The 72,089-nt window shown below is 42.4% G+C and overlaps 1 protein-coding gene across 1 annotated transcript; it reads left to right on the forward strand.

Moving 5' to 3' along the window:
* The first annotated feature begins 5,221 nt into the window (after positions 1–5,221).
* LOC123749431 (glutamate receptor ionotropic, delta-1-like) lies at positions 5,222–43,211 on the forward strand. The gene is made up of 9 exons (XM_069335545.1): positions 5,222–5,295; positions 6,113–6,282; positions 14,205–14,373; positions 29,279–29,517; positions 31,134–31,318; positions 40,261–40,497; positions 40,713–40,888; positions 42,143–42,305; positions 42,410–43,211. Exons 1-9 carry the CDS (start codon positions 5,222–5,224, stop codon positions 42,542–42,544), a joined length of 1,548 nt encoding a protein of 515 aa, XP_069191646.1. The 3' UTR covers positions 42,545–43,211.
* The last annotated feature ends 28,878 nt before the right edge of the window (positions 43,212–72,089 follow it).

The raw sequence follows: 72,089 nt of genomic DNA on the forward strand, positions 1-72,089 counted from the left end.
GATGTGACTAGGAATGTGGGAGGCGGCCCAGTCGCGTCTGGTGCTCTGGCAGTGAGTGGATGTCGAGTGTGATTTGTGTACAGTAACGATGTGAAAACTATGGATTGAGTAATGGAATACTGTTTATGGGTAACTGGGACTCTTAAACTGCCAAGAACACCATGAGTGTCAAGGACGGTGTTCACCTCCCAGATGACGAGGTGACAGCAGCTTTGCTGAAACCCATCCTAAGACCAAGTCCATTCCATCCAGTGGTCGACCCAACAAATGCATGCAAATATTTTAACATGCTGTTTATTCAAAACAGGAATTTTCTCAAATATAAATTAAGATTATTTTATATTACCATACTGTACATATTTAGGCACTGGTTATGTTAGTTTAGGGTATATATTCTGTTAGCGATTATTTGTATGTGTAAGTAAAGCATTTACAGCTTTGTGGTTCAAATAAAATTCGACAGTGAACAACACGTCCTCGACTCAAGTCCATTGCATCCAGCGGTCGACCCCATAGACGCATTCATAAACATTTACATGCTGTTCAGTCAAAACGGGAATTTTCTCGAAAATAAAGTAATATTATAATATATTAGCATATTGTGCATATATAGGCATAGGTTAGATTAGGTGTTTAGGTTCTGTTGGCGATTATTTGTATTTGTAGTACGTGGGTGAAGCATTTACAGCGCAGTGGTTTGAACAAAATTTGTCAGTGAAACATTTGTTCTGGAAGTGTTCGAATGAAATCAGTTGTAAGTCGTTTGTAAACCTTTTTTATCATTCATAAACTGGGGGTTTGGCAAGTCAACCCGTCCTCGACTCAAGTCCATTACATCCAGCGGTCAACCCCACAGACGCATTCATAAATTTTAACTTGCTGTTCATTCAAAACGGGAATTTTCTCAAGTATAAATTAATATTATAATATATTAGCATATTGTGCATATATAGGCATAGGATAGGTTAGGTTAGGTGTTTAGGTTCTGTTGGCGATTAATTGCATTTGTAGTACGTGGGTGAAGCATTTATAGCGTTGTGATTCGAACAAAATTCGTCAGTGAAGTACTTGTTCCGGATATGTTCGAACGTCAGCAGTTGTGAGTCGTGTGTAAACCGCTTTTCATTCATAAACAGGGGGTTTGGCGGGTGCATGGAATCACTTTTGGATCTTTGTTTGGAGGACGGGCTGCAACCCATCCTCGACTCAAGTCCATTACATTCAGCGGTCAACCCCACAGACGCATTCATAAATTTTAACATGCTGTTCATTCAAAACGGGAATTTTCTCAAGTATAAATTAATATTATAATATATTAACATATTGTGCATATATAGGCATAGGATAGGTTAGGTTAGGTGTTTAGGTTCTGTTGGCGATTATTTGTATTTGTAGTACGTGGGTGAAGCATTTATAGCGTTGTGGTTCGAACAATATTCGTCAGTGAAGTACTTGTTCCAGATATGTTCGAACGTCAGCAGTTGTGAGTCGTGTGTAAACCGCTTTTCATTCATAAACAGGGGGTTTGGCGGGTGCATGGAATCACTTTTGGATCTTTGTTTGGAGGACGGGCTGAACACGCATAGGGTTTCGGGCAGGACAATATTAATTTATATTTGGAAAAACATTTATATTTTGAATGAACATCATGTTATGATTAATGAGTTTGGGGTGGACTGCTGGATGGAATGGACTTGTTCTGAGGACGGATTGCTACTCTACCCATGACAGCAAACAGCTCGTCCTCTAAAGAAAGACCCAAAGTCCATTCAATGGATCTGCCAAACCCCTGTTTATGAATGAAAAACGGTTTACACACGACTCACAACTGATGACGTTCGAACACTTCCAGAACACTTGATTCCATGAAGCCCGTTCTCCAAACAAAGACCCAAAAGTGATTTCCATGTACTTGCCCAGCCCGTCCTCCAAACAAAGATCCAAAAGTGATTCCATGCACCCGCCAAACCCCCTGTTTATGAATGAAAAGCGGTTTACACACGACTCACAACTGCTGACGTTCGAACATATCCGGAACAAGTACTTCACTGACGAATTTTGTTCGAATCACAACGCTATAAATGCTTCACCCACGTACTACAAATGCAATTAATCGCCAACAGAACCTAAACACCTAACCTAACCTATCCTATGCCTATATATGCACAATATGTTAATATATTATAATATTAATTTATACTTGAGAAAATTCCCGTTTTGAATGAACAACATGTTAAAATTTATGAATGCGTCTGTGGGGTTGACCGCTGAATGTAATGGACTTGAGTCGAGGATGGGTTGTGTGATTAGTGCATAAACTGTTTTCATTTATAAACATGAGGTTTTGGTGGTGCATGGATTGAACTTTGGTCTTTGTTTATGAGGGCAGGCTAGAAGCAGTTAAAGCTTTGTTGTTTGAACAGAAATCGTCAGAGAACAGCCCGTCCTCTTGAACAAAGACAAAGTTCATTCCATGCACTCGCCAAATTCACTGTTTATGAATGAAAAACGGTTTACACATGACCCACAACTGATGACGTTCAAACTCTTCCAGAATTAGTGCTTCACGGACGACTTTTGTCCGAACCACAACGTTGTAAATGCTTAACTCATGTACTACATAAACAAATAATCGCCAACAGAACCGGAACACCTAACATAATCAATGCCTAAATATACACATTATGCTAATATATACCAATATTAATTTATATATGAGAAAATACCTATTTTGAATGAACATCATGTACAAATTGTTGAATGCGTTTTTGGGGTCGACCGTTCGATGGAATGGTCTAAGGTTGAGTGGCCCTATTCCGGAAATGTTCGAGTGGCATCAGTTGCGAGATGCCACTCGCATTTTCGAGTGGCATCTAACATTTTTCTCGATGCGAGAAAAAACAAGCGTTTTTTATCTATAAACAGGATGTTTGGCGTCTGGATTAACAAGAATTACTAATTTGTTGATGAACGGGCTAATTATTGCAACCTGTCCTCAGGTGAGGCTCGTTAAAGCAGCAGCCATCCCCAAAGATGCATTCGTGGGATTTTAATTATTGTGAATTAAATTCTTGTCCTGAACTTGTTCAGATAGTGGTGTGAGGGTGTACAGGAAGTGTCTGTATATCAACAATGGGGCAGCTGACGTCCAACTCATCCACAACTTGAACATCAACTCACCCGACTTTCCCTGGGTCGACTTCTTGCAAGGTTAGTTCCCAATACCAGAAACTACATACAATTCTGAATTGGTATATACCTTTTTAATTTACCATAAACTAAATGTTGTAAACGCCGTAAATTGTATGAAAGGGGACACCGAGAGAGAGAGAGAGAGAGAGAGAGAGAGAGAGAGAGAGAGAGAGAGAGAGAGAGAGAGAGAGAGAGAGAGAGAGAGAGAGAGAGAGAGAGTTAATTTTTGGCAGCAATTGTGCAGTGTCGACCTGACTAGACCCCTTCTCCTTGTCTGGAGAATGAAAAGGTTGGGCTTAGAGTCTACTTGTGCTCATCTACTTGTGCCTTTTGGGTTGGTTGTGTTTGGTGGGCTTTGTGTAACTTGTTTATAACATGTTTGGGATGGTAAATATGTATTTCAACAGGTGAGTATATTGGATATGTGTTTAGGAGAATTCAATGAGCATATTTGAAGTAAAAATGCGATTGAAGTGTAGCGAGTCCTTACACTGTGCTTCATTTTCTGTAATGGTCTGTGTTACGAGCCCTACCGTAACTGGGTTCTTCTAAAACTTTACGATCCTACTCAAGTTCAGAGATCCCTAACCTTGGTGGAAATGTAGTGTAATGTTTAAGGTTAGAAATTAAATAGCCCCTAAAATAACCGTTCTTATTATCCATCATCACTATCTACAATTCACTATGAGAGATCATCCAGAGCATAACTAGCCCTCACGCTAGCTAGCTTCAAAGATGACATACAATACTTTCCCTAATCTGACGAGGTCTTCAACGCAATACTAGCCCTCAAGCTAGCTGCAGTTATGGTGACGTCTTCAAGCATACCCCCACCCTTCTTAGCATACTCGCTAGTATGCTCAACAAGTGAAGTCTTCAGCGCTCAACTAGCACTTTCCAATACTGAAGTCCACAGATCTCAGCAAGCCCACTGGCTAGCTCATCTCGAGGTCGACAAAAGTACTTCTTCACTCTCCCTGCTTCATTGATGTCTGTCGCCTGTCCCTGGTAGTTCGTCAACTCCCAGCACAGCAGACTAGAAGATGGGAACTAATATTAATGGGAGGGTTAACCGTTTTAGTTTGGAATTGGATCATAGTTGACGCCAAGGTCTGTCCCATCTCCCCCTCTAAGTAACTGATTATCAAAAGAAGGCACCAAACCAGGAACTCTATGTAGCACCATCAAAAGTGCTAAACAATCAGAGGGCGCTAAATATCAACAAGGAGGCCAATGCGAGAACAGAAACGCATAAGGCGAACGATATCAAAAGTATCCGATTCACCAAGAATTCTATCGAGGCACAAGAGACCACGGAGGACGGTCGGAAAACAAGACACACACTCGTCCCAGAAGTCAGGACATTCAACAAGGATATGTACGACCATAAGAGGGGCAATGCAATTTGGACAATAAGGAGCAGGGCGGTGCTCCATTAAGTGACCATGAGTTAAGTGAGTATGGCCAATATGCAACCTCACCAGAGCCGTTTCCCACCGCCGGTTACAGTGGTAGGAGGACGGCCATGAAGACACACAACTCTTAAGAGTATGCAGTTTGTTACCAGTAACAGAACACCAACAAGCCTGCCAACGGATAAGGATGGAGGAATGAATAACTGGGTAAAAGTCGGAATAAGGAATACTTTTACGAGAGATGGGACAAGAGCAGACAGCTTGCCTAGTGGCAGCATCCACACGCTCATTTAAGAGACACCAATATGATTAGAAACCCAGCAAAGCTCAACTGACTTAACTTTACTGTGCAAAAAGAAACAGCCAATGCTGTATCTCGACAACCACCGGATGATCTGGATTAAAATACCCAAGAGCCATGAGGGCACTACGAGAGTCAACGATCACAACAAAAGAAGATTGACAACGAGAAAGCAGAAGACGAAAAGCATAGAGAATAGCATAAAGTTCCGCTGTGAATATGCTAGTCTCCGGAGGTAAGCGACACATATAAGTGCTGCCAGGAAAAACAACAGTAGCCTACACCGTCCGCAGACTTAGTCCCATCGGTGAACATGGAAACGGAGCAGGAGTGTGAAGAAAAGTGCTCAAGGAAAAGGCATTTCAGAACCGAAGGAGGGGTAAAAGCGTTAGTGATGTGGGTTAAGGATGTACAAAACTGCAGAAGAGGGACTCTCCACGGGGGCAAAGAAGGAACAACACGAGGAGAAAAATTAGAAATACGAACCGAAAGAGAATCTTGTAAGCGAGATAACGGGACAGAAACTGGGAGGTGGTAAAGAGGAACAGGAACCACAGGAGGGGTAAAAGTTAAAGCACAACAGAGGCGAGAGGAAGAATGTTGCAAGGACCGCGCAAGATAGCTTAGACAGTAGCGATCACGGCGGTCCTGGAGAAATAGGAAGCCAGTGTCAACATAGAAGCTGAAGACGGGAGTCGAACGAAAGGCACCAGAACTGAGGTGCAACCCGGTATGGTGCAAAGCATCAAGACGGCGAAGAGTAGGAGGAGCAGACGAGTAAGCATGGCAACCATAATTGAGTTTAGACAGGACGAGAGAGGAATGTAAAGCGAAGAGAGTGTGCCTATCCGCTCCCTAGCAACTATGGGACAACACCTGAAGGAGGGTAAGGGCTTTAGAGCATTCAACTCGGAGGTAAGAGATATGGAGCGACCAAGACAAACGAGTGTCAAAAATCATCTCCAAAAAGCTTAGCAGAATCCTTGTACACAATGGGGTGACCATAAACCCTGGAAACACAAACCGTAACTGTCTATCTTCCGCTTGGTACAACTTGTAATAAGGTTGTAACGTGGCTTAACGTGTTTATGACGTATTAGAACGTTGTTACAACTTGCTATATGGGTTGTTATAACTGGTTAGGAGGTGTTAAAACTTGTTCGAACGTTGTACTAACGTTGTAGTTGCGGTTTGTGTTTGGCAGGAAGCTACAAAGAAGGAAGAAGAAAGACACACTTCCGAGTAAAAGTCATAGCACAAGTCTTAGACGTAGAGAACCTGAAGCCATAATCGGTGACCCAAGACAACACGACATTAATTGCAAGTTGAAGCCGGCGTTGAAGGAGAGGCGAATCATCACCCTGACAGCAAAGGGTAAGATCGTCGAAACAGAGGGCGGAGAAGATGCCAGAAGGAAAAGAGGAAAGAAGACCATTGTGGGCAACCAGAAAAAGAGTAGTGCTCAGAACACTACCCTGGGGCATATCTTCGTATTGCTGAAAAGATGTAGAGTGGTACCAAGCCTGACTCGAAATGAACGACGAGAGAGGAAGCTTTGGAGAAAGAGAGGGAGATTACCACGAAGGCCAAAAGAATGAAGTTGGGACAGAATATGATATCGCCAAGTGGTGTCGTAAGCCTTTTCTAGGTCTAAAAAGACGGCAACAACGGAGGTCTTCGCAACAAAAGCAGTACGATTATAGACCTCCAAGTTCACCAGGACATCCGTTGTGCTGCGGCACTTGCGGAAATCAAAATGAGAAGGGGGCAGTGGTGGTGATAGTGTTTTAAGAACCACATCACACGAACGTTAACCATACGGTCAAAGAGTTTGCAGACACAACTCGTGAGGGCAATAGAGCGAAAGTCCTTAGGGGAAGTCCCCAGAGATCCTGGTTTTCGAACAGGGAGGACAGCGGAATCAAGCCAGTCCTCAGGGACTGACGACGACTCTCAGATCCGATTATACACACTCAGTAAATACTGAGAGATGCACGGAGGGAGATGGCGATGCATCTCATAATGAATGCCATCGGAGCCCGCCGCCGTAGAACCGCAGAGGGCCAAGGGCAGACCGAAGTTCAGAGAGAAGGGATCGTTATAGGGAAGTCGGAGATGAGTGCAGAAATGTAAAGGATGAGATTCATGGACAGATTTGCGAAGAAGGAAAGATTGAGAAAGATGAGAACCAGAGCTAACAGAAGAAAAGTGGGAACCCAGTTCGGTAACGACCTGCAACGGGTCCGCCACAAGAGTATCACGGAGGTGAAGAACCGGCGAGACATCGGGAATGAGCTTACCGGCTATCTTGCGGATATGTTTCCAGATCTGCGACATTAGAGTTTCGGACGTAATGGTGGAGACATAAGACATCCAAAATTCATGTTTAGCCATACGGATGGCCCTACAGACCTCCACACTCGCCTACCGAACCAATTGCCAGCGGCAGTGTCTCTTCCAGGCTGCACGCTTACAGCGGACTCTTCCTCATTAAAAAAAAAGTCTTCAGCGCTCAACTAGCCCACTTGCTAGCACCTTACAATAGTGAAGTCCACAGTGCTCAGCTAGCCCACTGACTAGCTCGTCTCAAGATAGACCAAAGTACTTCTTCACTCTCCCTGTTTCACTGATGTTTGTCGCTTGTCACTGGTAGCTCGTCATCTCCCAGCACAGCAAACTAGATGATGGGAAAGTAATATTAATTGGATGGTCAACTGTTTTAATTCGGAAACTGGATCATAGATGGCGCTGAGGTCTGTCATAGTCTGAAATGGCCACAGGGCAGTACATTGACCAATCCAGTGTCTAGGTATGGAGGTCCCAAGGGGGTTCACCGTGAGTTGCGCAGTATCACGCACCTAGTACGTCATAGACAGGGGCCCCTAGCCTTGTTGAGCCCATGGGGGTGTCAAGTATGCAGTGGAGGTGGGGGGGGGGGGGGTCAAGCTCATCTACTGGGAACAAAGTCGAATATATGAGTATAGTAAGCCTTTTCCCAAGTGTACATGATAGTATTGTGTTCTTAGACATGGTAGACAAACCATAGAACAGGGCCTACATGTGAAGGATGAGTATTTGGGGTTTAAAGCTAGAATAGCTTCATAGATCCCCTGTGTATTTGATGGGGAATGAATGTACCATCTTCTTATTATGAGATGTTTTCGGGGCTTAGCATCCAAGCAGCCCAGTCCTCGACCAGGCCTTCTTTTTGTTACACATCCTCAAGAGCAGCTGTCTAACTCCCAGGTACTTATTTACTGCAAGTTAAAAAGGGTATCAGGGTGAAAGGAACTCTCCCCATTTGTTTCCTCCTCCGCCAGGGATCGAACCCGGAACCTTAGGACTACGAACCCCGAGCGGTGTCCACTCAGCCATCAGGCCTCATTGACAATTATTGTGTTTATAATCTGAATCAGGGGCCCCAGTTTCCCAATTATATGCACAATTATTATGTATATAATCTAAATCAGGGGCCCCACTTTCTAGTACTAAAATTAGTTCTTTGGTGTTTTTCCTAGGGAAATGAGCTTGCAGAACTCTGTATAATTTAAAATGAGCGCAAAAAACGCATTTTTATATGTGATGAAGGGGGGGGGGGCTGGTTATAATATTGAAACTGCTTATCCCAGTCACCTCTCAGATTCCCCGCTTTCCATGGCCAAAGTTTAGATTTCAATTGCTGTGGTAGCTTTGTAGTTGTTAATAATGGTCTGTATGAACCATTAATCATTCAACCATAAAATGTTTATCATATTGAAATCATTCTTCACGCCAGGATCCTATCATGGTAAATAAAAAATCATCGCTATAGCAAAGATTGCATCATTGTAAAATAAGACAAATTGTCAATAGATGCCAGCAATGATCCAACGGGCTGTTTAAGGGCTAAGTGCAATAAACTGTCATTATTTAAAATTGCAATCAGTTCGATTTTTTTCTTTAAATACAAACAAATAATAATGCAGCATTTCTATAGATCCTAGTGTATCATATTTACATTGGAGCACGCGAAGTTGTTTTTAATATTGTAGAATCACACAAACAAATGTTGATCTTTGAAAAAATATCGAAAACATTGGCGATAGTCACGCCCTTTTAGAGAGCAAAAACGCTGTTCACATTAGTGGGCATCAGTCATTTTTATGTCAGGTATCTGGCCCATTACCTAATACTCTTAACACTTTTAATCCTAAAATAGCAATATAGTTTATTGATTTTATTCTGAACAGTAGGCTATTGGCGATCACTACAAAGGTTTGCATTTTACTTTCATGTGCATTTTTTGTCCTTCCTAAAAAATTAAAAAGGATGTTAAGAAATAGAATGTGAAAGAAATAGTCACGTTTGATGGCATGTGGGGGGGGGGGGGGTCTCAAGCAAGAAGGGTTCAAGACGTTGACAGACCCCACCATTTAAAGAGAGAATGATGAATTCATTTAGCTCCTCTTATTAGTCTAATCACTGAAGCTACATTCATCTCTGAAATTCTATCCCAATACTCTGTTAGTTCAATTATAACATTTTTATCTCAGTAATAGTACTTTTTAAGCCGTTAGAATAATGGACGGCATAAAAACAATGTCCCATGGGAGGGGGGGGTAAATAAAACCTACGGAACTGCCTTCCCGCCGAATTGTAAAATCGGCCATATAACTCTGCTGGGCTTTAGAAAAACAGCTGAAAAGATCATCAGGATAAAATGGATAGGCCTCGGACAAGTCGACGGCTTCCTATCCTCGTCATGGCTACTAGCGGGCCATCGGGTAAAGTAATATAAAAATAATAAAAAATAATTGTATGGAACTACCTATTCACCGAAGCCGCAAAATCGGCCATAAACTCAGTTAAGGTTTTTAAAATATAGCTGGAAAAGATCATCAGGGCAATAATAATTGCGAACGATTTGACTGACCTTTAATAAAATTATGACAGATATAGCCTAAGACACGCTATCATTTTTTTGTGATGCATTTAATAGAAAAAACTGCTTTAAACTTGAATAAACTTGCTTGCCAGATACATGGGAGTGACAGACACCCAGTAGTACCTCCTTACACCGCCACACATCGCCTGCCAAACAAATCCTGATCCCCGTGACTCCGAGCCTGGTACCCGCACCCCCACCAAACCATGAGAGCATATCAACAATGATCTTGCAAAAACTATATTTATTTAAAACTAGCTGTACCCGGCCACGCATTGCTGAGCCACAGCAACCCTCGTCTGTCCCCCTGTCCTCCCCACCATTTCCCCCTTCCCCTTCCCCTCGTCCTCCAAACCATTCCCAACCCTACCATCCCCCGGTCCTCCCCACCATTCCCTCCCTCCCTGTCCTCTCGTCCTCACCACCGTTCGCCACTCCCCCATTCCCTCGTACTCCTCACCATCCCCCATCCCCCTCCGTGCCGTCATCCTCCCCACTCCCTTGTCCTCCCCACCATTCTTCACTCCCCTGTCCCCTCATCCTCCATTCCCCATCCCCTCGTCCTCTCCACCAATACCCACTCCCCCATTCCCTCGTCCTCCCCAGCAATCCCCACTCCAATCCACTCGACTTCCCTACCATTCCCCTCTTCGTTGTCCGTTGCGTTCCCAAATGATGTGATGTTCCCATTGGGAAAATTGGAACACAAATAATCTGATGTTCTCATCGCTGAAAAATAAGAACAGTTAAAAAGTTATATAAAACTGAAAAAATACACAATAAACTCTACTCTCGAAATGAAAGGTATGGTAAACAACACAGCTCAATTCCAATGCAATGTCACACAAAATAATTAAATCAAATTGAAAATATATCGAAATCCATGAAAATTCAATTTAACAATGCAATCGGAAACATTGAAATGCAATTGTAGCATATTTAGTATACCGTGTGTTCCTTTTACAGTCAACAGATGACGCTGTTTAAAAAAAAGCATGTTTTTCTCTGTCATTTATATTGTATTATATAAAAACGTGCACGTATTCGAATGAGCGTTGTGTTAAAATTTCAAAACAATCGATGAACGACTTCTGGAGATTACAGCATGTGTTGCTCCTACGTCCAACAGATAGCGCTGTTTTCTCAAAAGGCATGCTTTTACCTGTCATAGGTGTGGCATGTATATAGTAGGTATTATATAAAAACACGCCTTTAAGCAAATGGAATGTTGTGTCAAAATTTCAAAGCTATCGGCGAAGAACTTTCGGAGATTAACGATTTTGAACAAACAAACATTTACATTATTATTTATATAGATAATGAGTAAAATACGAGCAGATTTATATTGACTTTATATTTTCCACATATAGCGCCTCTATTAAAATGAAGGAAAATAGTGCATTATCAAACCTAGTGACATATTATATCAAACAAACAAACTCTTCAATGTTAGCATCTATCTCAATTAAATATAACACAGTATAACAGAATATATTTTATTAAATTTAATATCTCTATACTCTCTTGTTATAGAGATATAAAAATTTTCTCTTCCGCACCCTATATATCCTCCACACTCTTGATCGTCCAATATATCTCTGAGACTGTGCCAGTCATGCAGGTCTCCGTTCAGTTCCTCAACATCCAAGCTACTGGACACAGTAAATTTCTCCTTCCTCCCCTATATTTCTCTAAATGATGTAGTATCTTGCCCTTTTAAATGTTATTATTTTTTCTACGAAATATATTCAGGGGAGAACGTTATCTTTTAAACTAATTTCAAATCAAATGCAGATCTCAACCTCACCTATACGTGTAGTTACATCCACAAACACAAAAAATAACTTTTCCAAAAACCACACAAACTAGCACAAATAACCAAACAGGCAAGCGAAATGCAATGCCCTTTACAAGAAAGTAAGAACTCTTGCATAAAAAAAAACATAAAAAATTATGGCACTAACTCTCCACATAGGTCAGTTGCTTAATTTTTAGAAAAACTGTACATGTGATTGGTCTCAAACTCATTGCTGATGCGACAATGTTCTCACCTAGTTGTGCTTGCGGGGGTTGAGCTCTGGCTCTTTGGTCCCGCCTCTCAACCGTCAATCAACAGGTGTACAGGTTCCTGACCCTATTGGGCTCTATCATATCTACACTTGAAACTTTGTATGGAATTAGCCTCCACCACATCGCTTCCTAATGCATTCCATTTGTCAACCACTCTGACACTAAAAAAGTTCTTTCTAACATCTCTGTGGCTCATTTGAGCACTCAGTTTCCACCTGTGTCCCCTAATGCGTGTGCCCCTTGTGTTAAACAGCCTGTCTTTATCAACCCTGTCGATTCCCTTGAGAATCTTGAATGTGGTGATCATGTCCCCCTAACTCTTCTGTCTTCCAACGAAGTGAGGTTTAATTCCCATAGTCTCTCCTCATAGCTCATACCTCTCAGCTCGGGTACTAGTCTGGTGGCAAACCTTTGAACCTTTTCCAGTTTAGTCTTATGCTTGACTAGATATGGACTCCATGCTGGAGCCGCATACTCCAGGATTGGTCTGACATATGTGGTATATAATGTTCTGAAAGATTCCTTACACAAGTTTCTATAGGCCGTTCTTATGTTAGCCAACCTGGCATATGCTGCTGATGTTTTCCTCTTGATATGAGCTTCAGGGGACAGGTCTGGCGTGATATCAACCCCCAATGTGTGAGTACCTCTGGGAGTTTGTAACATACACTGATTTTGACCATATGTAAACTCTGTCAGCTTAACTATTTGCATACTTTAGAACATTATATAATGGAATGTGAAAACAACAGAATTCAGAGATAACACTGTCAATGAATTTCAAGAAATGTATATGTATTTTTGTACGTGGGTGCATATTTACACACATATGTGTACTTACCTAGTTGTGCTTATGGGGGTTGAGCTTTGGCTCTTTGGTAGTGTGTGAGTGTGACAATAACAATTGTGCAACTAGCTTCAAGAGATTGTCACTAGCCTAGCTAAACGAACTGTGGTGTTCAGTTCCATAACCGATTATGTGCCTCTCTAACCCTTTTCCCAACCGCCACATGGAATGGATTTGAGGATATATAACAAAGAAAGAGATTAAATGGTTCTGCACCCAATAACTACACTGTTGGACAAGGTTGCTTCCAGCCTAATGTATGAATCCCTCCCTATATTTCTCTGATGTTGCAACTTGCAGGATCCCATTTTTTTCCTGCTAAAACATTATATTCGGGGGGAGACCTACGTTTCTCATCTCTCAAACTAAAAGACAACTGCATATATCGTCTCTCAAACTAATAACAAGTGCTTATACCGTATAATATTAATAATATAATACAAGGGAAGTCTCAAACATTAGAAATTCCCCCCAAAATTAATTTGTAAGTGTTAGTGCTGTATCCATCTAGCTAATTTCACCCAATTTATAACAATTTCCACTAAATTCGCCCGAAATTTGAAGTGACAGCACAACCAAAACCAAATTTACCCCCTCCCCAAGTTTTCCCTATCCCATCTAAATTTAAGGTGCATTTCCAATATCCAGTCACCGCAGATTATACCCCATACTCAAGACCATTTTGTAGTATTAGTGCTGTGGTCATCTAGCCAATTTCACCCAATTAAAGACAACTTTTACGAAATTTACCAAAATTTGCAATATCATAGCACAACCAAAGCCGTATTCACCCACGCTTTCCCTATCCAATCTAAATTTAATGTACATTTCCAATACCCAACATCCAGTCACCACAGATACCCCATTTCCAAGACCATTTCATAGTGATGGTGCTGTGTCCATCTAGCTATTTCCAAAATCAAGATGTGTTTTTCTAGTATCAATCCAACCAATGCAGACCTAACCCAACATGGCTAAGGCGAAATTTATCCAAATTTAAAACAATTTTCACCAAATTTGCCCAAATTAATCTTAATTTATCCCAATTTAAGACACTTTCCACCACATTTAACAAGAATTGCCATATCATAACACAGCCTAAGCCCAATTTACCCACGTTTCACCTATTCCATATAAATGTAATGTGTATTTCCAATAATCAATATCAAGTCACCACATATCACACCCCATGACTATGACCATACCATAGTGATAGTGCTGTGTCCATCTAGCTGTTGCCAATATCCAGAATTGTTTTTCTAGCATCACTCCTACCAAACCTGACTGAACCCAACACAGCTAAGGCACAATTTAACCCAATTTATCCCAATTTAAAACCATTTCCACCAAATTTACCCAAATTTATCCAAATTTATTGAAATTCAAGACAGTTTCCAACATATTTACTCGAATTTCTAGTATCATAGCACAGCTAATTTGGGTTAATCTCGACAGAAAGATTCGAAGACTTTATGGGCCACAAGATGAGAATAGTGACAGCAGCAGTGTTATCCCCATACCTTGACTACCAGCGCATGAGCGAGGCCCCGGGAACAGCGGTCCGGCTGGTTGACTGCCTTGATGCCCGGCTCATCCACACCTTTGCTGACAAACTCAACTTCACGTAAGAGTCCACTTGTTCCGTAAAGTTTGATATAATGAATAAATTATTGATCACACACACACACACACACATCCACAGGGGCCTGGTAGCCTGGTGAATAGCGCGCAGGACTCGTAATTCTTTGGCGCGGGTTCGATTCCTGCACCAGGCAGAAACAAATGAACAGTTTCTTTCACCCTGAATGCCCCTGTTACTTAGCAGTAAATAGGTACCTGGGAGCTGCTTCCTGGGGGGGGGGGGGGTAGGGTGTGGAAAAATTAGTAGTTAGTAAACAGTTAATCGACAATTGAGAGGCGGGCCGAAAGAGCAAAGTTCAACCCTCGCAAACACAACTAGGTGAATACAACTAGGTGAATACACACACACACACACACACACACACACACACACACACACACACACACACACACACACACACACACACACACACACACACACACACACACACACATACACACACACACAGACTGGAGGAATGGTCTAGAAAATCGCTGCTAAAGTTCAACTCGGGAAAGTGTAAGGTGATGAAATTAGGCGAAGGGAGCAGGAGGCTGAACACAAGGTATCATCTGGGAGGGGAAATCCTGCAAGAGTCAAATAGAGAGAAGGATCTGGGGGTTGATATCACACCGAACCTGTCCCCAGAGGCCCACATCAAAAGAATATCATCAGCGGCATATGCTAGACTGGCCAACATAAGAACTGCCTTCAGAATCTTGTGTAAGGAATCTTTCAGAACCCTGTATACCACTTATGTAAGACCAATCCTGGAGTATGCAGCTCCAGCCTGGAGTCCATACCTAGTTAATCACAAGAAAAAGTTAGAGAAGATTCAGCGGTATGCCACCAGGCTCGTCCCGGAACTGAGAGGATTGAGCTACGAGGAAAGGCTAAAGGAGCTGAACCTCACATCCCTGGAAAACAGAAGAGTAAAGGGAGACATGATAACCACCTACAAAATTCTCAGTGGAATTGACAGGGTGGACAAAGACAAACTCTTCAGCACGAGTGGGACACGAACAAGGGGACACAGGTGGAAACTTTATACCCAGATGAGCCACAGAGACGTTAGAAAGAATTTTTTCAGTGTCAGAGTAGTTAATAAATGGAATGCACTAGGAAGTGATGTGGTGGAGGCTGACTCCATACACAGTTTCAAATGTAGATATGATAGAGCCCAGTAGGCTCAGGAATCTGTACACCAGTTGATTGAGAGTTGAGAGGCGGGACCAAAGAGCCAAAGCTCAACCCCCGCAAGCACAATTAGGCGAGTACAATTAGGTGAGTACACACTGGATGTGACCGTTGTGTTGGATGGATGTGGATTGGGAGCTCTTGGCTCACTAGTGGAGTGGAAGGGATAATCAGACTAGTTTGAAGTGAAAAAGTGTATACAAGTGAATGAAAAATCTTGGGTTTTGACTAAAGCCATAAGGTAGTGAAGAAAAACAGCATAGGTATCATAATTAAAAATAGTTGTTGAAGCACTGTGGCAGTGTGCAGAGTGGAGCAGACCTGTGACCAACCGTGACCTCACCCCCAAGCAGCAACCCTCCCAACACCACGTGGGGAGACGCTTGGAGATTCACTCACCTATTGTGTTAGCAGGTCGGTAAGGTACTTGGAACCCCCTGTGGATTATAACAATGACTAGGCCTGGAAGGGTGTCTAGGTCCAGCAGTATTATGATTGAAGAAGAGGATAGGTTTGTTGAGAAGATGATTGGGAAATTTGTAGAGAAGAAGGATGTTTGGATAGAAGATCTATTCCAGGGGATTGAAAGTGAAATTTTTAATATGATACAGTACAGGACGAGGTTCAAAAACACAAACAAGAGTTTATGGATTATATTCAAGAGGAAATCAGGAAGAGCAAAGTAGAATGGAAAGAAGAAATAATTAGGCTAACAAATGAATTGGGCAGGAATAAGGGAAGCATGGCAAGGGAAGTGGGAGTAGTGGGGGATGGAGTAGCAAGTGAGAGGAGTGGGGGTCAGCCAGGGCGGAGGCGACCAGCATGACCTTGCACTGAGAAAGAGGTCAATCATAATCCATAGATTACTTGAAGCCAAGGCACCATCGAGGCAGGAAAGGATAGAGATTCAAGCTTTGGAGCTACAGGGGATCTTGAGAGATATCAGATCCCAGATGGCAGGGAATGAGGTGCAAGTCCACCGCCGCATTGGGCCATACAACTATGACAAGAAACGACCTGTCCTGGTACAGTTCACTAACGAAGAGGCAGGCGATTACATACTGCATCACAAACACTTACTCAGAGGTAGAGAAAACTACTACAACATGTATATTGATACATGACAAAATAGGAACATATGGGCTAGTCAGTGGGCATTGGAACAAAATGTAGATACATGACAAAAGAGGAACAGATAGCACACAGAGCGAGCAAACTCCACAATACAACTCTTCCCATTTGAGCGTAGATACACACCCCAGTGCTAACCTACCCCGAACCCCACCCCGTGCTAACCAGCATACACCTGCTTCCCAGGACACTACCTCCCCAAATCAGCCCTCCCTGCCCCTGCTTGTCTCCCCAACACCTCCCCTGACCCCTCTGACCCCATTGCATTCAAATTCATCTGCTTCATCCCACATTCCAAGGACCCCCTCATCCCTTCAACCCACAAAACGGCCCAGCACTCATCCCCTCAACCCCCATAACCCGCCTAGCCCTCACCTCTCCACAGCCCCTCTCCTTCCATGTGGCTCACCACCCTTGCGAGGGGGGCACATGGACCCACCATGGGGGACGGGGGGACCCCCCACCTCTTTCTCCATTTCCCTCTTCCCTTCTTCTGCCCCAATGACCACACCTACCCCTGAGTTCCCCTTGACTAATACAACCTCCCTCCCATTCTCACTATCCATGTTCCATCTACCCCTCTTCTTCCCCCCCCCCTCTATACTTCTCACCCCAGCCTCTCAACCTCTATCTGACTCTCAACCTAACGCTACCTTTCAACCCCTCTATGCCTCTCAGACCTTCCCTATTCTTCAGACCCAGTATGCCCTTCCTACTCCAGACCTACCTACCCAGGCCCTACCCCAGACCTTCCTACCTACCTTTCTAGATGCCCAGCCCCCATTCGCCCCCCAAGCACTCCTCCCGACCCCTTTCACCCCGCCCTCAGACACCCACCGGATCCCCCCAGACACCCCCCGGATCCCCCCAGACCCCAGAGAAAGGGCGAACTCTGGTACCAGAGTTTCCATGAAGAATCTCAATGTTTGGTACACCAATACTGATGGGGTATCTAATAAAGCAGAAGATATAAAAGAAAGAGGGAGTGAGACAGATCCTGACATATTTGCAGTAGTGGAAACTAAAATAAATGACATGATCTCGGATGCAATCTTTCCAGAGGGCTACCAGGTGATAAGAAACGAGAGGACACAGAGACAGGGAGGGGGAGTGGCACTTCTAATAAAGCAGAAATGGAAGTTTGAAGACCTGGGAAATTGGGCTACCAATGAGAGCACAAGCTCCATACGTGGAACTCTGACAGCAGATGGGAGGAAGATTGTGATCTTGGTAATCTACAATCCCCCATCAAACAGTAGAAGACCCAGGCAGGAGTATGATGACAACAAAAAAGGCATGCATAGATGAAGGCAGCAACATAAGCTCACATAAGTGTGCATTTCAATAAACTTCAAGGCGACTATGGCTTAGGATATGCCTACGGCAATGTTAAGACACATAAACCAGGTAACCCACTACGCCCTATAATCAGCCAAATACCAACTCCAACTTATCACCTGGCAAAAAAACTCAATGAACTCCTAACTCCATACACTTCAAGTAAGTTTAGTCTACAATCATCAGCAGATTTCCTAGAATAGATCAAATCTACCCAGCCCGATGGAATCATCGCTTCCCTGGACGTTGAATCCCTATTTACCAACGTCCCAGTCGACACAACCATAGGAATGATACTGGACAGAGTATACAGAGACGAGAGCACCCCTAAATTAGACATACCTGAGCCACACTTGAAGAGTCTTCTCGAAGCATGTACAAAGGAAGCCCCTTTCATCAGTCCACAAGGAGACATGTATTTACAAATAGACGGAGTAGCAATGGGCTCCCCCTTAGGAGTTTTATTTGCTAATTTTTATATGGGAACCATCAATGACAGGGTCTTCAGCAACAGACAAAAACAAACTGTATATTGCCGTTATGTAGATGACATATTCGTAATAGTAAAAGACTCAGATGAACTAATTGACCTAAAAAGACATCTAGAGAGAGAGTCAGTACTCCGATTTACACATGAAAATAGTGAAAATAACAGTCTGCCATTCTTGGATGTACTAATAACAAAAACAGGAACCTCTTTAAGCACCAACGTATATACCAAGCCCACCAACATAGGATTATGCCTGAACGGTAGAAGTGAGTGCCCCTAAAGATACAAAGCCAGTGTTCTCAATGCTTATATTCGTCGAGCTCTTACCCACTGCTCTGAATGGAGCAACGTAAGTAGAGTTTGAAAGAGTAACTCAGGTATTGTTGAACAACGGATATAGCAACGCGGAAATAAACGCTGCTATAAGAAGACACTTGGACCGTTGGTATAATCCAGAACCTAGAACAGAAACCATAATACCTCCAATAAAATTATATTACAAATCAACCATGCACAGTGAACATATAAAAGAGGAAAGAATAATGAAAGAAATAATCCGTAAAGGAGTAAAAAGCACTACTCCTAACCAAAACATAAACCTGATAATATTCTACAAAACCAAGAAGACTTCCGAACTTCTTATCAAAAACAGCCCCAAGCCGACGGAGAACCCTCTACAGCAGTTAAGCGTTGTATACATGTACACTTGCCCCCACGAAGGATGTAACCTTCACTCTAAGTACATAGGTATGACGTAGACCTAGCTGACGAGGCGTTTGACATGTGCGTCAAATCCGGTGCCCCTAGGAATCACATGAGACAAGCCCATGACATCACTCTAACAAGAGAAATGTTGAACAAGAATACCTGCATAATAGGCAAAACCCAAGATGCAAGAAGATTACAAATTCTTGAAGCAATTCACATAAGAATAGAACAACCTACCATGAACACCCAAATCACGAAACTATTTACTCTACCCACCATGAGAGTAAGGACGAGACCAGAACATAACGATGCCAACACAGAAGACAATGTCCAACATAACAGGCCAATTACACTAGATTAATCTTTGTATGTAGATAGGAGCTGCCTCGTATGGGCCAATAAGCCTTCTGCAGTTACCTCTATTCTTATATTCTTATGTTTCACCCTACATTTATCCCTTATGTATCCCCCCATGTTTTCACCTTTATTGTCTTATCACCTGACCCAGTGCGGGTATAAAATCAACCAGCATTGTAAGATGTCTTCATATGAGAATGAACCATGGAGGTTCAAAACGTTGTGCAAATTGTATAAATAAGTGTAATACATTCTATAGTAAATCACTTCTTTTCTTCACCTTAAAAGTACGAAAATGAGTTTTGGAAAACTCCTATTTCAACTAAGCCCTGATGCTAAGAAAATAGTTAGAGGGATAGAAGCCCTAAACCAGAAAATAATAAATACAGAATATGCGGTCATATTCAACCATATACATATATATATATATATATATATATATATATATATATATATATATATATATATATATATATATATATGACGTACCTAGTAGCCAGAACGCACTTCTCAGCCTACTATGCAAGGCCAAATTTGCCTTATAAGCCAAGTTTTCCTAAATTAATATATTTTCTATAATTTTTGTCTTATGAAATGATAACGCTACCCATTTCATTATGTATGAGGTTAATTTTTTTTTATTGGAGTTAGAATTAACGTAGATATATGACCGAACCTAAACAACCCTATCTAACCTAACCTAACCTATCTTTATCGGTTAGGTTCGGTTAGGTAGCCGAAAAAGTTAGGTTAGGTTAGGTTAGGTAGGTTAGGTAGTCGAAAAACAATTAATTCATGAAAACTTGGCTTATTAGGCAAATCGGACCTTGCATAGTAGGCTGAAAAGTGCGTTCTAGCTACTAGGTACGACATATATATATATATATATATATATATATATATATATATATATATATATATATATATATATATATATATTTATATATATATATATATATATATATATATATATATATATATATATATATATATACATATATGTGTATATGTGTATATGTATATATGTATATATATATATATATATATATATATATATATATATATATATATATATATATATATATATATATATATATATATATATATTGTTACGGTGCCCTCTCCTATTTCTTTCCTTTGCCGGCGTAAAGAGTCATATGAGCTCTCCCTACTGATTCTCTGAGGTTCATGGAGTCTATTGATATATGTGGCGACCAGACCGGCTGCCAGTTAAGGGAGAAAGTTACATTATAAGTTGTAAGTAAGGGGAAATTGGCGCCCTGATATAAAATGAAAGAGTATCCCCTACTGCAGATATGACGTTGTGGAAGGGACACTAGCCGATCGCGGATAGGCCGACTTAGGTCGCGGGCGACCAATCAGGGCCCGCCGTGACGTCACCGAGTGCCCCGGGCGGCGCCAATGTCAGAGTTGACCTGACCTTGGAAGCGAGAGGACGGATCTCGGTCAGCTCTCAAGGATTTGAGGCTCTACAAGCCTTTCTTAGTGGATTAGAGCTGGCTATCGCAGCCCATCTCAAGTATTGGAGACCCCACGCTTCTGGGAAACAAAAAAGGAACCAAGTTTATTGAGCAAAAGAGTGCCAAACTTGGAAAATATTCGGCGACGACGCTGGGCGGCGACGCAGGACGTTGAGGGCCTGGAAAGGTGTGGCAGGCAAGCCTAGCTGTGACAGGGTCACATCCACTGAGGATTTTGGAAGGACGACACCGTTCCTAGGACAAGAAGCAACGCCTTGTGGAAGGGGCGAGTGTGGGAAAATAGTGATTAGCTCAGCGCCCATCGATGAACCAGGATTGGGGTAGCTGAATCTCAGGGGTTGGAACGGCGACGACGCGAAGGCTCCACGACACCTGAGGACCTGTGGAACGTTCCTGGATCGTCAAGGATCGACTCAGGAAGCGTGGGAAACTCACACCATCGAGGGACAGGCGTCGTGAGCCAGGAATGTAAGGTAGATCATTTTCCCTCCCATTACCCCTTGTGTGAGTAGGCTAGTTAGGCCACAATATTTACTTATGTATGTGGCAATAGGACATTCATACTTTAGTAGTAGAATAGACTGCAAGGCGGCTTGTGTCCAGGACTGTCAGAGGGGACAGTGTGTATGGATGGCAGGACAGTGAAGAAGAGGCGCCGACGTGGTGAAGAGGCCTTCCTGTGAGAGAGTGTGGGACTCCTGTCTTTCTGCCCAGTTGAAGGAGTGTTGGAGGTCGTGAAAGAAGAGGCTGACGATCTTCAGACTTATTATCCTTATTTTCATATTAATGTATTACTTGTGATTGTATGTGTGATCATGTAATTTGCATCAGTAAATTCACACTTTTATCATTGTGTTTAAGTGTGCCTCCATTTATAATATTTCTCTATGAGCATACACGAAGGTTATCATAGTACCACCTAGGGAACACTATGTTCTCTATAGAAGTTTTTATTGCCTGGAGAGTGGTTAAGACAGCACGGACTTATATAAAAGTGTACCTTTATCCATCCGATCAGCATCAGTGCCTGAATGGTGGCAATTAGTAACATAGTGGCTAGAGAGAGGTAAAGCCACACAGACCTTCCTGGGAGAGTACCCTGGGCCGACAGTCTAGTAGCAGATCTATGGGAGTAGCAACCTTCTGGTTACAAACAATATATAATACACCCACTGAACTGCATTGATGGGGTGCAGATATAATAACCCAGCTGGCGACCTTGTTAAGAAGAAGATAGAGAAGACAGGCAAGAAAGGAGTTCCTGCAACCTTTTTGTCTGGCAGGCAAGACTCAGGGAGGATTTGGTTATTAGGTAAGCCTGAGTCTTCCTTCACTCGTCCTCGGGTCTAGGCCGGAACTATTAACAGTAGTTTCCCCGTGTTTACTGAAGGGCTTCCAGGGTGAATCAGTGGCACCCCCTTTTGTGGTGGAAGCAAAGACCTGCGGAGGTGGGCATTGTTAGTCCTCTCCTGTGTGACCAAGGAGACTCCGGTGAATCCCGGGAGTCGGAGGGGCTGCGTATTCGGCCTTTTGAGCCCCTAGCAGCTGAGTGCTAGCAGAGCCCCGGCCCACCCCCACGTGACAAGAACTGGCGACCTTGCCAGGATTCGAACCCCGGTAGCCAAGAACTGGGAACTTCGCCAGGAAGCGTGGATCAAGCTACAGTGTGGCCCAGATTTCAAGACAAGCGTTGCCAGGGTACAAATACAGTGTGGCCAGTGAATTCAGTGGTACTGCTACTCGACCAGCTAAGGGACTGAAACGGTGAAATTAGTGCCTACTAACTTGTCTGTGCTGTCGTGTATGCTCAATGATATAGAGATGGGTGAGGACAAAGTAAAGAAATTTATTGACACAAGGGACTAGAGAATTTTGGAAGAGTGTACCAAGGCCCAGCTCCAACAAGTGGCAAACCGCTTTGGGATCAGGTTGAGGACGACTAAGGTAGGGGAGCGAAGGATAGAGATCATGGCACAGCTCACAGCTCGAGACAAGGCGACGGGAGAGGAGCCGTCTCAAGAGGAGCCGTCCCGAGGAGAGCTGTCGCAAGGTGAACCGTCCCGACTAGAGCCACCCCAAGCGCCTGCCAGTGTGGAGAGAATTCACAGTGAACATGGGAGCAGTGGAAGGTCCAGCTGTAGTAAGAGGAGCCTGCAACTGGAAATAATGAAGATGCAACTGGAAGGCCAGCTGCGACGAGAGGAAAGAGAAACGCAAATGCAGCGAGAGGAACGTGCAGCTGAGCTGCAGCGAGATGAGCGTGAGCGAGAAGCACGGCTACAGCTGCAGCGAGAGGAACGTGCAGCTGAGCTGCAGCGAGAGGAACGTGCAGCTGAGCTGCAGCGAGAAGTTCGGCTGCAGCGAGAAGAAGGAGAGAGACAACTGCGACTGGAGGAAATAAAGGCAAAGAAAGAAGTCGAATTGCGTCACGTTGAACGTGGTCTGCCCTCACTACCTGCACGGCGCGATGACCTCAAGGTAAGGGAACGTGACTTACCTACGTTCGAACCACAAGAAGCTGAGGCGTTCTTCGAACACTTTGAACGGATAGCAACTCTGAAGGAGTGGCCGGAAGATGATTGGGCTGCTCTGGTCCAGGGCAGGTTGACTGGTGAGGCCCGGGAAGCCTACAACATGCTGGACCTAGAGGAGTGTACTAGTTACGACGCGATTAAGAATGCGGTGCTCCACTCATTCCGGCTGACTCCGGAGATGTACCGGAAGCGGTTCAGAGAGTGTACGAGAGCGTCGGGAAAGGCTTATGCCGAGACCGCCAGGGATATGGAACGGAAATTCCTATGATGGTTGAAGGCGTAGGAAGCGGAGTCGGCGGATGATATCAAACGACTGATAGTGATGGAGAGGTTTATGTCAGTGTTCCATCCTGAGTTGCGAGTAAGGGTGAGAGAAGCAGGTATTAAGGACCTGAAGGCTGCAGCTGACCGAGCCGACATGCTGGAGGAGGCACTATATCTCAGGAGGGAGGGGCCACCCAGACACTCGCCTTACCCCAAGTCGGGAGGGAACCTTAGGAGTTCAGGAGGAGCGAGGACGGGTGGGGACTCTCCCAAGAGTAGCGGGCCCTATGAAGTAACCCGGTTCAAGAGCTCAAGGGACGCGGGGAGGAAGCCCCAAGCTGTGAGCAGTGGACCTAGCTCGGGAGCAAGTGCTGCAGTCCCGGACGCGACGACAGGGAGTCCGAGGAGGACCCAGGGAACGTCTGCAAGTAGTACCGCCAGGGGGACTGGCGAGTGGCCGCCCAAGGGAGGCAGCCGATGCTTCAACTGTGGTGTGAGAGGACATTATGCCCACGAGTATGAGGAGCACCAAAGGAATATAGGACTAATGCTGGAAGAGGAGAGAGTGTTTGTTCACACCCCATATTATAGTGGACCCAAAGTGAATGGTTGGGAAATGAAGTTGGGTGAACATCCCTTCGTTTTCGGAACCAACGTGAAGTTTGGAAAGTCAGACCCAGTGGAGGTGGCCGTTCTTCGAGATACGGGTGCTGACATAAGTATGGTAACCAGGAGTATTCTCCCCAAGGAATTTAATGATTCACCTGTGGGAGTGGTGAGGATACGCAGTGTGGGGGAGGAATGCAGGTTGCCACTTCACGAAGTACAGCTGATTGCCGACTGCGGAGTCGAGAAAGCTATAGTAGCTGTAGCCCCTAAGTTATCCCTAGAGCATGTACAGATGGTGCTCGGTCATGACCGCGGAGGAGGCAGGATACAACCCGATTGGGCCAGGAGTACCTATGTTGCAAGCAGCGGTACAACCCTGCCAGGTGAGGTATCGGGCGTTCTAGATGGTAGTGAGGAAGCCGACTTCGCCAGGGAAAACGTCGCCAGAGACGACGACAACGAGGGCGAGAGTGCAGAGAGGTCGTGGAAAACCCCGACGAGGACCTCCGACTAAGCCTGATGATGCGTGTGGAGGAGTGGCGAGGAGGAGCTGTACAAACGCCTGGGGCGGTGAAGAGGCTGCAGACCGCACTCCCTCCACACAGAAACGTGAATAAAGTAAGCTCAGTGGATGGGCGAACGGCAGTGAGGGGCAGAGTGGAGGAGCCACGACGCAGTGCACCCTATGCCAGCCAGATGAATAGTGGTAGGTGCAAGATGAACCACAGTGGTGAGGTGAGCCACAGGGAGGTGGATGAGCCCAACCACGAACCGAAGAAGACGTCTGCAGGGAAGAGAATCTTTTGGAGAGATGAAAATGTTCGTCGGGAACGAAGGAGCGAATGGTATAGGAAAGGCAATACGAAGAAAGCAGGGAATAGGTACACCCAGGGAAGGCTCCAGCCTAACAAGAGGGGCATTGGGCCATCGCAAAAGCCTAGTGTGGAAGAGAGGAAGCTGCTGGATGGAGTACAGGTGACAAGTGCCACTGTGAAGAGACAACGCACCTATGGGAGAAGAGGAACCGAGAAGAGAGAAGATTGGCGAAGAGGAGCTCATGAGAGGAAACATGGAGTACCTGTAAGACGCAGTGGAAGTGCAAGACTATCTCGGAGTGCACGACGCGGTGGAGGCGCTGCATGCACTGAATCGTACAGTGGTAACGAGCCGTTGGAGTACACTCGTAGCCACGGAGAGAGGATTTCTTTTAGGTGTTCAGGGAACACCCATCACACCCGGTCCTATGCGAGGGGGAGATATAATGAGGCAAGTGACTGGCAAGGTGGTACGAGCCACGTCACAAACTGGAGGAGTGACACTTCAGGAACGGAGGGAGCAACAGTATAGGTTGCCCTCTTGAGTGCTGCTCTTCCGATATGACTCTTATTTTAAGGGGAGGGGTATGTTACGGTGCCCTCTCCTATTTCTTTCGTTTGCCGGCTTAAAGAGTCATATCAGCTCTCCCTACTGATTCTCTGAGATTCAAGGATTCTATTGATATATGTGGCGACCAGACCGGCTGCCAGTTAAGGGAGAAAGTTACATTATAAGTTGTAAGTAATGGGAAATTGGCGCCCTGATATAAAATGAAAGAGTATCCCCTACTGCAGATATGACGTTTTGGAAGGGACACTAGCAGACCACGGATTGGCCGACTTAGGTCGCGGGCGACCAATCAGGGCCCGCCGTGACGTCACCGAGTGCCCCGGGCTGCGCCAACGTCAGAGTTGACCTGACCGTGAAGGCGAGAGGATGCACCTCGGTCAGCTCTCAAGGATTTGAGGCCCTACAAGCCTTTCTTAGTGGATTAGAGCTGGCTATTGCAGCCCATCTGAAGTATTGGAGACCCCGCGCTTCTGGGAAGCAAAAAGGAACCAAGTAAATTGAGCAAAAGAGTGCCAAACTTGGAAAATATTCGGCGACGACGCTGGGCGGCGACGCTGGACATTCAGGGCCTGGAAAGGTGTGGCGGGCAAGCCTAGCTGTGACCGGGTCACATCCACTGAAGGTTTTGGAAGGACGACACCGTTCCTAGGACAAGGAGCAACGCCCTGTGGAAGGGGCGAGTGTGGGAAAATAGTGATCAGCTCAGTGCCCATCGATGAACCAGGATTGGGGTAGCTGAATCTCAGGGATTGGAACGTCGACGACGCGAAGGCTCCACGACACCTGAGGACCTGTGGAACGTTCCTGGATCGTCAATGATCGACTCAGGAAGCGTGGGAAACTCACACCATCGAGGGACAGGCGTCGTGAGCCAGGAATGTAAGGTAGATCATTTTCCCTCCCATTACCCCTTTGTGAGTAGGCTAGTTAGGCCACAATATTTACTTATGTATGTGGCAATAGGACATTAATACTTTAGTAGTAGAATAGGCTGCAAGCCAGCGTGTGTCCAGGACTGTCAGAAGGGACAGTGTGTATGGATTGCAGGACAGCGAAGAAGAGGCGCCGACGTGGTGAAGAGGCCCTCCTCTGAGAGAGTTTAGGACTCCTGTCTTTCTCCATGTTAAAAGCCCTCCCTTGTCCCCTTGTCCTCCGCACCATCTCTCACTTCCGTTCCCACATCATCCCCACCATTCGTCACTCTTTCGTCTGATGCTTTCACAAATGGTTTGAGGTTCATATCAGAAAATTGGGAACCATCAAATGATCTGATGTTCCCAACACTGAAATACTAGAAAAACAGTTAAAAAATTAAATGAAAATATGAAAAAAACTAATATCACGAAATGAATGGTATTATAAACAACACAGCTCAGTTCCATCGCAATTCTCACAAAATAATTAAAACAAAGTGAAAATAAATCAAAATCTAGGAAAATTTAATGTATCAATGCAATCAGAATCATTGAAATGGAATTTTAACATATCCAGTATGGCATGTGTGTTGCTCTTACATGCAACAGATGGCGCTGTTTTTCAAGAAAAGCATAGTTTTACCTGTCACAGGTGTGGCTTCTATACTTATACTTACGAAATGAACGGTATGATAAACATCACAGCTCAATTCCAACACAAAGTTACACCAAATAATTCAATAAAAAAATAAATAAATCGAAATCTATGAAAATTATTTTTTTCAATGCAATCGGAACCATTGAAAGGGAATTCGTGACATATTTAGTATAGCGTTCATGTTGACATTATGTGCAACAGATGGCGCTGTTTTTCAAAACAAGCATGTTTTTTTCCTGTCACTGATGAGACATGTATAACGTAGATATATAAAAAGACGCGCCTATTCGAATACAACGTTGTGTCAAAATTTTAAAGCAATTGGTAAAGAAGGTTCGAAGATTTCCCCCACATGAAAAACACAGTTATTTAAAAAAAAACAATGTTTTTTTTACCGTCACAGACGTGACATCTATATAGTACGTACATAAAAACTTGCTCGGATGCGAATGGAACGTTGTGTGAAAATATCAAAGCAGTCGGTGAAGAACTTTTGGAGACTAGCGATTTTGAACAAATGAACATTTCCATTTTTATTCATATAGATTAAACAAATTACTACAGTTTCTCATTCAAAGAAAATTTTATTTGTAGCAATTTTACACAGAAAACGACATTATGTTTCAACGTCACCGAAATTATTGTAATACCCATATAAACAATAAATAATTAACACGAAAGTCTTAGGACTGAAATTAATAAATTTCACTTTACTAAATTATTAGTTATCAAGTGAGTTAAAGTAAACTCCTCCTTCAAATTATTAATACAACTCAAAGAGAACCATTTTGGGGGGATGCGTCCCCGGGGAGGATGAGTGGTCATTCATTAATCATCAAGCCTTCCCAGCTAACATACGTAAATCTTGTCTAATCGCATCGTCGGTATTTGAAATACTTAATACCTAAATTGACGGATGTATTCAACTACGACAACAACAGGGAAGTTCTTAAATTTCCGTTTTACATAGTTCTTTATTGGTCAATGTTATATGACGCCCTACACATTTTCAAATGGAGATATGATTGAGTCCATTAGGCTCAGGAATCTGTTCACCAGTTAATTGAAAGTTATAAGGCAGGACCAAAGACCGAGGTTTAAACCCCACAAGCAGAACTAGGTGAATAAAACTAGGTGAGTATACATTCCCGCCTGCGAAATTGTGTGTGAGAAGAGAAGATACTCTGAAACGGCAGGTTTAAGGGGAGGCGCAAGGTGAGTAGTGTGTGAGCGATGAGACACTGGATCACCTGTCACAAGAGGCCGTCCTCACCGAGCACTCTTCATGCCCCTCTCCTCTCTCCCTCTGAATTAGACTATTCTAAACAAGTAAGATAAACATTTATTGTTGAATGATGTATATGCCACGAATGAATTCTTGTATGCTTTGGACTAACGTTTTTCTTCGTTTGGCTATGCAAAGTGCAGCTGATTTGATGGATTAAAATTGATGGAAATTGCCTTGGAACTATATGGAGAATGATTTTGCTTTGGAACTCCTTATTAAATTAATTAAAAGTGTTGCTAGCATCTTTCAGTGACCGAAGCATTGAGTTAATTTAGTATTGACATCTAAGGCCAAAAATTGTCGTACTAGAAAATGATAGCGTCTCGCTTCATTAGGAGCGACCTTGGGAAACCTTAGGAGGATGGGCTGAGTAATCACATGGGTGCATACAAATCCACACTATCAATTATTTGCATATAATTATAAAGTCAGATGAATTTACAATAAAATGCCATTATCTTTAATTTAACCACAACTCTAATATATTGTTTCCTCACACTAAGGTTCCTTATCTTTGCCATTTGGCCCACAGTTTCGATGTCCACGAAGCCGTCAACCGCACCTGGGGAGTGGAGATAAACGGCACCTTCACGGGGTCGATCGGTCTGCTCCAGCGGGAGGAAATGGACTTTACCACCATTACAGTACCGACGGCAAAGCGCACCAAAGTGGTTGAATTTTTCATTGCTTATCCTTCCGACACCTTTACAATAACCTCCCTCAAGCCAACGCTGCTGCCAAAATACCTCGCTCTCATACGTCCATTTGAAGGTATATTTCATTATACTTTATAACAAGAAAAAAAGGGAGAGAGGCCTCAGACAAGGTGTTTAGGATAACAGCCCTTAGCTTGCAGTTTGTAGAGACACATGAGCTCCATGCCTAATGAACCCACGTCTCAGTTTAAAAAAGAAAGAGAATAAGTGAGAGTACGTAGATACATATCATCCACAGTACTATAACAATTATCGTAAAATATTGCGCTAATTAAAGCATGTCTGGAGATCGTGGAGAAATACAAATTCTCTATAGGCAATTTTTTTTGCTTCTTTTGTGGTAGCTTTCTCAAACTTCCCGAACTGAGGTGTGTGTATGATATCACTGTAGATTGTGGGCCAATAGGAACAAGGTTGGTTCTTAGATGATTGGTAAAATCTTCGTTGGTCGCATCTTCATTAGTTAATCTAAATCAATTATCGGTGAGAATTCTGCCAGCCATAGTGATCCCTCATCAGTGGGCTGTGTTTGGTCTTTTTCAAGCATAACAGAAGGAGGGATATTTTTCTTACTGTTTTAGGAGATATAGTTTTCCCATCTCGAGGAGCACAACACATTATTAAATTAATTAAGGTTTTTAAATTATTATACCTGTTTCATCGAATCACCGTTATTAGACATATAACATACAATTAAATTGATCGACTAGACAAATACACACTATTCTCAACAAATTTAAAAACTAAATGAATTCAAAATTTAAGGGGTATATTCTGTTTCTTGCTATGAAAACTCTCGAATGTTTCCTCTGTTGATCGTTTGGTATTCACCAAATAATCAACAGAGAAATTACAACTAGGTAAACTAGTCAATCTTTTTTTTAATAAATTTCTTGAACCTTCAACGGCATCAACTAGATGTTCAGCCCCTAAATGAGAGTATTAATATTTTGTATGAGTAAGGCCATACATAATACATAATATGTATAGTACATACATATTTAGATAAAGTCTTCGACATACCTATATAATATGCAAACTTGATTTATAACTGTTACAAAATATGAAATACGAGAATAACACCTAAATTTCTGAAATGTAAATTAAGAGAGGAGAATTATTTTAAAATGAAACCTTTCTATATGTACTTAAAATTTGTCTCTCTTAAATAACGTTGCAAATAATTTAGATATTTTTAGCTAAGGATCAGTTAATTATATGAAATAGCTTATTAATTCTCCATTTAATTTTTAATAAATAGATACTTAAACATGAATTTATCTGGAAGGAGGGAGACTATAACATAATTTTTTTTAAAGTCTCCCAAGAAGTGAATGCAGGTTTACCTTTAGGAATTAGGTAACATAAGAAAATAATTTAAAGTTATACAATAAACTTTTTATATAGCTGACTTTAGAGTCAGACTAAATAAACTGACATACAGTGTTAGAGACCTGAATGTAATATAAGCTTCAATCGAAGTGCACTTCGTACGTTTTATATTGATTAATATTATCAATATAATATTATATTGATTAATATTATCAGTATAATATTATACTGCTTAATATTATATTATATATTAAAATGAATAATCATTTTATATAATTATTTAATATTATGACATATACATACAGAAAATGGTAATGAATTGTCAAGGCCTTCCTGCAGGAAAGTTGTGGGTGGCGCTGCTGGTGAGCGTGGTGGTGTGGGGTGTGACCTTGTGGCTGCTGCAGAGGGCGTGGCAGTCGGTGGCTGGAGGGCGTCCGATGGCGTTCAACACCACAATCTTATACGCCTGGGGCGCCCTCCTGCAGAACTTGCCCTCAGAACCCTCCGTCAACTTCTCTGGCAGGGTAGGTGGATGCTGATGGCTATTTTTTCTTTTGTAATTTCCTTAACCCTTAAACTGCGCATGGCGTATATATACGCTCTGAGTAACATGTCCCACCGTGCGCATGGCGTATATATACGCCCAAGTGTGCCAGGCCTGATTCAAATGGCCTGCGGCTACACAGGGTTCACATTAGCTTCCTCAGGGCTCTTGTAACAGACGCCATTTTTTTTTTTAAATTGTGGGCAATATTCTCAGGTGTGAGAGGCACTGTACTGTTGGAGCAACCAAAGCTGGCGCACGCAGCATGAGCGAACAGCATTGCTCTTCAGCTTGTGACCACAGCATCACCGAAAAATGTCAAAATAAATATATAATTGCTATTTTTTAGCGATGACAATATTACGGATGACCCCTGATGTGATATAAATAGCAGACGGAGGTTGTGATAATAGCAGACGGAGGGAAATAGCATCGTTACTGACTGTGTGGCCACCTGTTATTGTTTGCATTCACCGGACCAGCTCAGTGGTTCTCTATGGTTAACACAAATGTAGATACTTATATATTATGTGTGTATTAGTGTAATAACAGCAAAAGGATTATGCTGGGAGGAGCCATTTGAGTGACGGAGGTGACGTCGTCTGCATGAATTGTCTAGCTGTTTAGAGGGTGGCCACCATGCTCTTTGGGCGCACTACAAGCTTAGGTGTACAGTTACGGTGCATACAACATGTAGATACTTATATATAATATGTGTATATAGTGTAATAACACTGCAAACAGTATTGTTGGGGGCGAAAGTTTAGTGCATGTGACCTTGAATGAGTGAGGGAGCCGCCAGCTGACTGTGTGTACAACGACGACTCTTAGTGCCTGAACTAACTATATCAGCTTAGCTGTACAGTTTGGTGAACAAAATATATACATACTTATATATAACGTCTGTATATAGTATAACAACATCACAAATGGTATTGTTGGGGTAGAAAGTTTAGTGCGTGTGTTGAGGGAGTGGCAGCGAGTGGTTGGCTGGTGTGTGGCGGTAACTCCTCATTGCTTTTCGACTCTCATTACCAACTTAGTGGTTCGTTATGGTGAACAAAACATGCAGATACTTATATATAACCTGTGTATAGCGTAATAGCAGTAAAACTATTTGTTTATTGTTTTATGAACATAATTGAATCACTAATATGCAAACCATACTTTTGAGTATAGCAATTATTCACCACTTATTATATAAATAGATTACAATACACACTATTGAATAATATTACTGCAAAAACTAAGAAAAAATCAGAGACATATAAATAATTAAGTGATAATATCCTTGTGGCAACTCCCTCCTGTCAGCGCGGGTGACGCTGACCGGCTCTGACGACCGCTCTGTCAATGCCCACTTTTTGCCAGACTTCCTCAGTCAATTGCGCCCAAAATATGTCACCTACGATTTTTTTTGTATTTTTCCCGTGCTCAGAGGACACAAATTAACATGTTTAGAAGACGAGAAAAATTTTAGATTTTTTTTTTCTTGCGCACAGGGGTGTAAATGTCCTCAGAACCCCTGAGGAGTGGAAGGGTTAATGTTAAATTTAAGCGTAAATAAGAGGTTTTCATTTCATGATCCTTTCAATCATGCAAACACAGGAACATGTGTACCCATTTGTTACGGTCTCGTCGCCCTTGTCAGATGGTAGAGTGGCAGTTCCAGCGCCATCTAAAAGTCTGCACCCGAACTCCTCGGGAATAGTACGTAATGTGGAAAAACGCCATCTGGTGGATGGTTATCAAATGGCTATAGATTCCTGCCTTGGTCAGCCAGAAGGGTCGTTGTGAGTGACCTCTGGGGAGGTGACGCATCAAGACCAGCGCCACCTAGTGTGTGCTACAGAGCACAATGTCAACTCCCCAGTGAGTTAGTTGTATTTCCTAGTTCACCAGTATCGGCAAGGTCATTGATGACGATTTTTTATGTCCACAGAGGTGACGTCTGGGGGGCAGCGGTACTGGAGATGGCAGCTCATCTTGGGCAGTCCACAATCTCCCTACAAGGTCCTGGAAACGACCAAGTAAGCCGCCGCCGATGAAGCAGTGTGGTAGCTGCAAGTGCTTAGGTGTTGAAAAGGATCGGCGTACCTTTGAGACTGGCTTAGGGGAGAGACTGATGACAGGGAGGTGTCTGTTGAGTAGTGCTGCTAGCTGGTCGCTAGAGACTGCTGCCAGGGGATCGCTACCCCTGTATTTGTTTGTGACCCCGCTCAGCGAGTGGCTGAGATACTCTGCCAGCAAGTAGCTGGAGAGCGGTTGTTGGGGGTACAGACATCTCATGACACTGTCAGTGGGCTGGCCCACGTATAGATGAACTGGCCGGTGTTCTTCCCAGTCAGGTTGGATACGCTACTGGACAGTGAAGAAATACTGGTGATTGATGAGCTCTGCACGTGAACACGTTTATCCTGAGCGAAAGGATTGTACATAGGTGTAGTAATAGCCTATCGTTTTTTTATATATTATTTATGGTGATGGTGTACATATATATACTTAACGGTGGTGAAAAGACATTTAATACATTGACGAAAGGAACAGTGTTTTGTTCATCCCCTCCTTTTTTATGCACTATATAGCCACTTTCTTGAAAGCATACTACCGACGTGGGGTCGTTAGTATGATACCATCAAAGAATCTGGGTGCGACCCATAGTAACCGTAATACTCAGAATATTCTCTGTAACTAAGAGACATTGTAACTATAAGATGTGAAGGATAAATGAAGTTGTTTATGTAATAATCTAAGTTGAGGTCTGATATAGATCTTTTGTGCCCTCTCTAATTCTTTTTGCGCTATCGCTCACAGGATGAGTATGGGGTGCACAATAAACTAGCCGCATCCGGCGGCAACAATCACTTGCATATTTAATGCTTCTATATGTATTCAGTATCTTCTGTGTGTTGAAATAGACTCAGGACTAAACCAACTAGGACTTAAGCTAGTTCACCTGGAACCCAAACCTAGCAAACTCATTAAGAACTAGAAACTGGCTACCTGACACTCGGACTGGCTTTGAAGCCCTAGTCAACTAGATAAGAGAAGACGTGAGTCTTCAAGACATATAGTTGCATCACATTCACTCGCACTAACCTGGTAAAGATCCGAGTTGCCAGATTCAAGACAAAGGCCAGAACCTTTAAGAGGTAAGCTTGACTCCCCCACAAGAAACCCTATCCAGTCCTGGAAAGTTGGGTGAATAGGGACGTGCTCGAGGTCCAGGGACACCGTCCAGGAACACTGGTCAAATGTGAGCTTAAGTGAGCATGAATAAGGTCAGACAAAGAAGTTGTTCAATCCTGAGAGGTCAATAATGGGCCCAAGAATCTGACCCCACTACAGACATTACCTGACCAATAGCAGATGAGGCCCCAACTCTCTAGGATTACCTTCAAGTAGAATGAACAGAACCCATGCAAGAGACCTTAAGTGAGGAGCTGAAAGACGGCAGTAGTAGACGAAAAGTAGTAGCCGAATATACGCAGCCTACTCTGGAAAAACAATGAAAATAGGAAGGGTCAGCGACCCGTGTTGTCTCATGCTTCCCTGCAGGGTTCGTGGAGTAGAACTTTCCCTAATAAATCGGTGAACCTCCTGTCCTCAACTATATATGTTTAAATAACTAGGTTGAATGAGTCTAAGTAAAATCCTCCAGTTAACTGTAGCACTTATCTACATGACACGCCTTATTTACAACAAACATCTATATTCATACCCACAATCAAGTAACAATTAAGTAAAGTAATACAAGGTACAAGTCATAGCATTTAGAATTCATTAAGCAAAGATCACCTAATAACATTGGTACATTAGACAACTAATGATTGGCTAGCAAGTTGTGAAAAATGCCCCCTCGCTGTCTGGCCCGTTGCCGCCGTGAGGGGGCTTGGTGGACAGCTGCTGGAGTGTGATGCTCCATGGGTCAGTCCTCTGTCTTTTCCAGCCTTATGCTCCTGCTGCTGCCTTTACCAATTTTGCCAGACTCCTTTTCCTTTTCCTCGTGTTTCATTTTTATCCCCCCTCTTCTCCTATCAAATTGTCATTTCCTGCCGACCTTTTGCCTGTTTTGATTATTCTTTCGACCTTCTTTTGTTTTGACGCTCGAAGGTCACTCTAAGTCGGAGTGCACTTCTCCCCAGGCTCGCTGCCTCAACTTCGGTGAGGCCCATCCTACCTTTTCCCGTGCCTGTATCCATTGCAAGCTTGAGGCAGCCGTCCTCAACTTGAAGCACAGGAAGCGTTTATTTTTTCCTGAGGTGAGGCGCCAGGTTCGCGGCTCCCGCCTTATGCTGACGTCTCTTATGCTCGTGTGTTGCACTCTTCCTCTCCTCGTCCTTCCCACCTTCCTTAGACCCACAGCCGTTTCCGGACCTTAGACCCTGATACGCCCACTGCCCCTTCCTCTGTTCCTTTGAGTTCTGTCCTGAAGGGTCCCCTTCCTGGTTCTCTATCTGGGGTTCCCTTTCTTTCTGCCCGGTCTGTCTTGTCTCCTGTGTCTTCTTCCTCGTCTCCCTCCGTTCCTCCTTCCCAACCTTCTCCTCCACCTATTGACTCTCCCCGCCACCTGTCAGTGCGGGCTGCTGTCCATCGCTCTCCTACCGGCCGTCGTGTGTGCTCTCGTTCAGCTTCTCCTCTTGAGACACTGGAATCCGTTGCCCAGTAGGTAGTTGCTGGGAAACCTGTCTCTTTAAGTCAGAAGCGTAAGCCTGGCTCCTCTCCTTCCTCCTCCCCGGCGGGTAAGAAGGCTTCGCTTTCTTCCTCAGCCCCTACTTCTGACTCTATCGCCCCTTCCCTTCCCATTTCGGTGGTTGCGCCCCCTGTTCTTGCTATGGAGGTTTCTTTGACCCCCGCTTCCCTCTCGGTTGCTGACCTTGCTGAGGTGCGCTCCCCTCTTTCTACTCCCCCCACTTCCTGCTGCTGTTCTTACCTACTCCTCTCGGTTGCCTCCTCCTCTTCCGGACCCTGCCTGTCCACCTCTGGTCTGTTCTCCCGCTTCCTTCCCTCCGTCTTTGCTCAGTTTACCCATGCCCCCTAACCCTGACTTTGCTGACCCTGATCCCGACCCTGATCTTTAACGTCCTATGTTGGTCTTTCGCATTTGTTTCTTCCTTGTTCTCTGTTGTTGTCCTTTCTCTTCTCGTCGAAGTCTATTCTTCAATGGAACATTCGGGGTTATTACGCCAATTTCCTTGAACTCCAACTTCTAATTTCGCGATTTTCTTACCTTTGACCTTTGTGTCTGTCTCCAGGAGCCGATGCTTAGTGCTCGTCCATGTCGCTTTCGCGGCTATTCCTTTCTCTCCCCCCCCCCCCAGCTGTTGCTGGGGCTCCTAACTCTTCTGCTCTCTTGATTCGCTCTGATGTTCCCATTGTCCTCTTACTTTTTCCTTCGCCTCTCCATTGTTCTGCTGCTCGTATCTTTGTTGGGAAATGGTACACTGTTTGTTCCATTTATCTCCCCCGAGTGTCCCGCTTTCTCTTCCTGATCTGAAACACTTACTGGACTCTGCCGGAGCCTGTGCTCCTGCTGGGTGATTTCAGTTGTCATCATTCCCTTTGGAGTGATGTTCTGACGAACACCCGAGGTCGCCTTCTTGAGCCGTTTATCCTCTCTTCTTCCCCGTCTCTTCTGAATTCTGGTGAGCCCACACATTTGTACTCTCGGACTCGCACCCTTTCCTGTCTTGATCTTTCTCTTTGCTCGTCTTCTCTTTACTTAGATTTCACGTGGCAGGTTCTTGATGACCTCCATGGCAGTGACCATTTCCCCATCCTTGTTACCTTTTTCTCTTTTCGCCCTCCCCTCTCCTTCCCTAGGTGGCAGTTTGCAAAAGCGGACTGGAACCTCTTTACCCTCAGTGCTCTCTCTGACCTCTCCCTTCTGACTCTCCCTCGCTTTCTCCTTTTTCATGACACTGTCTTCTACGCTGCCCTCCGCTCTATTCCTCGCTCTTCCTCTCGGGGGTCCACGGAAGTGCGTTCCCTGGTGGAATGCAGACTGTGCTCGGGCTGTCCGCTGTAAGCGTGCAGCCTGGAAGAGACACCGCCGTCGGCAAACGGCCGATTCTTTTCTTTTCTTTCGGAAGGCGAGTGCGGTAGCCCGTAGGGCCATCCGTTTGGCTAAACGTGAATGTTGGGCATCTTATTTCTCCCCCATTACATCCGAAACTCCTCTGTCACAGATCTGGAAGCGTATCCGCAAGATAGTGGGTAAGTTCGTTCCTGATGTTTCACCGGTCCTTCACCTCCATGGTACTCTAGTGGCGGACCCGTTGCAGGTCGCTACCGAACTGGGTTCCCACTTTTCTTCTATTAGCTCTGGTCTTCATCTTCCCCAATCTTTCCTTCTTCGTAAACCTGTCCTTGAGTCTCGTCCTTTAGATTTCTGCACTCGTCTTCGACTTCCCTATAACGATCCCTTCTCTCTCTCTGAACTTCGTTCTGCCCTGGCCCTCTGCGGTTCTACAACGGCGGACTCCGATGGTATTCATCATGAGATGCTTCGTGCACGTCTCTCTCCGTGCACGTCTCCGTATTTACTGAATCTGTATAATCAGTTCTGGGAGTCTTCGTCAGTCCCTGAGGACTGGCTCGATGCCGTTGTCCTCCCTGTTCGCAAACCAGGGTCTCTGGGAACATCCCCTAAGGACTTTCGCCCTATTACCCTCACAAGTTGTGTCTGCAAACTCTTTGAACGTAAGGTTAACGTTCGTCTGATGTGGTTCCTGGAACACTATCACCTCCTCTCCCATTCTCAATTTGGTTTCCGCAAGTGTCGCAGCACGACAGATGTCCTGGTGAACTTGGAGGCCTATATTCGTAATGCTTTTGCTTCGAAGATCTCCGTTGTTGCCGTCTTTTGTGACCTGGAAAAGGCTTATGACACCACTTGGCGATATCATATTCTATCCCAACTTCATTCTTTTGGCCTTCGTGGTCATCTCCCTCCCTTTCTACGCAGCTTCCTCTCTCGTCGTTCCTTTCGGGTGCGCCTTGGTACCGCTCTCTCTGCTTTTTTTCAGCAATACGAAGGTGTGCCCCAGGGTAGTGTTCTGAGCACTACTCTTTTTCTGGTTGCCTTCAATGGTCTTCTTTCCTCTCTTCCTTCAGGCGTCTTCTCCGCTCTCTATGTCTATGATCTTACCCTTTGCTGTCAGGGTGATTATTCGCCTCTCCTTCAATGCCGGCTTCAACTTGGGATTGATGCCATGTCGTCTTGAGCCACCGATCATGGCTTCAAGTTCTCTACTTCTAAGACTTGTGCCATGACTTTTACTCGGAAACGGGTCATTCTTCGTCCCTCTTTGTCACTTTATGGTCATCCCCTTGAGTACAAAGATTCCGCGAAGCTTTTGGGGGTTATTTCTTGACACTCGATTGTCTTAGTCTCCCCATATCTCTTACCTCCGTGTTGAGTGCTCTAAGGCCCTTACCCTCTTTTGGGTATTGTCCCATTCTTCTTGGGGAGCGGATAGGCTCACTCTCCTTGCTTTACATTCCTCTCTCGTCCTGTCTAAGCTTGATTATGGTTGCCCTGCTTACTCGTCTGCTTCTCCTTCTACTCTTCGCCGTCTTGATGCTTTGCACCATACTGGGTTGCGCCTCAGTTCAGGTGCCTTTCGTTCGACTCCTGTTTTCAGCTTGTATGTTGACACTGGCTTCCTGTCTCTCCAGGACCGCCGTGATCGCTACTGTCTTCGCTATCTTGCGCGGTCCTTGCAACATCCTTCCTCTCGCCTCTGTCGTGCTTTAACTTTTACCCCTCTTGCGGTTCCTGTTCCTTTTCACCACCTCCCTCTTTCTGTTCGGTTATCTCGTTTACAGGATTCTCTTTCCGTTCGTATTTCTTCCTTTGTAGTTGTCGTTGACTCTCGTAGTGCCCTCATGGCTCTCGGGTCCTTTAATTTGGTTCATCCAGTAGTTGTCGAGATCCAGCATTGGCTGTTTCTTGTTCACAGTATATTTAAGTCGGTTCAGTTTTGTTGGGTTCCCAGCCATATTAGTGTCTCTTTAAATGAGCGTGCGAATACTGCCGCCAAGAAAGCTGTCTGCTCTTGTCTCATCTCTCGTAAAGGTATTCCATATTCCGACTTTTACCTGGTTATCCATTCTTCTATCTCTACCCGTTGGCAGGCTTCTTGGTCGTCTGCTACTGGTAACATACTACGTATTCTTATATGTTGTGTCTTATATGTTGGTCGTCCTCCTACCACCGTAACCGGCGATGGGAAACGGCTCTGGCGAGGTTGCGTATTGGCCATACTTGCCTAACCCATGGTCGCTTGATGGTGCGCCGCCCTGCTCCTTATTGTCCTAATTGCGTTGTCCCTCTTATGGTAGTGCATATTCTTCTTGAATGTCCTGACTCCCAGGACGAGCATGTGTCTTTGCTTTCGACCTCCCCTCGCGGTCACCTGTCCCTCAATAGAATTCTTGGTGACTCGGATACTTTTGATATCGTTCGCCTTATGCGTTTTTGTTCTCGCATTGGCATCCGTGGTGATATTTAGCACCCTCTAATTATTTCGCACATTTGGTGGTGCTACATAGCCTTCCTGGTTTGGTGCCTTCTTTTGATAATTACTTACTTGTGAACATGATGGATGGTGACGTTACATAACCAGAGTGGGGGGAGGGTAATGTCTCAGCATGAACATCAATAAAATCCAGTTAGTGAACTATCACTTTGCTTTCTGAAAAACTAAGACCCAACTAGACTGGCAAATAGCGAAGACGAAAACTCTTCTCAAAAGTCAAAGTAAAAAATTACTGAAAATATGACCGAGTCAAGAAACTCTTTACTAAAGTTAGTCCACAGTGACTGACAAATCGCAAAGTCAATAAACTCGTCTGCATTAAGTGGTAATTTTACAAATAAACAATTACAATTTTTTTTCAATTTTTGTTGGTCCACAGATGTTGGTTGGGTGGTGGCTTGTGTTCTGCTTGATCATCACTACAGGGTTCAGTTCCTCTTTGATGGCTCACCTTACTGTACAAGGCAGGTCCCGGCCACTAGAGACCTTCCAGGACCTGGTGAACCAGCCTGGCTGGAGGTGGGGAACTCCACCATGGATATTGTCAGAATCAGTTATTGATTTCTTTGTGAAACATCCAAATCCTGCAGTCAATCAAGTCTATCATAAAATGGAGGTGAGAAGTATTTGGGTACTTCAAATTACACATATAGATCACTCACCAACTTTGCGTATTTAACACTACATATTATATTAATTATGTGTATGTTAATAGTTTGTCTGATAAAGTTAGCAACAAAATATTACAAGACAATGAATATTATTTTCTTTAAACGCCACAAACCTTCATAAATTAAACAGGGAAGTCTTCATTTAAAGTCTGTTTGCTAGGTAATACAGGTGGACAAGGCTCTGAAGAAAACACTGGAAGGAGGATTCTCCTTCATCATCTACAAGAGCTTCGTCACCATCTACATCGCAACTCGATACACGGACGCTCGAGGCAACACTCCCTTCTACATCAGCAGCGATATACCAATGTTTTTTTCGGCAGGATGGAGCACCAGGTTAGTTTTTTTCACTGACAATGCATCTGTAAATGTACTCAAGGAACATGAAGAAAATTTTCATAAAATAAGCAAAAATAAGCATAATAAATTGTACAAATAACAAGGGAAACTCATGACCAAAGAGCTTGAAATTTCAACGTAAGTGAAATTAGCAAGTAAAAGTAAAATTGGTAAGTAAAATTTGCATTAGAAATATAGAAAACTATCAAAATTACTATGGCAATTTTAAGATCAAACAGTATGTATAATAAACGAATGATTGGGAGAATAGACTGATTATTTGTTAGATTTTCTATACAATAATATTTTTTGACACATCATAAATAAACATACTAGTCGTCTTATATTAAACGACCAAACGTTGATAGTCTTTATTTGTAGATATACTGGTTACCAAGTTCTGCATGTTAAATTAATCATCTTATTGCCAACTTAGTATAAGAAAACCAAATTCTCAATATTTAAGTTTTGTAACTTTATTGCTATTAATATAATTATTATTATTATTTAATTATTATTAATATTATTATTATCACATTTCTAATAAGTTTAAACTATGCTATTATATTTGCATTTCTTTCATTCAAAACCCCAAACAAGTTTGGTTTCGTAAAATAAAATAAGACACTTTAAATTCAAAGAATCTCATCACATGTGCATAAAATTATCAGTAAATGCAAATATCTTAGCTTATCTAAGGTGAAAAATATATCCAGAAAGTGTTTATTTGCCTTTTATATCCACATTAATATTTACAAAACAACTTTAGCAAAATATGTAAGTTAAATACCTAATTTTTTACATAAACTCAGTAAGATGTTGTACATTTTCATTAAAAGACCACTCTATATGAAGAACCAAACAGAATTGCTCAAATATACAAAATATATGAGAGACGTCCATGACAGTATCTGTATATTTGATGTATATTTAATATATACGTAATATGTCACGATGATGACAATGCATGAAGTTGTGTATGTTAAATGGCGTAAAATTATAAAAATGGATGATCATTGTGAACAATGATTTTGAGTTTGTGGTTGTGGTAGCTGGCTTAGAGTAGAGTTTTCTTAATAATATTGTGAAAAGTCACCGTATTCAGAAAAGGTTTTACTCTAAAGGTTGACTAAAGTCGATTTCGACGCTGAAGGAAAATTTTGTGTTGACTGAATACAATTTGTAATTTTAGGAATAGACATATTCTAAGATATTAACCAGTAATTTAAAACACTAATATCCACTCTGCAGAAAAGGTGCACCTTTTCACCAACGATTTAGACAACTAATGGCTCGCCTAAATGCTGCCGGAATTATTACTTACTGGACAGAAGACGTAATAGCCAGTAAGGTGAGGATGGAGAGGAAGGCTGTAAAAGATGAAAATAGGATTATTCTCGGAGGTGCATTAAAGGTAATTTTCATTTCATACAGTCCAAGAGTCAGCATACACACTGAAAAATCCTGTTACTAGTTATTCCTTTAACATCTAATGCACATTCCACTCTTGACTGTCAGGATGAAGGGCAGCAGATGGTGCTGAGCCTCAACCATCTGCAGGGAGCCTTCTACATGCTGCTGTTAGGCTCCTGCGTCGCCTTCCTCACCCTGCTGGGGGAGAACCTCGCCCACTGCTGCTCCTCGCCACAGTAACACCTTCCTCACCCTGCTGGGGGAGAACCTCGCCCACTGCTGCTCCTCGCCTCAGTAACACCATCCTCACCCTGCTGGGGGAGAACCTCGCCCACTGCTGCTCCTCGCCACAGTAACACCTTCCTCACCCTGCTGGGGGAGAACCTCGCCCACTGCTGCTCCTCGCCTCAGTAACACCTTCCTCACACTGCTGGGAGAGCAACCCGTCCTCTTAAAAATAACGTCACTTTTCGCTCGTATGCGCGTTATGGCCAAATTTGGATGTAATTTGAAATGAAATCGACTCACAAAAGTGACGTACTGTTCCGTTTTCTGTTTGAGTCGTCCGGATTACTATGCAAGCTTAGAAAAGGAAGCTTTCCATTAACGTTTTCCATACCGTTTTGAAACTTTATGAAAATTTCCTGCCCACCAAACCTATCAGAGGACCCTTAACTTACTGTTGTTGAAAAAAAAAAAATCCCAAATTTATTTTCATTTATTTTTTATTTTCAAATTACGTCCATATTCGGCCATATAGGCAAACGGCCAAAAGCGACGTTCTTTTTAAGAGGACAGGTTGCTCCCCCTGCCCACTGCTGTTCCTCGCCGCAGTAACACCTTCCTCACCCTGTTGAGGGAGAACCGCCTCATAAAAAGTATTCAGAGGAGACCTTGTGGTTTCTCACTGAACACTAATATTATCTTCTCCTACCACCCTCATTCTTTTGTATGTACACATATATATTTGCTTTATTTGAACTTTGTTACAAAAAAGAAGTTACATATAGGTTACAAAGATGGTTATCATAGGTTGTCGAGTTCCTCCAGCTCCTCAGATGGCGGGCAGGAACCCTGGATGCAGTGCGCATTTCCCCTCTGTGTCGCCACGCTGAGGCGCTGGAAAAGAAAACTGGAAGCTGTAGGGTCCCTTGTTGTTTCAATGAGCCTAGAATCCAGTTCCTTCAAAAATCTGGTAGCACTTTTACCCCAGGCGCCGAGTGTCTCAGAAGCAATGGGGAGAAAATTGTAGTGGTGATCCAGTTCTCCATACTTACGGGATTTGGCTGCTTCCCTGTGGGTGGCAGCGCCACCTGGTTGTGCAACACTGAGGTTAATGTAGGTGTTAGCCAGGGTTGATAAGCACGTGTAGTGTACCAACTGCTTGCCATTCTTCCAGGGGTTCACTGTGATACCATCCGGGCGACCAATAAGAGCATCAGAGTTACGGGGCGTTAGGTAACGGGGCTCTCTTTCAGCTGGGCATCCAGCTGTGGTGAGGCTCCTCTTGATGATGTCGTTAACTTCACTGTGCCTCGAGTGCCATCCCCTTGTGCTTTGGCAGAGTAGGCCATGGTGGCCGTACCTGTCAGCCACCACTTCGCCGCAAATACACCTATATCTGGTGTGGATTGGGGAAGCAAGGCGAAGGGCCATAGCAATTCGGAGGGCGTGTGGTGTGAGACGCGTGCCAGTTGCCGACATTGGGGTTGCTAACAGGAAATCCCCTGCATGTGGGGCTGCTACTGCTGTGAGGCGAGCAATGTCGTGTTGTGTTGTTGCAGCACCCAGTCACTCTGCAGCAACTTCGTCTACAATGGGGCCATTCCAGCTGGATTGCTTGTGGGCTTTTGGGGATGGTGGTTGAGAGGCCCACTGTGTGGCACAGCGTGTAAAATTGGGATCATGTACACCTGCCAAGTGATGTTAGTGGGCAGGTAGAATTTCCTTCACAAGGTCGTCGGATGCTGATAAGGAGGACAGGAAGGCTGGAACAGCGATTTCCGTTGCTGTTCTAACTCCGAGGCCCCCAAGTCATACAGGAAGAGAGGCTTGTTTCCACTGTAGGTCATCAAGAGAGAGGTTAAGGGCTTTTTCTAGCATTGATTTCAGTAACCGGTTATACTCACTTAGTTTTTGGCTACTGTAAGATGGCGATTTTCTTATCATGGACCTCATCGATGGCTTTCAACCCCAGGGGAGCTCCTAGGAGTGTGCTGTCTTCAGGTTTAGTTTTATGGATATTTGGCAGGAGACCCTCTATTCTCTCTACGATGCCCTGTTTCGAACATATTATTTCACATTTAGATGGGTTCAGGGTGAGGCCTAAAACTGCACCTTGCTCCTGGATTTTTCTGATGTCCTCCAGGAGGTAGTCTTGGGAACCAGCAGGGGTACCATCATCCAAGAACCAGATGTTAAGCTCGCTGGACAGGACCTCTGTGACTTGTTTGATGACTAAGCAGGAAAGGAGAGGAGCAAGGAGGTCACCCTGTTGGACGCCTTCTCGCGAGTCAATTTCATGTTCGCCAAAAAGTAGCTTAAGATCCATACTGTAGCATGAATGTACAAAAGGGTAGAGGGAAAGGAAATGACTATGAACCGCACGGAGTACAGCAACCCTCCGCACCAAATTGAAGGCATTTTTTAAATCTAGCTTGATAAGGGCCTTTTCGTCTGTAATGTTGGCGATGAAGGCTCGAGCTACATGGGCTGCCGCCTCACACCCTTGTGGAATGCCGAACCCGAGTTGTTTTGGCTTCAGCATGTTGGCTGCTGCATCACTAACTGTTCTAGCAGCTGCCTTTGCGATGAGACGCCGGAGAGAATTGCCCACAGCTATTGGCCTGATTTCTCCATCCTTTTTCTTTAGAGCACATATATATATGTATATATATATATATATATATATATATATATATATATATATATATATATATATATATATATATATATATATTTAAACCCAAGAAGGGGTACCACCTCTGGTACAAGTGTAGGGACCTATAGCCTCGGAGAAGAAAATAAAGAGTACTCAGAGAAGACCTTGTTGATCCTCACTGAACACTGATATTGTCTTCTCCTACCACCCCTATTCTTTTGGTATGTGTGTATATTTGTCTAACTTTATATGAAATTGTCATTACACAAAAAAGTTACAATATTGATTACATGCAGGGTACAAGGTTGCTTGTCACAGGTTGAACAGCTCCTCAGATGGCGGGCAGGAACCATAGATGCAGAGAGCGTTTCCTCTCTGCATGGATTGCCACACTAAGGCGCTGAAAAAGAAAACTGGCAGCTCTAGGGTCTCTAGTTGTTTCGATTAGCTTAGACCCCAACTCCTTCAAAAATCTAGCAGCACTTTTACCCCAGGCACCAAGTGTCTCTGAGACAATGGGGACAAAATTGTAGTGGTGCTCAAGGTCTCTGTATTTACGTGACTTGGTCGCTTCCCGGTGATTGGCAGCTCCTCCTGCTTGTGTAGCACTGAAGTCAACATAGGTATTGGCTAAAGTTGAAACGCATGTGTAGTCCCACACCAACTGTCTACCATTCTTCCAGGGGTTCACTGTGATTCCATCTGAGCGACCGACAGGCTCATCAGAGTTGTGGGACATTAGGTGACTGGGTTCTCTCTGCTGGACAACCGGCTGTGGTAAGGCTTCTCTTAATAATGTCATTGACCTCGCCGTGTCTTGCATGCCATCCTCCTGTCCTTTGGCAGAGAAGGCCATGCCGTCCGTATCTGTCGGCCTCTGCCTCGCCGCAAATACACCTGTATTCGGTGTGGATTGGGGCAGCGAGGCGGAGAGCCACGGCAATTCGGACGGCCTGCAGTGTGAGACGGGTGCCGGTTGCTGACATTGGGGTTGCTAATAGGAAATCACTTGCATGGGGAGCTACTACAGCTCTACGTCGGGCAGTGTCATGTGGTGTTGTCGCAGCTTCTAGCAAATTCACAGCTTCTTGGTCGGCAGTGGGGCGATCCCAGCTGGATTGCTTATAAGTTTCAGGAAGCGGTGGTTGGGGTGCTGGTCCTGCGAGAGAGACCCATTTGCTTGTGCAGTTTGTGAAGCTGGGATCATGTACCCCTGCTTGTTAAACTAGGTGCTTAGGTAGGATTTCCTTCATCAAGTTGTCAGACCCCACTGAAGAGGACAGGAACGCTGGTACAGCAATTTGTGTTGCTATGCGCACACCAAGGCCCCCGAATCTGACAGGAAGGGAGGCCTGTTTCCACTGTGAGTCGCTGAGGGAAAGATTGAGGGCTTTTTCTTGTGTTGATTTCAGTAAGCTGAAATATATATATATATATATATATATATATATATATATATATATATATATATATATATATATATATATATATATAATATATATATATATATATATATATATATATATATATATATATATATATATATATATATATATATATATATATATATATATATATATATATATATATATATATATGTTTCATTGAATATGACCGCATATTCTGTATTTATTATTTTCTGGTTTAGGGCTTCTATCCCTCTAACTATTTTCTTAGCATCAGGGCTTAATTGAAATAGGAGTTCTCCAAAACTCATTTTCGTACTTTTAAGGTGAAGAAAAGAAGTGATTTACTATAGAGTGTATTACACTTATTTGTATAATTTGCACGACGTTTCGAACCTCCATGGTTCATTCTCAAGTGAACAGATCTTACAATACTAGTGTATTTTATACCCGCATTAGGTCAGGTGATAATACAATGAAGGTGAAAACATGGGGGGATACATAAGGGATAAACATAGGGGCTGCAGAAGGCTTATTGGCCCATACGAGGCATCTCCTATCTAAACACAAAGATTAATCCAGTGTAATTGGCCTGTTATGTTGGACATTGTCTTCTGTGTTGGCATCGATATGTTCTTGTCTTGTCCTTACTCTCATGGTGGGTAGAGTAAATAGTTCCGTGATTTGGGTGTTCATGGTAGGTCGCTCTATTCTTATGTGAATTGCCTCAAGAATTTGTAATCTTCTTGAATCTTGGGTTTTGTCTATTATGCAAGTATTCTTGTTCAACATTTCTCTTGTTAGAGTAATGTCATGGGCTTGTCTCATGTGATTCCTAGGGGCACCAGATTGAAGATGGCATGTCCAACGCCTCGTCAGCTTGGTCGACGTCATACCTATGTACTTACATTGAAGGTTACATCCTTCGTGGGGGCAAGTGTACATGTATACAACGCTTGACTGCTGTAGAGGGTTCTCCGTCGGCTTCGGGCTGTTTTTGATAAGGAGTTCGGAAGTCTTCTTGGTTTTGTAGAATATTATCAGGTTTATGTTTTGGTTAGGAGTAGTGCTTTTTACTCTAATAATCCGTAAAGGAGTAAAAAGTACTACTCCTAACCAAAACATAAACCTGATAATATTCTACAAAACCAAGAAGACTTCCGAACTCCTTATCAAAAACAGCCCGAAGCCGACGGAGAACCCTCTACAGCAGTCAAGCGTTGTATACATGTACACTTGCCCCCACGAAGGATGTAACCTTCAATGTAAGTACATAGGTATGACGTCGACCAAGCTGACGAGGCGTTGGACATGCCATCTTCAATCTGGTGCCCCTAGGAATCACATGAGACAAGCCCATGACATTACTCTAACAAGAGAAATGTTGAACAAGAATACTTGCATAATAGACAAAACCCAAGATTCAAGAAGATTACAAATTCTTGAGGCAATTCACATAAGAATAGAGCGACCTACCATGAACACCCAAATCACGGAACTATTTACTCTACCCACCATGAGAGTAAGGACAAGACAAGAACATATCGATGCCAACACAGAAGACAATGTCCAACATAACAGGCCAATTACACTGGATTAATCTTTGTGTTTAGATAGGAGATGCCTCGTATGGGCCAATAAGCCTTCTGCAGCCCCTATGTTTATCCCTTATGTATCCCCCCATGTTTTCACCTTCATTGTATTATCACCTGACCTAATGCGGGTATAAAATACACTAGTATTGTAAGATCTGTTCACTTGAGAATGAACCATGGAGGTTCGAAACGTCGTGCAAATTATACAAATAAGTGTAATACACTCTATAGTAAATCACTTCTTTTCTTCACCTTAAAAGTACGAAAATGAGTTTTGGAGAACTCCTATTTCAATTAAGCCCTGATGCTAAGAAAATAGTTAGAGGGATAGAAGCCCTAAACCAGAAAATAATAAATACAGAATATGCGGTCATATTCAATGAAACATGTTTGAAAGAAAACCTGCTGCCAGTATACACCAATATATATATTGGTGTATACTGGCATAATATATATATATATATATATATATATATATATATATATATATATATATATATATATATATATATATATATATATATATATATATATATATATATATATATTGTGACGGTGTTCCTTCCCTTATATTTCTCCCACGCCAGCTGTAAGAGTCATATTCACTTTACCCGAACGTTCTCTACGTTCCCGGGAACAATTTGACATATGTGGGAGCATGAGGTGTACTCGCGTTGGCGAGAAATTCACAAAAGAAGAGTGTTTTGGCCAGTGGTTTAGGCCCTTTAGGACGCCAAGATGGCGCCGGCCTCTACGTTTTCCCGCCAAGACGTTGTGACGTCAGTGGCACCAGATTGGTGAAGAACAGTGCCGTGGCACAGGGAGCCAATGAGAAACGCCCCTTGCAAGTATGACGTCACGAGTGCAGGGGGGTCCGGACGGCACAGGGCGTGGCGCCCAGGAGTTTGACACGACACGTCGAGGAGCTCGGACGTGCGATAGGGGGTCCTGTCAGTCTGACAGTTTTGCCCCGTTCCAGTGGATTTACTCGTCACACAGTGGTCTACAAGCACCCTGTGAGGTCTTCCTATATTCCATGTGTTGGACCGAAGAAGGAATTGACGAGAAATGAGCAGCAAGTGCTCCAGTGACAGGCGTGTTGCAAGAAGTGAAGTCTGAGCAGTGACGTCCGGGATGACTGTGCAGTTTCACCAGTTTAGGTGACGACGTAGCGGCTGGGCCAATCCACCAGGAGGCAGGAGAAGAACGAAAACAAGGTGGGAATCAGGACGACTGCAGCCGAAAGAAAGGACTGCAGACGTAGTTGTGAGAAGCCGGCGGCCAGGAGACCGACTCCAACCCTTCAAGAAGTTGTCGAGGAGCACGGGCCTGCAGAGGATAGAACACGGTGAAGACGCGTTTTTTTGAGGTGTTGAAGAGGTTCCTGGAGAGAGCATCAGTGTGTGTGTGGGGGCGTTCCCTACAACGAGTCGAGAGCCAAGACCAGGAGCTTCAATTCAACTCTCAACAGAGGGCGAGTCCACATCATTGAGGTGGAAGTAGGTAATTCAGTTTTCCCTCCCCATTCCCCCTTTATTCAACTATTTAGCCAGAGTATCTTCTATGTCGTGATCAGGGCTCACCAATGTCTATGTCATAGTAAGGCACAGTTGTGAAGTGAGATGCTGTAGAGAGCTCTCACGAAATGTATATGTGGTGTGTGAGTGCACCTGTGATTAATCGAAGAGTTTGCTGTGTCGAGGACATTTACATTCATGTGTCATTAATATTATTTATGTCAGAGAATATATATATATAAATGTATATATAATAAATATATATAATATACCATTTATTAGTATAAGGATGTGTGCCTCGTATTGACTCATTATTACTAATATTGATGAAATGACCTATATATATATATATATATATATATATACATATATATATATATATATATATATATATATATATATATATATATATATATATATATATGCAAACAAGCCTGAATGGTCCCCAGGACTTTATACAACTGAAAACTCACACGCCAGAAGTGACTCGAACCCATACTGCCAAGAGCAACGCAACTGGTATGTACAGGGACGCCTTAATCCGCTTGACCATCATGACCGGACATAAGGAAGTGATAGCCAAAGCTATTTGAACCACTTCCCCGCCGGCACTCGGATAGTAATCTTGGGCATAGCATTTTATCAAATCACCTCATTCTTTGGGGCACACGTGAGGAACACAAATGCAAACAAGCCTGAATGGTCCCCAGGACTATATACAACTGAAAACTCACACCCCAGAAGTGACTCGAACCCATACTGCCAAGAGCAACGCAACTGGTATGTACAGGGACGCCTTAATCCGCTTGACCATCACGACCGGACATAAGGAAGTGATAGCCGAAGCTATTTGAACCACTTCCCCGCCGGCACTCGGATAGTAATCTTGGGCATAGCATTTTATCAAATCATCTCATTCTTTGGGGCACACGTGAGGAACACAAATTCAAGCAAGCCTCTCTGTCATTCTCTTGTGTGTGTGTGTGTGTGTGTGTGAGTGTGTGTGTGTGTGTGTGTGAGTGTGTGTGTGTGTGTGTGTGTGTGCGTGTGTGTCAGTGTGTGTGTGTACTCACCTATTTGTGCTTGTGGGGGTTAAGCTTTGGCTCTTTGGTCCAGCCTCTCAACTGTCAATCAACTGGTGTACAGATTCCTGACCCAATTCGCTCTATCATATCTACATTTGAAACTTTGTATGGAGTCAGCCTCCACCACATCACTGCCTAATACATTCCATCCGTTAACTACTCTGACACTGAAAAAGTTCTTTCTAACGTCCCTGTGGCTCGCCTGGGAACTCAATTTCCACCTGTGTCCCCTTGTTCGCATACCACCAGTGTTGAATAGTTTATCCTTGTTTACCCAGTCGATTCCCCTGAGGATTTTGTAGGTTGTGAACATGTCTCCCCTTACTCTTCTGTCTTCCAGTGTAGTAAGGTGTATTTCCAGCAGCCTTTCCTCGTAACTCATGGCTCCTAGTTCTGGGAATAGTCTAGTGGCATAGCTTTGGACTTTTTCCAGCTTTGTCTTGTGCTTGACAAGGTACGGGCTCCATGCTGGGGACGCATACTCCAGGATTGGTCTTACATATGTAGTGTACAAGATTTTGACTGATTCCTTACACAGGTTCCTGAACGCTGTTCTGAAGTTGGCCAGCCTCGCATATGCGACCGACGTTATTCTTTTTATGTGGGCTTCAGGAGACAGGTTTGGTGTGATATCAATTCCTAGATCTTTCTCTCTGTCCGTTTCATTAAGAACTTCATCTCCTATTCTGTATCCTGTGTCTGGCCTCCTGTTTCTACTACCTAGTTTCATTACTTTGCATTTACTCGGGTTGAACTTCAACAGCCATTTGTTGGACCATTCACTCTGTCTAGGTCATCTTGTAGCCTCCTACTATCATCCTCTGTTTCAATTCTCCTCATAATTTTTGTATCATCAGCAAACATTGAGAGAAACGAGTCTATACCCTCTGGGAGATCATTTACATATATCAGAAACAGTATAGGTCCATGGACTGACCCCTGCGGGACTCCACTCGTAACGTCTCGCCAATCTGAGACCTCACCCCTCACACTGACTCGGTGTCCCCTGTTGCTTAGGTACTCTTTCATAACCTTTCATAACCGGGCAGAAAAGGGGGTAGGGCTTGGGGGGCGTATGGGGAAAAGGAAGGTTGAGGTGGGTGAGGAAGAGGAGAGGGTTTAGGGGAGTGGTGGAGAGGGGAAGACTTGGTGGGGTGGGGCAGGGGAGAACGGAGGGCTTGGGGGTGTGGGAGACGGGAGGACCTGTGGGAGAAGGGAGGGCTTGGGGGATGTGGGAGAAGAGAGGTCCTGGGGAGAGGGGTGAGTGAGAGGAGGGGGGTGGGTGGGGGGAAAGTGCATTAGGTGGGTACTTAGTGGAGGGCTGACATGGGATGGGGCAGATAGGGTGTCTGTTGGGTAGAATGTGGGGGTGGTGCCCCACTCCCTGTGGCTATAGAGACGGGCTCACCATAGCCCGTGATACTTGGAACTGTTTGTTTCAGGTAGCGAATCTTTAACAACAACATCCCTGTGGCTGTTGCACTATTTGAGGAGGGTTCCCCACTCTAACTGTGATATTAGGGTTCGGGGTTGTGGTTCTTTGATTCCTTTCTCTTTCCCTGCACTCCTTCCTCTCATCTGTTGCCTGCTCTCTCTCTTCCCTTGTCATATCCCTCTGCAGGAATACTTTTTTGAACTTCTGTACAGTAGCTAGACGGCTCTTCCTTGCTAACAGTTCCTCTTTCGTGATTTCCCTCATGAATACCACCTTTATCATTCGGTCTCTGTCCTTGTTGTACTTTCCAAGCCTGAAACCCTTTCAACATTTTGGTCAGTTCCCTCCATCCTTACCTCTTTAAGGATCTCGGTAACTATGTTTTTCTCCTTGTCTCTCCGATCCTTTGGGCTGGTCACAGTTTGCTCTTTAATGCCTGCTACTACTACTGCTCTTTTTCTCTCTATCAGCCGGCTAGTACATCTAGCTGCTTCCTGAGAGGAAGCCACTTCCATGGCAATTTCCCTAACTCCAGACCTAGCTTCAGGGCTCTTTTTAAGCATTTCAGCAAATGAGAGCTGAGTTGTGGAGGTCCCCTCCACAGTAACATTCCCATCTCTCTGAGGTACAGTTTGTGTCTGGTATTGCGGAGGAGTCTCCTTCAGGCATCTTATCTCCTCCTTTGCTGCCCTTAGTTCATCCTGCAGGTTGGCTACTGTCTCCCTTATTACCCCTCAGTCCTCAACCCGTTCTCACACAAGACAGCACATACATGACTAATGCTTAAAGTCAATATGTTGAATATGAATTAGTAAATATGTGATATATTTCCAGTTACTTTTTTTACCAAGGCCCAAACTCTTCCTCACGTACCAATTTACGTGTCACAGTACCCGTCCGTCAACATAGATAGCAGAATATTCGTGATTGGTTCAATTATAAGGAAAATTGTAGTTTTCAGGTCCCACATGGGTTGTGAAATTTACCTACTATTGTCCATGCTCTTAGAATATTACAGATCAGCTACTTCCTATTGAAGGTTCGTAGTTTTGTTTTGAGAAATATTAGTTGTTCTTAGTAAATTATAATAAGCACTAAAAATTATTACATAGAATAACAGTCCTTCACCAATCAATATTATATACTATAGTTTGTGCTTTACAAATCTTTAAAGGATGTTTTGTAGGAACGCTAACAGAAAACGATGTTACGTTGGAATGCCTATGGGGTAAACTACTGCAAACAGGACGGTATTGTGTCTACTATACCAACTATAGCTAGGATGGGTATATTGTCACCTACCGCCTGTTAGGTGGGAAAGGGGTCCAATACCACCCACAGGATGGGTATGAGGGTCACATCCACCCACAGGATGAGTATGGGGATCACATCCACCCACAGGAAGGGTATGGGGTCCAATACCACCCACAGGATGAGTATGGCGTCCACTACAACCCACAGGATGGGTATGGGGCTCCAACCACAAATAAAATGGGTATAGGGTCCAATAACACCCACTGGATGTGGAAGGCGTCCATTGCCGCGCGTCGAGCTCGAAAACCGCAGCATTCATCTCTGAACCATGCCTATTTCACACAGATTCCTTAATAAACGTAAGAGTTTTATATGTCACAAGAAAGATATAAATATAAGCTTCATTCTAAATACCTTACCATGGGCATATTTAAATTTAAAGTGAAGATACGTGTACTTTTATAATAGCCGAGCTTTAACCCCGGACAGATTGATCGACCGAGCAACTCTCTCTCAGAACAATGTTTATTTCACGTGAATTCGTTAATAAACATATATGTTTTATATGTCTCAAGAAAGGTAGACATATAAGCTTCACTTTAAACACTTTACCATGGACATATTTAAAGTTCTAATGAAGATACATGTATTTTAAAAATTACGGAGCTCCCACCCCGTACAGACTGAACGACAGAGCAACTCTCTCTCAGATCAATGTTTATTTCACGTAAATTCGTTAATAAACACAAATGTTTTATATGTCTTAAGCAAGATAGAAATAAGAGCTTCATTTTAAGTACATTACAATAGACATATTTATAGCTCAAGTGAAGATACATATGTTTTTATAGTAGCGCTCAGTAGCTTGTCGGGCATGGAGTGCAGACGCCTACGGACTTGCCGATATATTGTATAATTAACAAAGATACGTTAATAATGCCTAAAATCTTATATGCCTCCAGAAAGACCGAGATATGAACATTATTATGATTTCACCAAATGAAATATATCATGTTCGAGAACAAAGATATATCAATTTTAAATTAAGTTTCGACTCTTGCTCGGGCGAGAGAGATGGGGCGACTCTCGCCCCATCTATTGGAGATTCTGTCCACTAAAGACCTCAAAAGCTACTCAAACCCTCCTAGCATTATTTAAGTAATGAAGTAATATGGTATATTTACTATAATGTGGGTGCTGAATTTCAGAACATGAGAAAACATATATTTACTCCAAACTAATATAATTTCATTATGAAATAAGTAAATAAGTAGCATCAAAGGAAGTCGACGGTCCAAGCGTCAATGTTGTGGAGCGACTTATCCAAGATATATCGTTGTTTGGAAAGTGTTTGTTGGCATATCCAGTTATCGCACTTCTCTGCACAAATTATCACAAATTTAAATTATAATGTTAACAAGTAGAATACGTATTTTTAATAAAATCTAACATAACTAGCCAGAAAACATTTAACATTTATTAAAAAAATATATGTTTGGAAGTTAAATCGACTTCATAGGACAATGGGTTTTGTTATATATACTCGTTATTCGTTGACATGCGTTTGCTACTTAAACTACCATGTACTGTACTTATGTAAAATCTCCCATGTCTCTTCGCTCATCTCGCCGAACCCTACAGGCTCTTTGATATATTGTTTAATTAATTGAGATTCACAAATAAAGCTTATAATTGTATATGTTATAAAAAAGGCAGAGCTTATTTTAGTTCATTTATTATGCACCCCATACCCATCCTATGAGCGATAGTGGAGTGTTACAGAGGCACATAATGGGCTCAGGGACTGAGCCCCACAATTCATATAGCGAAGCAAGTTATAATCTTGATAAGCTAGTTACAAAAGTCAATGCACATTGTCACATCAACAATGGGCTCGAGTCCGACCACAAGTACAGTTTATAATTTAAGCAACTGACATATATGGAGGGCTAGTGTCACAATTGATATGTTTATCCTACACATAACCCCCTCCCCCATCCAATGGGCAGCGGTGGATAGGTTACAATCAAGTCGTTTTTTGCGTTTTATTCAGAGATTAGATCTTATTGGGTGAGGAAAGATATTCATATTTTAAAGAAGGCTTCTTGGCTGATGCTCTCCATTGATGGAAAATATACAACCTTTTGAAAATCAATGTTAGTTTGATCTAGATATTGTAATTAACGAAAGTATTTATGTCATCTGAAAGGTAGAAATATAGGCTACATTTAAAATCCTTTGTCATAAATATAACTGAAGTGAAAACGAAGATATATGCGTTTTGATAGTTACTTGATGGCTAGCTCTGAGAGTGTGAAGCCCTGCACACCAGCCAATAAATTGTATAATTAGTTTCCATATATTTTAATTAATCTTAAAAATCTATATGTCAGAAGAAAGGAAGATGTAGCCGTTAATGTGACAACATTTAAAAATATATATATCTTAAGTTAAATAAATAATACCACCTTATTGCCGGTGTCCGGACACATGAAAATTACCTAGGTATCAGTATCCAGCCAGGCGGGGATCACAGGCTGCACAATACTGATAAATTATGTAATGCACTACTTGTGGTCCATCTCGAACCCATTTATGATGTGACGACTTATAGTGAATTTTGTAACAAGCTCATCAAGATTGTAACTTGCTTAGCTAAATGAATTGTGGGGTTCGGTCCATTCATTTTCTTTCTTTATTATGCATCCCATACCCATCCCGTGGGCGGTGGTGTAAAGGATTACAGAGGCACATAATCGGTTCAGGAACTGAACCCTCTAGTTCGTTTAGCTAAGCAAATAACAATCTTTTGACGCTAGTTACAAAATTATTAATGTACACATACTTATGCATACATGTACATATTTATACGTATACATATATACATACACATACATATTTAATCACCACCACAAATACACACATCAGTAATCTTTTGTGTCACAAGTAATTCAACAAGAGGCTCACAACAGTCACTATACAAGGCACTTTACATTTATGGTGAGTCACACAGTTACTAGTCTTGCTCCACACCCACCCAACTGGGCGGCAGCTTTACAGTCATGTGCTCCACACCCACCCAACTGGGCGGCAGCTTTACAGTCATGTGCTCCACACCCACCCAACTGGGCGGCTGCTTTACAGTCATGTGCTCCACACCCACCCAACTGGGCGGCAGCTTTACAGTCATGTGCTCCACACCCACCCAACTTGGCGGCAGCTTTACAGTCATGTGCTCCATACCCACCCAACTGGGCGGCAGCTTTACAGTCATGTGCTCCACACCCACCCAACTGGGCGGCAGCTTTACAGTCATGTGTATGCATTACCTACAGTAAGCAAATTTTGGATACTTCGCTAAGATTTCGGGCAGCACATCATTATGAATGAAGTACTTACACATTTCATGGACACTATTGATGGTGTTATCTTTAAATTCCGCGATTTTTCACATTCCATTATATAATGACGCAAAGTATGCGAATAGTTCTGCTGACAGAGTTTACATTTAGTCAAATCTACATCATCAGATGTTACAAACTTCCAGAGGTACTTGTAGCTGAGCCTAAAGCTAGCAGTAGTAACATCTAGAAGTCTGCTAACATTATTGGATGACCCATAGACGAGCGATTCATCAAAGTTTATACAATATTGTGAAATTGAGAGTCAGTGTAGTAACATAAATTGGTAAATCATAAATATTGTAAGTTAAGAATCTGATGCATGTGTGTGTTGGGGGGGCGGGGTTATACCCTTGGTAAGCGAGAGGGCAAAATGTTTACTATTACTAGAGAAGAAAACCTCAACACTTTCCTCTCCCAATGTGGTTTGTCTCACCTTATCACTCCCAATGAATTAACTTAATTAACCCCCTGTCAACTAGTGGGGCTAGGTATCCTAAGTCTCCTTGGTTCATTTTCTGACTTAATTTTTAACTTACTCTTACCTATTCATTTACCGAAATTATTTAATTGAATTATTAAGTAGTTCTTCAGGTCTTTTTAATTATACAGTCATTACTGAACTATCTATAATTATTAATCATTAGCTTAAATTTGCCTATGTTTATTATTCAACTTTTCTTTGATTTCATTTATTACCTAGGTTGCCTAGCCTCGCCATGCTCCCTTACTCCATTGTACCCCTGGCTTTGCCTGCATCTCAAATTGCAAATTGTTACTTACAGTGTACCTGTGAGTACTCGTAAGCAATCTACCTCATTTTTGCTCAATTTGTTTTTTTTTTGTATTGCTTAGTCTTGCTTATATTTTTTGTTTTGTATTTCCATTTCTTGTGTTTTGTATAGTCCATGTTTACATGTTTTTTTCTTTAATCTCATTAATTGCCTAGGTTGCCTAGCCTAGCCATACTCCCTTACTCCATTGTACCCCTGTAAGCCCCTTTTGTGTTTGTTTTGTACAGTATTGTGTATATATTTTTCCCTATTTTATAGCTTATTTCTACTTATTTCTGATTCTACAATCAGCTTTTTTTATGCAGTCAAGTATAGACCCAGAACTTAACCTCTTATCCACTATCTATGACAATAATCACTTTAATGATCTAAATTGCAGATATTTTGCAGCACATGATGTAAACAATGTATTAACTCATAATCACAATATCTATGTAATCAATTTGAACGTTAGATCCCTAGGTAAACACTTCGATGATGTTAGTGCCTTGATTGAAACTATTGGCAACAAATTCTCTTTTATTATACTTACTGAAACATGGTTGAAAGAGGATACTACTCAACTCTTTAACATGCCTAACTACTCAGCAATTCACAACTGCCGTCAACTTCAGAGAGGTGGTGGCACTGCTCTGTACTACCACCAAGAACTAACATGCTTAAAAGAAATTAGAACTAGAGACTGCTATGGGGAGTATATCTTCGCCAGCTTCAGAGTCAAGGGTGCCGAGTCTGTCCTGTCTGTGGGTGCAGTCTATAGAATTCCCAACACTGATGTGTCTGTATTCAACTCAAACCTTAGAAATCTAATACTTGATAACAGACTGAACAAAAACCACCTAATTATCGCAGGGGACTTTAATATTGACCTCTGCGAGCCAGAACACCCTACTGCTGTTAGCTTCCTCAACTGTATGAATTCCTGCCTCCTCATACCCTTAATCACTAGACCTACTAGAATCACTGATAGCACTGCCACGACTCTAGATCACATCTGGACCAACATAACCTCTCCGCTTACTTCAGGTATAATCACCGATAGCACTACAGACCACTACCCCACATTTCTCTTAACTAACATTAGCAAACCACCTCTAGAAACAAGGGAGTTAAGCTTTAGGCTGCACAATGAAACTGCTATAAACAATTTTATAACTGCTGCTGATAATGTCAACTGGGAGTCCGAGTTAGGTAACATAGGGACATCAACCTAGCAGTGCAATCTTTTCTACAAACAACTCTTAGCCTTTATAACACCCACTGTCCTAGGCTTACAAAACAAGTCACAAGCAAAAGGCTTAACAATCCTTGGCTTACAAAGGGAATACTGAAATCCATTAACAAAAAACACGACCTTGAGAAGAAGTATAGGTTAGGAATTGTCTCCAAAGAATTCTCAAAGAATTACTCATTATTGCTATCTAAGATAATTAGACGAGCCAAAACTAAATACTACGAAGATAAATTTACTCAAATAAAGAGCAACATTAAACAAACTTGGAGCACAATTTCACGAATATTGGGATCAAAGAAATCTTTAAATAACAAACCGACTCTCCTGTCTAATAACGATGGTCAGCTTTCAGCCTCTGATTCTGCTATAGAGTTCAATAGGTTCTTCTCTTCCATTGGTTCATCCCTTGCAAATGATATTCCATCTTCCAGTACTGACATTAAGGACTATCTTACAGGTAACTATCCACAGTCTCTGTACCTAAAGCCTATTAACTCCACTGACGTCAATGAGATAATCCTTTCCCTTAAAACCAAGTCTGGTGCCCTTGAGGAGATACCAACTTTAATTTACAAAAAAGCCTCCAGATCTTTAGCCCCTGCTATTGCTTTGCTCTTCAACAAGTCACTTGAACTCCAAACCTTTCCAGATATTCTAAAAAAAGCGAGAGTAACGCCTGTCCACAAATGTGGTGACCCCACAGATGTTAACAACTACAGACCTATATCAATCCTGCCAAACTTGTCAAAAATTTTTGAAAAACTTATATACAAGCAGCTTTACTCATATCTAGCCAAACTCAATATACTTAGCCCTTGCCAATATGGCTTCAGACCCAAAAAAAGCACTAACGATGCACTTATTAGTATGCTTAACTCGATTCATACAGCTCTTGTTAAAAAGGAGTTCCCTGTTGGGTTATTTGTGGACCTGCGTAAAGCTTTTGATACTGTCAACCACCATAACCTTCTTCTTAAATTACATCATTATGGAGTCAGAGGACACTCCCTACAATACCTCGAGTCCTACCTTACTGACAGGCTCCAATATGTTTCTGTGAATAATACAATTTCTCCCACCCTACCCATCAACATTGGTGTTCCTCAGGGCAGCATACTTGGCCCTCTCCTCTTTCTCATCTACATTAATGACCTTCCAAATGCCTCCCAACACCTCAAACCAATTCTATTTGCTGACGACACACCCTTCATTTACTCCAGTCCTGACCCTCTTGCTCTAAATGCCACAGTAAATACTGAGCTAAATAAAGTCCATCTTTGGCTAACTGCCAACAAACTCACCCTTAACATTGACAAAACCTTCTATATTCTGTTTGGCAATAAATCCTCTAGTCTTATAAATCTCAAAATAAACAATACCCAAATTTGTAACAAATTAGATGGCAAATTCCTTGGCATTCTCATTGACCACAAGCTGAATTTCCAGGGACACATTCTAAATATATCAAATAAAGTTTCAAAAACTGTGGGCATTCTTTCTAAGATCAGATATTATGTACCACGCCCTGCCCTGGTGACTCTCTATTACTCCCTTATCTATCCTTATCTCAACTATGGTATTTGTGCTTGGGGTTCTACTACCCAAAATCACTTACGTCCTCTAATTACCCAACACAAAGCCGCTATTAGAACAATATCCAACTCTGGCCCCAGACATCACTCGGTACCCCTACTCAAATCTCTTAACATGTTAGATATTAAGTCACTGCACATTCTCTCATGTGTATTATACATATATAAAACGCTAAACTATAATGCCAATCCTGATCTTAAAAGCTTCATAGAAGGTTGTAACAGAACCCATGAGCACCACACCAGAAATAAATACAGTTTTGATATTCCTAGAGTACGTCTTAATCAAACTAGAAATGCTCTGCAAATCAAGGGGCCCAGAATGTGGAATGACCTTCCCAACCATGTTAAAGACTGTACCTCTCTCAACCAGTTTAAGATAAAAACTAAACACTACCTAATAAATTCCCTGTAATCTACCTCACTCCTCTATTGTCAACCCATGTCTGTTATTTTCTTTTTTTTTTTTTTAATCAACACTGTTTGTCAACCTATTGTATTTGTGCTGCTTTTTCAGTCATGTTCCCCCTTTTTTTTATCTTTATTTGTATTTGTTCTCAACACCTTTTATTCTTTATGCTCAATTAGTATTAAGTTCTAGATATTAATGTTTTTCTTGCCCGAAACGCATTGCGTAATAGTGGCTTTAGGCATTGTATGTACTAGCTCTATCTATATATCAATCCTTTAATGTAACATCACTTGAATGTATATACCTTACCTGAATAAACATCTGAATCTGAATCTGAATCTGAGAGTGGAAAGTAACCTTAGACGTACTGCGGTCAATGTGGGGGGGGAAGAGGGAGGGTGGGAGAGTCAAATCCACCCTCCAACATCTGGACATAGTACCACCAGCCTCCACAACACTCCCCCAGCCTCCAGCTGATGCTTGTAGATGCCTCATCTAACCTCACTTATGTCACACATTAACCTACAGTTCCTGTGATATTTAAACTCATCACAGTGGCGTCTCACTAATATAACTTTATTGGATTTTGTCCCGAAATAGCTATATGCTGACTGGACGTGTATGTATGTATGTATGTATGTATGTATGTATGTATGTATGTATGTATGTATGTATGTATGGATGGATGGATGGATGTATGTACGCATGCATGTATGTATGGATGTATGTATGTACGCATGTATGTATGTATGTATGTATTTATATACGCATGTATATACGCATGTATTTATATACGCATGTATGTATGTATGTATGTATGTATGTATGTATGTATGTATGTATGTATGTATGTATGTATGTATGTATGTATGTATGTATGAATGTATGCATGTATGTATGTATGCATGTATGTATGTATGTATGGATGGATGGATGTACGCATGCATGTATGCATGTATGTATGTATTTATGTATGTATGTATGTATGTATGTATGTATGTATGTATGTATGTATGTATGTATGTATGTATGTATGTATGTATGTATGTATGTATGTATGTATGTATGCATGTATGAATGGATAGATGGATGTATGTATGTACGCATGCATGCATGCATGTATGTATGTATGTATGTATGTATGTATGTATGCATGTATGTATGTATGTATGTATGTATGTATGTATGTATGTATGTATGTATGTATGTATGTATGTATGTATGTATGTATGTATGTATGTATGTATGTATGCATGTATGTATGTATGTATGGATAGATGGATGTACGCATGCATGTATGTATGTATGTATGTATGTATGTATGTATGTATGTATGTATGTATGTATGTATGTATGTATGTATGTATGTATGTATGTATGTATGCATGTATGTATGCATGTATGTATGTATGTATGGATAGATGGATGTACGCATGCATGTATGTATGTATGTATGTATGTATGTATGTATGTATGTATGTATGTATGTATGTATGTATGTATGTATGTATGTATGTATGTATGTATGTATATATTCCCAATCACGTTAAAGACTCCCCCTCTATCATCCAGTTTAAGAGAAAAACAACTATGTACTAAATAATCGACTCCTTGTAACTTTAATTATGCTGACCTTCCTATCTGTATTCAGACTGAGCCTACCATCATTATAGGTGATTATAATGCTAGACATAGGAATATTGGTAATTCGCAGTTCAGTAATCGTAACGGCAACCAACTGGTGTCACTATTAGGTAGTCACGATGATGCACAGATTGTGGGTGACCTTGAACCGACGAATATCTACGGGGGTATTCTTGATCTATGTCTCGGTTTCAACGTCTCCCACACCGTGTGCGCCTCGTCAATAGTGCCAGATATAGCGTCTGATCATCTGGCCATATTAGCCACTGTAAGCATTGGCAGCTCTATCCTCCCTGGTGGAGTGTTCAAGCGGAAGAGACTGGCTGTGCCCATCGATCAACGAGACAATCTTGTTGCTCATGTGTCAGATTGGTGCAGTTCATCTGAGCCTTCATCAGTTGAAGATTTTAACAATGAGCTCACAGGTACTCTCGAACAGTTTATAGAATCACTTGATTCATCGTCCAGGCCACGTAACCCAAATTACACCGGTCATAGCACTTATGTTTATTATAATGATTCTAAATTGCATGCACTAAAACGCACTACCAGAATAATTGGACTAGCTTGTAGAAGGACCCGCACTGCTGAAATGCTTCGGCTCTTTCAAGCGGCTCTGGCTAAGGCCAGGGAACGTATGGTGGAGCTGAGGCAGACAGACTGGGAAACTTTTGTCCATGGTCTCAATTCTCACACGCCACTAAGTCGGGCATGGAAGGATATCAACAAGATCAAAGGGAAAAATGCTGCAGAGATCTCGTACCCTAATCCTCTGCACAGAGCAAATGAGCTTGTTGATGCTTGGGCCACGACTTCCAGCTTTGACAGTCTTCCTCTACCCTCACAGAATGAATTAAATGATAGATATACTGATAGGGCAAGGTTCCTTGACTTCATGCTTCATCAAGAGGATGACTGTGACATGCTTTTACTGAATACGAACTAGATTCTTCTCTACATAAAGGCAAAGCTACATCACCCGGGGAGGATGGAGTTACTGACGGCATACTGCATATGCTTCTGCTAGTTCCAGGGAATACCTTTCTTCAATTGTATAATATGAGCTATGTAACTGGGGAGCTTCCTAAGTCATGGACCAACAGTGTTATTATTCCCATTCCTAAACCTCACCAGCCGAGTGCTTTTCGCACAATCTCCCTCACTAGTTGTCTCTATAAGTGTCTTGAGAGGATGGTTCTCAACCGTCTCCTTTACAAAATTATTAATATGTTGTCTCCCCAGATATATGACTTTACGCATGGAAAGAGTGTACATCACTGTATTACCACATTCCTCACCCTGCATACTGATAGGTCATATACCATATTAATATGTTGTCTCCCCAGATATATGACTTTACGCATGGAAAGAGTGTACATCACTGTATTACCACATTCCTCACCCTGCATACTGATAGGTCATATACCACTTTCCTAGATCTTAAGTCAGCCTTTGACATTGCTAACCCACACGTCATTCTGAGAGAACTTGCTAAAATGAATGTTGGAATGTTAATGTTAAAAATTGTTCAAACTGAAATAAATATATAACACTGTACGGTACAGTTGTGTTTAATTATGTTTTGTGATTCCTTTGGAAAAGGTATTTGTGCACCAAGTACTACTAGGTCATTATGAGATATGCTGAATGTTGTCAATATACCATCTGAATACGCTTCACTTTGCGTTAATCATTGGACGTCCTAATGATTAAGGTCCCCAAAAGGACTTAATCAGACCTCAGTGGACATTTTTACTCTCCCTCTCTCTCTCTCTCTCTCAGAGCATCCCCTTATGTGTTGTATGTGGGTGCTGAAGTTCAGTCTCTTGTCTATGTATAGGTGAAGGAACTTTCCATAATTGTTATTGCTAATGTTTACTTGTAATACTGGGTATACATCCAGTGTTCTTACCCTCGACCGCGGCGAGGGTAAGCCGTGGTCGTATGGTCTGAAACCCACAAATATTTACAATGGGGGGGGGGGGGATAACATTTCCTCCTCAAGCACGCGCACACAAATGAACTATGTTACTTAACTGGAAGCACTCGTACAACATAATTTACACGATTTCTCAGGATAATTATACTTCTTACCAGCATATATACACTATAGTACCTAGGAGGTTGTCTTCAATGGTATCTAAGATAATTAAAAGAACCCAAGCAAACTACTGTGAAAATGTGCAGGACAAACATATCAATTGTGACACTAGCTCTCCACATATGACATTTGCTTAATTTAGAAACTGTACTTGTGGTCGATCTCGAACCCACGTTGTTGATGTGACGATGTGTTATGAATTTTGTGGCTACCTCCTCAAGATTGTAACTTGCTTAGATAAATAAATTGTGTGTTCAGTCCCTGAACCCATTATGTGATAAATTAACTAAACTAAAAACTATAGTCTGGCGACGAAACCTGAACTGCATAATGTAAATAGGGATTAACCAGAAAAAGATATAGGTGAAGAATAACACCAGGTAACTGCGTTAATTACAATATCTAGATCAAACTAACATTGATTTTCAAAGGTTGTATATTTTCCATCAATGGAGAGCATCAGCCAAGAAGCCTTCTTTAAAATATGAATATCTTTCCGCACCCAATAAGATCTAATCTCTGAATAAAACGCAAAAAACGACTTGATTGTAACCTATCCACCGCTGCCCATTGGATGGGGGAGGGGGTTATGTGTAGTATAAACATATCAATTGTGACACTAGCCCTCCATATATGTCAGTTGCTTAAATTATAAACTGTACTTGTGGTCGGTCTCGAGCCCATTGTTGATGTGACAATGTGCATTGACTTTTGTAACTAGCTTATCAAGATTATAACTTCCTTGGCTATATGAATTGTGGGGCTCAGTCCCAGAGCCCATTATGTGCCTCTGTAACACTACACTATCGCCCATAGGATGGGTATGGGGTGCATAATAAATGAACTGTAAAGCTGAACACATGACTGTAAAGCTGCCGCCCAGTTGGGTGGGTGTGGAGCACATGACTTTAAAGCTGCCGCCCAGTTGGGTGGGTGTGGAGCACATGACTGTAAAGCTGCCGCCCAGTTGGGTGGGTGTGGAGCACATGACTGTAAAGCTGCCGCCCAGTTGGGTGGGTGTGGAGCACATGACTGTAAAGCTGCCGCCCAGTTGGGTGGGTGTGGAGCACATGACTGTAAAGCTGCCGCCCAGTTGGGTGGGTGTGGAGCACATGACTGTAAAGCTGCCGCCCAGTTGGGTGGGTGTGGAGCAAGACTAGTAACTGTGTGACTCACCATAGATGTAAAGTGCCTTGTATAGTGACTGTTGTGAGCCTCTTGTTGAATCATTTGTGACACAAAAGATTACTGATGTGTGTATTTGTGGTGGTGATTAAATATGTATGTGTATGTATATATGTATACGTATGAATATGTACATGTATGCATAAGTATGTGTACATTAATAATTTTGTAACTAGCGTCAAAAGATTGTTATTTGCTTAGCTAAACGAACTAGAGGGTTCAGTTCCTGAACCGATTATGTGCCTCTGTAATCCTTTACACCACCGCCCACGGGATGTGTATTATGGGGTGCATAATAAAGAAAGAAAATGAATGGACTGAACCCCACAATTCATTTAGCTAAGCAAGTTACAATCTTAATGAGCTAGTTACAAAATTCACTATAAATCGTCACATCATAAATGGGTTCGAGATCGACCACAAGTAGTGCATTACATAAATTTATCAGTATTGTGCAGCCTGTGATCCCCGCCTGGCTGGATACTGATACCTAGGTAATTTTCATGTGTCCGGACACCGGCAATAAGGTGGTATTATTTATTTAACTTAAGAGATATATATTTTTAAATGTTGTCACATTAACGGCTACATCTTCCTTTCTTCTGACATATAGATTTTTAAGATTAATTAAAATATATGGAAACTAATTATACAATTTATTGGCTGGTGTGCAGGGCTTCACACTCTCAGAGCAAGCCATCAAGTAACTATCAAAACGCATATATCTTCGTTTTCACTTCAGTTATATTTATGACAAAGGATTTTAAATGTAGCCTATATTTCTACCTTTCAGATGACATAAATACTTTCGTTAATTACAATATCTAGATCAAACTAACATTGATTTTCAAAAGGTTGTATATTTTCCATCAATGGAGAGCATCAGCCAAGAAGCCTTCTTTAAAATATGAATATCTTTCCTCACCCAATAAGATCTAATCTCTGAATAAAACGCAAAAAAAAAACTTGATTGTAACCTATCCACCCCTGCCCATTGGATGGGGGAGAGGGGGTTATGTGTAGGATAAACATATCAATTGTGACACTAGCCCTCCATATATGTCAGTTGCTTAAATTATAAACTGTACTTGTGGTCGGTCTCGAGCCCATTGTTGATGTGACAATGTGTATTGACTTTTGTAACTAGCTTATCAAGATTATAACTTGCTTGGCTATATGAATTGTGGGGCTCATTCCCTGAGCCCATTATGTGCCTCTGTAACACTCCACTATCGTCCATAGGATGGGTATGGAGTGCATAATAAATGAACTAAACTAAGCTCTGCCTTTTTGATAACATATACAATTATTAGCTTTATTTGTGAATCTCAATTAATTAAACAATATATCACAGAGCCTGTAGGGTTCGGTGAGATGAGCGAAGAGACATGGGAGATTTTACATAAGTACAGTACATGGTAGTTTAAGTAGCGAACGCATGTCAACGAATAACGAGTATATATAACAAAACCATTGTCCTATGAAGTCGATTTAACTTCCAAACATATATTTTTTAATTAATGTTAAATGTTTTCTGGCTAGTTATGTTAGATTTTATTAAAAATACGTATTCTACTTGTTAACATTATAATTTAAATTTGTGATAATTTGAGCAGAGAAGTGCGACAACTGGATATGCCAACAAACACTTTCCAAACAACGATATATCTTGGATAAGTCGCTCCACAACATTGCTGCTTGGACCATCGACTTCCTTTGATGCTACTTATTTCATAATGAAATTATATTAGTTTGGAGTAAATATATGTTTTCTCATGTTCTGCATTCAGCACCCACATTATAGTGAGTAAATATACCATATTACTTCATTACTTAAATAATGCTAGGAGGGTTTGAGTAGCTTTGGGTATTTAGTGCACAGAATCTCCAATAGATGGGGCGAGAGTCGCCCCATTTCTCTCACCCGAGAGAGAGAGTCGAAACTTAATTTAAAATTGATATATCTTTGTTCTCGAACATGATATATTTCATTTGGTGCAATTATAATAATGTTCATATATCGGTCTTTCTGGAGGCATATAAGATTTTAGGCTTTATTAGCGTATCTTTGTTAATTATACAATATATCGGCAAGTGCGTAGGCGTCTGCACTCCATGCCCGACAAGCTACTGAGCGCTACTATAAAAACATATGTATCTTCACTTGAGCTATAAATATGTCTATTGTAATGTATTTAAAATGAAGCTCTTATTTCTATCTTGCTTAAGACTTATAAAACATTTGTGTTTATTAACGAATTTACGTGAAATAAACATTGATCTGAGAGAGAGTTGCTCTGTCGTTCAGTCTGTACGGGGTGGGAGCTCCGTAATTTTTAAAATACAATAATCTTCATTAGAAATTTAAATATGTCTATAGTAAAGTGTTTAAAGTGAAGCTTATATGTCTGTCTTTCTTGAGACATATAAAACATATATGTTTACTAACGAATTCACGTGAAATAAACATTGTTCTGAGAGAGAGTTGCTCGGTCGATCGATCTGTCCGGGGTCGGAGCTCGGCTATTATAAAAGTACACGTATCTTCGGTTTAAATTTAAATATGCCCATGGTAAGGTATTTAGAATGAAGCTTATATTTCTATCTTTCTTGTGACATATAAAACTTTTACGTTTATTAAGGAATCTGCGTGAAATAGGCATGGTTCTGAGATGAATGCTGCGGTTTTCGAGCTCGACGCGCGGCAATGGACGCCATATACACATCCAGTGGGTGTTATTGGACCCCATACCCATTTTATGGGTGGTTGGAGCCCCATACCCATTCTATGGGTGGTTGGAGCCCCATACCCATCCTGTGGGTTGTAGTGGACGCCATACTCATCCTGTGGGTGGTATTGGACCCCATACCCTTCCTGTGGGTGGATGTGATCCCCATACTCATCCTCTGGGTGGATGTGACCCTCATACCCATCCTGTGGGTGGTATTGCACCCCTTACTCACCTAACAGGTGGTAGTGGACAATATACCGATCCTATAGTTGGTATAGTAGACACAATACCATCCTGTTTAGAGTAGTTTACCCCATAGACATTCCAATGAACCATCGTTTTCTGTTAGCGTTCCTACAAAACATCCTTTAAAGATTTGTAAAGCACCAACTATGGTATATAATATTGATTGGTGAAGGACTGTTATTCTATGTAATAATTTTTAGTGCTTATTATAATTTACTAAGAACAACTAATATTTCTCAAAACAAAACTACGAACCTTCAATAGGAAGTAGCTGATCTATAATATTCTAAGAGCATGGACAATAGTAGGTAAATTTCACAACCCATGTGGGACCTGAAAAGAACAATTTTCCTTATAATTGAACCAATCACGACTATTCTGCTATCTAGGTTGACGGACGGGTACTGTGAGACGCAAGTTGGTACGTGAGGAAGAGTTTGGGCCTTGGAAAAAAAAGTAACTGGGAATATATCACATATTTACTAATTCATATTCAACATATTGACTTTAAGCATTAAGTCATATATGTGCTGTCTTGTGTGAGAACGGGTTGCAGTCCTTCACTGAATTCATCCTGCATTTGCTGGAATACTCCCTTCATCCAGGCTTCCTGTTCCACTCCATCCTCTGAGTTTGTTCAAGCCGTGATTGTCATCCTTCGTTTGTCACCCCGAGTTGTGTCCCTGCCATGTTTTCCCTATGTGTGTGAGAGAGAGAGAGAGAGAGAGAGAGAGAGAGAGAGAGAGAGAGAGAGAGAGAAATATAGATAGAGATAGATAGAGAGAGAGAGAGAGAGAGAGAGAGAGAGAGAGAGAGAGAGAGAGAGAGAGAGAGAGAGAGAGAGAGAGAGGGAGAGAGAGAGAGAGAGAGAGAGAGAGAGAGAGAGAGAGAGAGAGAGAGAGAGAGAGAGAGAGAGAGAGAGAGAGAGAGAGAGAGAGAGAGAGAGAGAGAGAGAGGATAGAGGAGGAGAGAAAGTGAGAGAGAGGAGAGATGTAGGGGAGAGATGGGGAGCCGGTCGGCCGAGCGGACAGCACGCTGGACTTGTGATCCTGTGGTCCTGGGTTCGATCCCAGGCGCCGGCGAGAAACAATGGGCAGAGTTTCTTTCACCCTATGCCCCTGTTACCTAGCAGTAAAATAGGTACCTGGGTGTTAGTCAGCTGTCATGGGCTGCTTTCTGGGGGTGGAGGCCTGGTCGAAGACCGGGCCGCGGGGACACTAAAGCCCCGAAATCATCTCAAGATAACCTCAAGAGAGAGGGAGAGAGAGAGAGAAGGGGGTGGGAGAGGATAGAGGTGGAGAGAAAGTGAGAGAGAGGAGAGATGTAGGGGAGAGATAGAGAGAGGGAGAGAGAGAGAGAGGGAGGGAGAGAGAGAGAGAGACAGAGAGAGAGAGAGAGAAAGAGAGAGAGAGAGTCTGTGTGTGTGTGTGTCTCTCTCTCTTTAGCTTACAGTGGGGGGAGAGGGGTACCCAGGGATTAACACAGTATCCAGTTCCGAAATGAGCTAACGGGTTTCCTTAACTACCTCCTTTATTATCAAGTTTACTATTATATTCTCTCATAAAATGAGAATGCATTAGTGATTACGATATGATATTTAAACCTTGCACAGTGTTGAGACATCAGGAGGCACTTACCAGTCCCCACAAGCACTTCATCTCCACAAGCACAACTAGGCAAATTTTCCGGCGAGTCGCTCCTGTCCTACTCACTGTGTGACCTGGTGTCCTGGCGTTGGTGATTTTTCTCTCAGGATTGCTCAGAATTCGGAGATCCGTCTCCTGCAGCCACCTGCCACAGGTAACGGTAACCCAACCTGATCCTTGCAACCACTGTGTCGCAAAGTCTGGTCGACGTTTTGTGCTGCCCATAGATATAGGTTTCAGATCTGAACAAATCATAGCTATTTATACTAGTGCTTTCAGGTTGTTGGAAGTCAGTAATTTCTTTCCTATCAGACCTGAGTGTTTGGAAAAATACAGTTTTGACAAAAGAGATGGGAACACCTAGATCTAATTCAACTTCATGTTTGTTACACGCTAATTTGGCTACAATGTCTGTCTCATTATGACGGGTTATGTTTATGTGTGATGGTAGCCATGCAAAGGAGATTCGAAATCCTTTGCTCTATGCAGCGATTAGGTCATTTATAATTGGTAGTATGAGGTTCTTGTGGTCGATCTCCGAGGAGAAATTTTCGATTGCTTGAAGAGCAGGCTTTGAATCACAAAATGTTATTCCTCCTCCAATTTTTGTTAATGTACTGGTAGCTAGTTGTAGTGCCGCTAGTTCTGCTTGTGTGGAGGTCAGTCAGTTGTTTAACCTGACACTGACAGTCTTTGTGCCAATATTATTTCTATAAAACCAACATGCTGCTGCAGCCCTTCCAGTAGAAGATTGGACTGAGCCGTCGGTGTAGACACAGTGTTCGTGAGATCTTAAAATCTCGATGGAGGAGGCAATTGTTTCGAGTGTGACAGCTTTGAGAAGAGCTAGATTCTCATTACCTCTCTTGGTGACAGGTGTGTATGATACGTGAATGGTGGAGTACAGATAAAGAGGAATATCAGAGACAGATAGATTGTACTTAAGAGGAATGTTGAGTTTATGAGATTGTAGGCATTGTTGCTCAGCCATTTATCATAAAAGGAGTGAGTTAGTATGTCGGCATCAGTCAATAGGGTGTTAACAGCACTAAATAATTTGTCTCTGAGCAATGCAGGAGATGTAAGGTTTCTCATGACTTTCAGGCAAAATGTTGTATTGACTTGCATAATTATCTCTATTATGGTTGGAAGCCTTAGTTCTTCCCTCATGTTGATGATTCTTGTGCATCTTGGGGCACCAAGAATTATCCTCATGGCTTCATTCCATATTACTTCAAGTTTGTCCAACACAGAGGAGGGGAAATTAATTAAGTGCAAAGCATTATAATCAACGAGAGATCTAACAAACATCATATAGAATAGTCTAGCATATTTAATATTGATCCCAATACTCTTGTGCTTAATGAATTAATCAGCATTAATCCTCAGGGCGCCTTAATCCACTTGACCGGTAAGTGTTTTCAGTGGTTATAGTCTTTTATTTTAACCTACGATAGATCGTTTACAATGTCATTGTTAATACCAACTCCAAGGTATTTGTGCTGCCTACACGTTTCAATGTTCTGGTGGTTGTCCTTGAAAGTTATAGGGACATGAGTTTTCTCTTAGGGATGGAGAACTCTGGATTTAGTTATAGATATAACAAGACCCCATTCAATGCTTTT

This window comes from Procambarus clarkii, chromosome 4, assembly GCF_040958095.1.
Source record: "Procambarus clarkii isolate CNS0578487 chromosome 4, FALCON_Pclarkii_2.0, whole genome shotgun sequence".
Taxonomy (NCBI): domain Eukaryota; kingdom Metazoa; phylum Arthropoda; class Malacostraca; order Decapoda; family Cambaridae; genus Procambarus; species Procambarus clarkii.

What these genes read in the sequence shown, in the direction of transcription:
- LOC123749431 (XM_069335545.1), top strand. Translation starts at nt 5,222, where the DNA reads ATGGAAACGGAGCAGGAGTGTGAAGAAAAGTGCTCAAGGAAAAGGCAT. An exon ending in ACCGAAGGAGGGGTAAAAGC is followed by an intron (nt 5,296 to 6,112) that starts GTTAGTGATGTG and finishes TGTGTTTGGCAG; the next exon opens with GAAGCTACAAAGAAGGAAGA. An exon ending in TTCTCGGAGGTGCATTAAAG is followed by an intron (nt 42,306 to 42,409) that starts GTAATTTTCATT and finishes CTTGACTGTCAG; the next exon opens with GATGAAGGGCAGCAGATGGT.